General features: G+C 50.1%; 1 protein-coding gene across 3 annotated transcripts; it reads left to right on the top strand.

Moving 5' to 3' along the window:
* The first annotated feature begins 43,474 nt into the window (after window positions 1–43,474).
* On the top strand, window positions 43,475–66,106 carry LOC311514157 (uncharacterized protein). 3 transcript variants are annotated; one of them, XM_084616578.1, is made up of 8 exons: window positions 44,339–44,973; window positions 45,618–45,704; window positions 46,500–46,522; window positions 47,832–47,944; window positions 48,246–48,278; window positions 54,407–54,495; window positions 55,402–55,528; window positions 62,326–66,106. In XM_084616578.1, exons 1-8 carry the CDS (start codon window positions 44,908–44,910, stop codon window positions 63,873–63,875), a joined length of 2,088 nt encoding a protein of 695 aa, XP_084472704.1. In that variant the 5' UTR covers window positions 44,339–44,907; the 3' UTR covers window positions 63,876–66,106. The 3 variants fall into 3 exon arrangements, with proteins under 3 accessions (XP_084472706.1, XP_084472704.1, XP_084472705.1); XM_084616580.1 differs by lacking the exons at window positions 44,339–44,973; window positions 46,500–46,522 and adding an exon at window positions 43,475–43,528; XM_084616579.1 differs by lacking the exon at window positions 48,246–48,278 and having other exon boundaries at window positions 44,340–44,973.
* Window positions 66,107–70,798: the final 4,692 nt, after the last annotated feature.

Raw genomic sequence — 70,798 nt, 5'->3', positions numbered from 1 at the left:
ATGCAAAGATTGGGATGGCCCCTGCAGTCACTGAATAGGAGAGTCATAGACTGATTCCCCTCTATCCCTTTATTATTGCTGTTTATTATTGTAGCACCCACAAGCCCCAGTCGTGGAGTAAGGGCCCCACTGTGCTAGGTGCTGGACAAACACAGAACAAAAGGATGGTCCCTACCCCAAGGAGCTTCCAATCTAATTATAAGACAAAAGACAACACTTGGATACATGCAAGTTGTGGAAAACAAGGAAACCATGAGATAATATTGGGCAGCATGATTGGCTGTGGTCTCTGCTCCCCAGTAGCCTAACAGTTCTCACATTTTTTTTGTAGGTGTCAGGGCAAAGGAGAGTTTTAAGCCGCTGTTTAAAGGAGGCTAATTCATGAGTTTTGCAGATATTTATGAGCAGCTCTTTCCAATCAATACAGCAGCATGGGAGAAGGTTTTTTTTGAAAATATAACAAGAGGGCGACGGAGGCTGGAGTCCTGGGACAATCAGAGGCAAGAGCCAAACTTTCAGTACCGCATGAGAGAGGATAGGCAGGGTGTGGACAGACTGTGAGGGGCCTTGACACTGAACACAAGTAGCTTCTGTTAGATGTGCTAGAGAAGGGGGAACCAGTTGATGGATGCAAAGAGAGGGGTCAAAACAACTGTCTGGGAGAACGATCTTCACAGCAGCATTCTGAATGGATATAAGTGGGGCAAGATGGCCTCTGCCCAGGCCAGGAAAAAGGATGTTGGAGTGATGAAGATGCAGGAAGATGAAAGCCTGGCCAAGAGTTTTAGCTGGGTGGACTGATAGGAAAGGCCGTGCCCTAGATATGTGGCCCCAATCCAAAAATGTACTGAGGTGTCTCAACATCAGAGTTAGGTGCCCAGTCTCTGTTCTAGGCTGCACAGAAATCCACAGAACATCAGCTTGGCTTCTGCCTAACCCTGTACGTGCCTAAACTCACTCGGTGCCTAAGTTTTCAGGGTAAAAGCTCTAGATGCCTATGTTTCTGCTTCTGGCCCTGCACACTGCTACCTCCCTCTGTGCATCCAGATTCCCATTGCCCACCTAAACCCCAGGGTGATTCACAAATCAGAGGAGGATGGGCGCTTCTCCATCTACCTCATCTGCAGGGCCCCATTTAAAATCCAAGAGATAGAATTGAACCTGAGTGTTAGGGGGCTTATTCCTTCACTCTCCCACTTCCCTGGTCCTTCTCGCATGAACAGAGAGCAACAATACCCGAAGTCCAAAGGTGCAAACAATTCAATGTTTATTGGGGTGAACTTCCAGCAAGCTTAAATCCAAGTTCCTTTTTCCTTATTTTCGAATCCCAACTTACTTCCTGTTTGCCCCTAATTTATATAGTAATATTCTTAGCTATACCTTAACCAATCATTCTACTGAAATTTAACTAGCCAATCCTAACATATTGTAACATGATTAGCGAACCAATTATATCCCACCACCTTAATTAGTTTACACCCAGCAAAATTTATTATACAGCCGACAGAAACAATCACAGAACCAGACAGAGACCATGCCAATAAACAACAGCAAAGTGGGAACTATAATGACAAAACAATACAGAAGTGAGGATTTCACAACTATATCTATAAAGACATAAGGGTTTCCCAGCTGTGTCTATTGATAAGTGAGTTCTTACCAGACAGAAAACTATCAACCTCAATTTCCTTTTACAGCTTCTAGGCACTTCCCTTTCTCTGGAGGCGATAGGCATTATCAGGACAGGACTGTATCCTAACAGCTCCATAGCACCTTCCTTTCAATGTGACTAGTTTGGGATGTGAGGAGGTGACCGGTCGCTTCCCAGCTTATGGCTGCCTCTGCTGCTTAGCCAGAGATCTCAGCCTAAGCACAGGGCCTCCGACTGTCACAGTGAGAAAAGGCCTTATGCAGTCAGTCAGTGATTTTGATTCTTTCTTTTATACCTCTAACTAGCCAAGTGATAAGAATACACCTAAACTCTCAGAGTCTTGGCCCTTACGGACAGGCCTGAATATCTGTATCCTAACACTGAGTCTCCCACATTCCAAGAGATGCTCTGCCCACTGGGCTAAACGTTAAAGGTGGGCACGAACACCTCCCCCAGCTGGACTTTGAATGTGACACGATCCACTAAACAGCCTCTCAGCACGTCTCTAGGGCTGGGCCCTCACACAAGCTAGGTGCTGAGAGAGTCACTGGGGGGCTTAGGCAGGAGATAGGGGCGCACTCAAAGGCAGAAACTCGGGCATTCAGGGAATTTTTCACTCTGAAAACTTAGGAGCCTCTAGGGTATAGCAGGAGTTTTGTGCATCGCAGTGGTCCCGAAGCTGGGACTGTCAGCTAACTCCTTTGTGCATCTGGGCCTCTGGGCCTGACTGTCTGTGACACTTCTCAGGGTTACCCCGAGGCGTCTGGGGGTGAATCACCACCACCTAGTCACAGCGCGAGGGAGCCCTGTCTGCGTCCACTCCCCAGCCACTTTGCTCCAGGCTCTGTGAGCCCTGCTCTTTTCCAACGCAGGCTAGCAATCTACACCCGCCCCCCCTTCTTTGTTACACTCCAGTGCCCAGTCCCCCATCTTCTGGATACCCACAATGTCCACCAGCTGCTGCCTCTGTGCAAGCAGGGCACCCCAGATCACTGGTTTCCCCTCATTCCAACACTCTCCTTAACAGAAGGCCCTGGGACGTGGCTGTACTAAAACCCAACTGAAATCTATTTAACAGAGCTGGAGACAGAGATTCAAATCAAAGCCAGTATAAGGAGTTGAAAACCCAAGGTTACAGGTAAAGGAGAAACACGAAACACAATTTATAGCCTGTACTTACTAACAAGTCACTTTCCTGGCCAATAAGGTGTTTCTCACCCAGAGGATAGTCCTTGCATCGCTTGTCCAGTTCAAAGAGCTGAGAACCACTTTTCATGAGTTAGCCCCCCCCCCCCCCCCAGCAAAGTCACTCTGTAAGGGATCCCTGCTTGGGCCAGTTCTTCTCTCTGATACAGTCACAGTTTATTGTCTCTTAGCCCAGGGCCCCTTTCTTCTGTGAACTCTCCTTTATCTTTGAGAGTGCTCAAGGCTGCATCTTCCCCAGACACCAAACACAACCTGGCTCTGTGATAAATTGGGGGGGGGGGGGAACTCCCTTTTATGGATACTCAGCCAGCCAGTTAGCTATAAAGTCCCTCTTGGTGGCTGCTTGCTTTACCTGTAAAGGGTTAAAAAGTCCCCCAGGTTAAGAAAAGTGAGTGGGCACCTGACCAAAAGAGCAAATGGGAAGGCTAGAACTTTTTAAAATGGGAAAAAAGTTTTCCCTTTTTCTCTCTGCTGTTCTCCCTGGGCTGAAGAGACAGGGGCATCTGGAATGCTGTGTAAAGTTTGGACCAGGTATGAAAATTCACTGTCCATACCTAGAAGAATTCACTGGGACAGGGGATGTTTAGATAGATGCGATTAGGTTTATTTCTTTTATTTTCTGTAAGGCTTGTGGACTCCTCTGTGCTAACCCTAGATGCTTTTGTTTGCTTGTAACCTTTAAGCTGAATCCCCCAGAAAGCTAGTTTGGGTGCTTAATTTTTGGAATTGTTTCTTTTAAAATCTAGCAAAAGCCTAAGTTCTGGATGTATTTTCTTTCTTTTTGTTTTTAGTTAAATTTATCTTTTTAAAGAACCTGATTGGTTTTATGTCTGAAAAGGTCTGTACATATGTTTTTCAATTAGCTGGTGGCAACCGCTGGGTTTCCTTTTTGTTGTTTCTTTCTTGGCTTCCCCAAGGGAGGGGTAAAAAAGCCGCGGGGTCTCAGGGAAAACTTCCCAAGTGAGTTTTTCCAGGATTTGCAAGAGGCAGTTTTTCACTTGGGTCGTGGCAGCGTTTACCAAGCCAAGGTCAGAGAGAAGCTGTAACCCTGGGAGTTTAATACCAGCCTGGAGTGGCCCGTATGAATTGTTAGAATCCTGGCGGGCCCCCAGCTTCCGCACTCGGAGTGCCAGAATGGGGAATCAGCTCTGACATGGTGGCAGAGCGGTGGGATCATTTTGAACCCAGAAACACAGGTCTCAGGATTTTAAAAGGACACATTTTTCCTTTTGGCAGCCTGCAAAGCCAGGGAGTCCAACAAACGCTTTATTTTTTTTTTCTTTTCTATCTCCATGGCAATGAAATAGTTAGGCTAGAGTAGGGCAGCCTGTGCATGAGGGTGAGGTCGGGCACCGAAATCCCAAAGTGGCACGCCACGGACAAGACAGACCCAGATCAAGCCCAGACATCCAGCTCCATGATGGAAATGCAGGGAGTGGATGGGGGAACGGGCACATCCCAGGAGGGAAGAGTCAGCCCTCCCCTGACCAAGATCCAGCTGCCAAGATGGAGGGATGCCCTCAACCCAGGCCGAGTTCCAACTGAGGCAGAAAGGAATTTCTTCCTAGAGGCAACATGCTTGGAGGAGAGAAGAGAGAAGAAGAGCTTGGAAACGAAGCGCTTGGATTTGGAAGCGGAGGCGAAGTGCTTGGAGGCGGAAGCGGAGGAGAGGAGAGAGGTAAAGTGCTTAGAAGTGGAGCTGGAAAAGACTAAGCTGGATCAATCAGGTAGCCCCAACACTCCTTCTCTAGGTACCGCTCCCCATTCCAAAAAATTCCCCACCTACAAGGTAGGCGATGATACAGAGGCCTTCTTAGAAAATTTTGAAAGGGCCTGCCTTGGGTACGGCATCACTACAGACCAGTACAAGGTAGAGCTGAGGCCACAGCCCAGTGGACCCTTCTGGCACCACCAAAAATTATACAAGCCTGCCGTCCCTGTCCAGCCCAACCTTCTGCGGGTGCCCCTCAGCCCCCACCCGTGCAGGGTTTGAAGCTTGCATTGCTTAAATTCCAGGACGCTGCGGGACTTCAGCTCCCCTTTGTCCAGCGGGAACCTTCAGCCCACTCCCAACCAGATTCTTCTCCATGGGACGACTGTCGGGGGGCTGGGCCCCTCTTTGTCTTTTCTCTCTCTAGGACAGGCCAGGGTGCCTAGACCTGGAGCATCTGAGCACCCAGGACCTTCGGTGGAGCTGCCCTTCGCCTTCCCCTTCTGTGGTCCCATCTGTCATTGACTCCAGCCTGTTTTCTATCCATCGTCAGCACCATCCCAAGCCAGCTGCACCCGCCTCAAAAAGACAGTGTCCCCTGGTGGGTGTAAATCACTGACCTCTCTCCTCTCCGAGCACTGACTGCCCCTCCGTCTCCTTGCCCCTCAGTCTGGGCAGACGGGACCTTTCCCTCCAGGGCTGGAGGATTGCCCCTTCTCATCCGCTACTGTCCCAAGTCACCCCATGGGTGGGAATCTTAAATGTACCAAGGTGACTTAGGAGCAGAAACCCCCACAGACCTTCCGTGCAATGGGCACCTGCCACGCACTGAGCAGGACTGAAACTCCTGCAGGGCCACATCCCCTCTGGGCCTGAGCAAAGCAGCAGGGTGAAAAGAGACTTGGAGATGCTGGGGATCGAACCCAGGGCCTCATACATGCAAAGCATGCGCTCTACCACTGAGCTACATCCCCAGACGGGGGCTGTTTGGGATGGGTTACGCTCAGAGCCCTCCTGTTTCCAGAGCCTCCAGGGGCCTAACGGCAGCATGGGGGACACATTCCCTGCTCTGAGGGCCAAACCCTCTGTCCTGGAGGTTGCTGGTTCTCAGGGGTCACTTTGCAGCAGGGCCAGTTTCTCTATGTGGGGGAGAGAGAGGGCCTGCCCTGGACTCAGGGTGCAGAGATACACTCGGCCCTCTCCCCGGCATTGACTGGCTGGAGCTGCCAGCCCCTGCTGAAAGGTAACGGCGCTGGGGGGCGCTGTGAGTCGCTCAACACCTCACCCCGGTGGAAGAACTGGTGGTGGGGGGCTCCAGGCTTTTCTCGGATCTGCTATTTCCACCTGCCTGTAAAGTCCAGCTTTCCCCAGCACATTCACTGCAGTGCAGTCGGGTCACTGTTTCCATGGCTGACAGCAAAGCATTGCTCCCAGTTTCCCTTCTATCTGCAGCACGATTAGCCTCTGTCCGTGGTTAATGAGGTGGATCTAGTTGTCGATGGTTATTCATTCCCCACCTGGACAATTCACACAGTCCCTTTCCTGCTCAAATCCCCAGCACCTCAGTGATCCCGGTAGCAGGGGTTGGGTTTTCCCTGAGGCCCTGAGATTCTCAGAGTCCTTTTGTCCCTCCACCTGGACACTCCATGAAATAACAACAGCAGCATAAAGAAAGCAGGGAGGGAACATCTCCCGGCCAGGGCTGGAGGTGCCCAGGGCCCCCTGCTTCTCCATTGTTTCCATCGCAGAAGAGGAAGGTTCCTTGGAATTTGACACCCTGCTTTGCACAAGGGACAGAGAAAGATCTTGATGTTCCTGCATCTGTGCAAACAAAATTGTCCTTCTGTGTGAAAGAGAGGCAGGAAATGGCCCCACGGTGGGACAATATCCTCAGGATTAAGAGCAAAGGACTCAGGCTGAGAACTGATTTAACTCCACTCATCTCATTTAACTCCTCTCATTAAGAAGTTGTCTTGCAGGGAGAGATAGCAAACTTGTGACATTAATCCAGACCCTGGGGGTTCGGGCTGCTTTAACTCTTGGAAAAAACATGAACTTGATTCCAAGAAGGGGGGGAGAAGAAGCCTGAAGTTGCCTTTGGTCCAAGGCTGGTGTCTCCTGGACAGTGGGAAACATCCCTCACTGCTGCCAGGGGATAGGTGGCAACTGGTGACGTCCCAGGGCTGGAATGAAAGGGGAATGTTGCGTGGACTTTATCATACACGCCCCATCCTGCTTCTCAGAGCCCACAGGAGAGAATCTAGAGACGGGCGAGCCATTTCTCAGCTGCATTCTCAGGAGAAGCCGGTAGCTGTCCCTGAACAGACACTCAGAAGAGTAACCACGGCGGTTCTGCAGAGACATCTGGTTGCTAGTGAGTCCGGCTAGGAGAGGGAGCACTGGGGGATCTGCAGTTTTTGCAGGGGGGAGGAGGGCCAGACCAGTGGGGCTGTCTTAGGAGTCACAGTTGGCTTTGCCAGTGGGGAGGCTGTAGGTCACACGTTGCGGGTAAGCTGGGACATTAGGGACTCCAGGATGTGAGGCTGGTTAAAATAGAACTGCACAAAAAACCTCCCCCTTTGCTCCCTACTTTGGCCTGTCCCCGTTTCATGAAAATCTCCATCGCTACCCCGGCTCTCAGAAACCCCCTCTCTCCCTTGGGTATTTTCACGGTTTCTTCCTTTTTTCATCGTCTCTTTCAAATATTTCTGCCATCAAAATGATCAAGTACATTTAAAATGAGAAAAACAATCAAGCAACACATCTGCATCTCCTGCACCAGGCATGGCGTCATGTCTGACTTTTTCTCCTGAAAAGTCCAGGCAGGCAGCGTCACCCCACTGCACACCAGGCCCAGGGCTTGCACCCGGCAGTTCTCGGGGTTGCGGGGCAGAACTGAGCTTCACTGGCAGCAGCGAGGGGGGACGGGTGGGACTGAGCTGTCTGGGGATTATTTTAATCTATTTTTCGGAGGATGAAATCCATGCAGCTCCCACTTCTCCGTCTCTCCCCAGGAAATAACGTGTCTGAGCAAGGCACCCAAACCTTTTCACAAGAAGAAGTGAAATGAAACGGCCACACGATGGCATCAGAACCTAAGATATGAGAAGCCATGTTCTTGTTCAATGTGCATTGAAGCTAAAAAGGGAGGTGTTTTCTCTTTGACTCCTAGGCCCCCCCCACTCTAATCCCCTAGACACCCCTTTCCTCCCACAGCCAGGAATAGAACCCAGGAGTCATGACTATTAGCCCCCCTAATCTAGCCCACTAGACCCTTCTCCCTGGGACAAAGGAGAAGCTCTGCGACCCTGTACTGTCCCTTTGCCTCCTTGCTTGTGCGGCACTTGAAACCCAATGGGGTTTCCTTGGGCAGTTTTGAATCTTGCTCCCAGGCAGGGGGTGATTTTAGGTGCAGGTTCCAAACAGCGCAATGAACCAGCCAGAAGGGGCAGGAGGTATCGGTGTAGGAGCTATTGAAATAATCTTAGCAACGTACGTCAGGGGAACGTATTAATGAAGTGTCAGTGAAAGGTCAGAATGGGGTCGTCTCAGTGTCACAGTAGAGGGCTCTGTGATGGTTTTCAATTTGTCATCCCACCCTAGCCACCACCTAGCACATGTTTGAACCTCTTCTTCTCTTACCGTTGCTCGTTATCAGAGAAGGGGAGAGAGAGTGAGCCACAGAAACAGAGACCTAGTGACTGAAGGAAACATTTCTTTGCTCTTTGCTTGGCTCTGTCAGTTATTTGGGTACAAACTAACCCACCACCCATTGTCTCTGCTGGGCAGGAAGAGCTCAGCTGTCAATGGGACTTGGGGAGCTCGGGACATTACTGTGAGTTGCTTGAATAGTTAGGTGAAAATCTCCTAAACATGGAAACAAGCTCAAGGCTGCTGGAATTCATCTTGCATCTGTTGAAGCTACAAGGCAGAGTACTAAGTACAACATTTAAACTTATGTTTGACCTCAGAGAATTAAACAAATGTAAAAAGAAAAGGAGTACGTGTGGCTGTCTTTGTCGGGGATAGACCAGGAATGGAGTCTTAGAACTTTTAGTAAGTAATCTAGCTAGGTATGTGTTAGATTATGATTTCTTTAAATGGCTGAGAAAAGAATTGTGCTGAATAGAATAACTATTTCTGTCTGTGTATCTTACGGCTGTTAAACAAATGTGTCTGTGAAAAGAGGGGAGTCGAATTCAATCCCTTGTCCCCATTAATGTGCAAACCAGGAAGGAACCTGTTGCTTTGCATTCCTGACATTTTTCAGAGTACACAAGTACTCCTTTTCTCATTCCTGACATTGTATCGCCATCAGGTGGCCATTCTGTCTCAGTCCCTTGAATTAAAAAATTGTTTTTTTTTTCATAGAAACCATATTTTCCTCTTAGAGACAGAGGAGCAGATTAATCTACAAAGGGAAAGTGATTCCAAGGCAGTTTTGGAGGAGACGGGAACATTTTCAGCATCACTAAATTATTTTGTTGTGTCTCACAGGGAGAGAGAAAATGAACCTATTAATTTCAGCTACTGACACACTTCACAGGATGAAATACACAATTTTATGCTCAGTGAGTTGTGTTCATTTAAGTAATATGAAAAATACGCTTTGGGAGTGCGTGAAAACCTCATGGCATTGAACAACCCACTTGATATAGTTAATGTACGACATGATATTTAAAGAAGTTAAGAACGATGCGCTTATAAATTAACGTGTTGTGCCATTTTCACACGCACGAGACACAGCAGAAACGGAATTATGTGAGCTACTAAAATTTCCACTTTCTCACAGCATTTTAGTTCTCAAGGTTGTTTTAATTTGCTTATGTTTTTGGAGCTAGAAATGGGGAAAGAGTACACTGAAGTCAGTGGAATTACCGCAGCGAGGGATTAGTGTCATTATTTGTTAATAGCAAGAGCCTTTGTTAACACAGAGTTAACTTTGACTGTGAATATCTCTTACCCTTCCAGAAACTGAGTTCAGTAAAACTCAAACCCTGGAAGAACAGGGAATACAGAGCGACGGTATGTGCCCAGATAACCTTAACTCTGCCCTCTAGAAGAGAATCCCTGATCGCATATGAGAACAAAGAAAGGTTTGGGGACAAATTACAGCTACTTCCCAAGAGTTTGTTTCTTCTGTAATTAATTAATCCCGGCCCCATCAGTTGATCCTGGCCTGGTGTCTGGCCGTGGAATTTCCTGTTTCCTATTTTTATCCCAGCATATTTAAAGACGAAACTGCTTTACAAAAGTTCCTTTATTTTAGGTGATACAAACAGGCCACTTCCCCAGCTATTTCAAGGAGATGGAATTTTCCCGACCCACAGGGAACTTAACATAACACGCTCAAGATCACACATTCCTTAGGAGAAAATGAAGGGAGAAAAAAACAAAAAGAAACCCACCAAACCATTCCTGTTTCTACCCAAATGATCAGTGAGACCAGAAAGTGACGCTGTGCAATTAACGATCTGGTCCTACACTAACTCTGCGGTTACTTAGATGCAGCCACAACCGGCTCTGTGGTTGGTAACCTTACAGAGACACTGCGGGTGATCATGAACTCGAAGCACGTTCCCTTTAAACAGCTGCCATTGGAAGGCATCTGACAGTCACAAGGAACAACGATCTGTGTTCAAGGAAGGTGGCCATTTATTCGAGCCCCAATTTATATTGTGTGCACAAAGAGAGGATCGAATGTGTAACAGGTAGTTTGGTAAATCGTGGTTATTTTATTTTTGGAGCAGACTCCTGTCCACCTCCAGTAGAGTTCTCAGTCCCAATGGCAACTTACTTACCGAATGTAACACAAACTAGTCCATTCCTCCCAAGGGGATGGGGTTCTTGTTCTTCTACGCATTGTAGACCATGGAGACCAAGGATCTGCAAATGTGTCTTCATGTGTCTTTGTTTCATTGACGAAAACATAAACTAGACACTCAGAGGATTGGAACTGATTTCAGATGAGGGACCTGTTTGCTAGGTTTCTATGGATTTGCACAGGAAAACACTGAGTGTTTCCATTCATCCCTATTCAGTGGAGCTCCCGAACATAATGGAAATGGATATGTGCTTATTTTTGTTAAGGGAACAGGCTTGTAAGGGGGCACTTGGATTTGAACCAAGGACTACTTAAGCTGCAGTCAAACACTCGACCACTGAGCTACACCCCCATGGCATTGTCATAGGCAAGTCAGTGATCTTAAGGATTTTGAAGGACAGGCCCTGCTCAGAGAGCTCCTTTTCCATTCCCAGACCATGGGTGGTTTTAAAAATGGGGTTTGATTAAACTTTATCTATACATGTAGACCCCACAGCTTGCCCACCCACTGACACAGCTTCTCCCACTGACATAGCTACCATCTCTCGGGGAGGTGGATTAACTACACGGACGGGACAGCTCTCGCCCATCCCCTTAGAGCATCTTAGAATCATAGACTATCAGGGTTGGAAGGAACCTCAGGAGGTCATCTAGTCCAACCCCCTGCTCAAAGCAGGACCAATCCCCAATTTTTGCCCCAGATCCCTAAATGGCCCCCTCAAAGATTGAACTCACAACCCTGGGTTTAGCAGGCCAATGCTCAAACCACTGAGCTATCCCTCCCCCAATCTTCATTAATTATGAATAAGTAGGAAATAACCAACTGAATGGACAGCAACCAATTTATCAAATATTGCTGAGCCTGCATTCAATATGGGTAACTGGTTGTCACAGAGTGTGGGGGAGTCAGGGCCCTGCACCCCTCTTCCTGGGATTCACCGAGACTCTCAGCCAGCCAGTAAAGCGGAAGGTTTATTGGACAACAGGAACACAGTCCAAAACAGAGCTTGTGGGTACAGCCAGAACCCCTCAGTCAAGTCCTTCTGGGGGTGAGGGAGCTTAGACCCCAGCCCTGGGGTTCCCTGCGTTCGACCACCCAGCCCAAAACTGAAAACAAACCCCCTCCCCCAGTCTCACTCCTCCGTCCCCCAGCTCCTCCTCCAGCCTTTGTCCAGTTTCCCGGGCAAAGGTGTCACCTGGGTCCAACCCCTCCCAGCTCAGGTGACAGGCTCAGGTCTCCTCACTCAGGTGCAGTCATCCCCTGCTCTCCCATCCCCCCGTGCAGACAGTCCCAGCAGAACTAGACGACATTCCCCAGTCAATTTACCCCACTCCCTGCTGCGTCACACTGGTCATATTGGGCTGCATTAGTAGAAGCATTGAAAGCAGATCAGCGGTAACCAATTTATCAAATATTGCTGAGCCTGCATTCAGTATGGGTAACTGGTCTGCATTAGGTGGAGCATTGCCAGCAGATTGGGGGAAGTGATTATTCCCCTCTATTTGGCACTGATGAGGCCACATCTGGAGCATTGCGCCCAGTTTTCAGGGCCCCCTCCCACTACAGAAGCAAATTGGAGAGAGTCCAGGGGAGGGCAACAAAAATGATGAGGGGACTGGAACACATGACTTATGAGGAGAGGCTGAGGGAACTGGGATTATTTAGCCTGCGGAAGAGAAGAATGAGGGGGGATTTGATAGCTGCTTTCAACTACCTGAAAGGGGGTTCCAAAGAGGATGGATCTAGCCTGTTCTCAGGGGTACCAGATGACAGAACGAGGAGTAATGGTCTCAAGTAATGGTCTCGACATTGGTGAGGCCTCATCTGGAGTACTGTGTCCAGTTTTGGGACCCACACTTCAAGAAGGATGTGGATAAATTGGAGAGAGTCCAGCGAAGGGCAACAAAAATGATTAGGGGACTGGAACACATGAGTTATGAGGAGAGGCTGAGGGAGCTGGGATTGTTTAGCCTGCAGAAGAGAAGAATGAGGGGGGATTTGATAGCTGCTTTCAACTACCTGAAAGGGGGTTCCAAAGAGGATGGCTCTAGACTGTTCTCAATGGTAGCAGATGACAGAACGAGGAGTAATGGTCTCAAGTTGCAGTGGGGGAGGTTTAGATTGGATATTAGGAAAAACTTTTTCACTAGGAGGGTGGTGAAACACTGGAATGCGTTACCTAGGGAGGTGGTAGAATCTCCTTCCTTAGAGGTTTTTAAGGTCAGGCTTGACAAAGCCCTGGCTGGGATGATTTAACTGGGAATTGGTCCTGCTTCGAGCAGGGGGTTGGACTAGATGACCTTCTGGGGTCCCTTCCAACCCTGATATTCTATGATTCTATGATTAAGTTGCAGTGGGGGAGGTCTAGGTTGGATATTAGGAAACACTATTTCCCTAGAAAGAAAAGGAGGCCTTGTGGCACCTTAGAGACTAACCAATTTATTTGAGCATGAGCTTTCGTGAGCTACAGCTCACTTCATCGGATGCATACCATGGAAACTGCAGCAGACTTTATATACACACAGAGAATATGAAACAATACCTCCTCCCACCCCACTGTCCTGCTGGTAATAGCTTATCTAAAGTGATCATCACTTTGGGCCATTTCCAGCACAAATCCAGGTTTTCTCACCCTCCGCCCCCCCACACAAATTCACTCTCCTGCTGGTGATAGCCCATCCAAAGTGACAACTCTTTACACAATGTGCATGACAATCAAGTTGGGCCATTTCCTGCACAAATCCAGGTTCTCTCACCCCCTCACCCCCCTCCCAAAAACCACACACACAAACTCACTCTCCTGCTGGTAATAGCTCATCCAAAGTGACCACTCTCCCTACAATGTGCATGATAATCAAGGTGGGCCATTTCCAGCACAAATCCAGGTTTTCTCATCCCCCCACCCCCATACACACACAAACTCACTCTCCTGCTGGTAATAGCTCATCCAAACTGACCACTCTCCAAGTTTAAATCCAAGTTAAACCAGAACATCTCGGGGGGGGGGGGTGTAGGAAAAAACAAGGGGAAATAGGCTACCTTGCATAATGACTTAGCCACTCCCAGTCTCTATTTAAGCCTAAATTAATAGTATCCAATTTGCAAATGAATTCCAATTCAGCAGTTTCTCACTGGAGTCTGGATTTGAAGGTTTTTTGTTTTAAGATAGCGACCTTCATGTCTGTGATTGCGTGACCAGAGAGATTGAAGTGTTCTCCGACTGGTTTATGAATGTTATAATTCTTGACATCTGATTTGTGTCCGGTGGGAGGAGGTATTGTTTCATATTCTCTGTGTGTATATAAAGTCTGCTGCAGTTTCCACGGCATGCATCCAATGAAGTGAGCTGTAGCTCACGAAAGCTCATGCTCAAATAAATTGGTTAGTCTCTAAGGTGCCACAAGTCCTCCTTTTCTTTTTGCGAATACAGACTAACACGGCTGCTACTCTGAAACCTGTCACTATTTCCCTAGGAGGGTGGTGAAGCACTGGAATGGGTTCCCTGGGGAGGTGGTGGAATCTCCTTCCTTAGAGGTGTATAAGGCCCGGCTTGACAAAGCCCTGGCTGGGATGATTTAGTTGGGGTTGGTCCTGCTTTGAGCTGGGGTTTGGACTAGATGACCTCCTGAGGTCTCGTCCAACCCTGATCGAGGCTTAGAATAACATATCCCAACAAACGGTCCGTTGAGCTAAGTGCAAATCCCTCTCGTAATCCCCCTCTGTCCAGTAGCCCCAGGGCACGTTCCAAGCGTTGGATTCGAGCTGCTGAGTCAGCTTCCTGCAGTGAGTTTCAGCCTTCCCAGAGGTAATTTGTGAGGGCTCGCCGTTTTCGGATGTTCTTGTTTAATTCCCATCCATCCAATTCAAATGAGTTTGAAATTCCTCATAGCAACATTCTTTCACCTACTTTGGTAAACTGAGAACAGTTAAAAGAAAAGGAGGCCTTGTGGCACCTTAGAGACTAACCAATTTATTTGAGCATGAGCTTTCGTGAGCTACAGCTCACTTCATCGGATGCATACTCTGAAACCTGAGAACAGTTAGGAAATCTTGTACTGAGAGACCAGTCAGTGGGGAACAGAGCGATAGTCATTTGTAAACCAGTTGCATTAAGAACCACAGGTCTCTGGATGGGGGTAGGCCACCGTGGGGATGGGGGTGTCAGAGGCAATTTGGAGGGAGGTGGCGGAGTAGAGGGTGGAAGAGGTTGAATTAGGGTACATTTTCCCTTGGCCCCGAAAGGGGCAGCACGACATGCCCAATTAAAAGGGGGTGTCACGCCTGAAGAATTTACAATATCCACCAAAATAACAGGAACAACAAGACAAACACAGAACACAATGTTTTGTTGCGACAGGGGACCCACGGCGTTCTGGGTTTTCTTCCACTGGTGCCAGCTTGCCCAGAAAGTGTCTGAAAAACAAAATAAGCATTCCCCAGCCCCTGGGTGGGGACAGATGATTGCTTAAAAATGCCCCTTTCTTTTCACATTTTTTTGCCTGACTGCAGGAAAACCGAAGAATTACCTTTATATTTTGTTTGTTTGTTTTGTACAAAGGATACTTGCTGCATACCTAGGCAGAGGAGGCCTGTCTATGTAAACACGGTCTGTTCCTGGAGTCTTTCCCCCAGCTCATCACTAGATGTGAGGGGGGGAGGTCATTCAGACCCTCCTTACACTTCGTATTTAAAAACTCCTTATTGTCCCTACCTCTGCTGGCCTTAGACATCTCCTCCCGTCTCTTTTTTGGCAGCTCAGATGAGGTGGCCGAGTGGTTAAGGTGATGGTCTGCTAATCCATTGTGCTCTGCACGCATGGGTTCAAATCCCATCTTTGTTGTGTGCATTTAGTCTTCTCCCCTTCTTCACAAACCGCCGTCTCCCCTTTGGTACAATGACAGATCGAGCCACATTGCTTCCTGTAAACAAAAACCTTCTCAGGAACTCAGACCTCTCTTGCTTTCAGTAAAATATGTCTAAATCCCAGATTTCTTAAAGAATTCTGTGTTTCTTAGGTAACATCCTCATAATCTCCCCCAAACACCCTGGGACCTGCCCAAATAATTAAAATGCCCCCACCTCAGCAAGGCCACGACAGTGGCCCACAGCTAGAGTGTCTAGGCCAAGCTGTTCTGAAGGAGGCAACTCAAAGATTTTCTCTCTGCTTCCCTTGGCAAGGTCTGAGTGGGAAAACAAAATCCCCCAAATGGAAAATTTTCTGCTGAGAAATCAATACCAGTCTGTTTGGGGACTTTGATTTGAATGGATTATTATTATTGTCAAGGTTCCATCCCCACTCCGGACTCTGGGGTACAGATGTGGGGACCCGCATGAAAGACCCCCTAAGCTTATTTCTACCAGCTTAGGTTAAAAACTTCCCCAAGGCACAAAATCTTTGCCATTGGACTAGGCTATGCTGCCACCCCCAAGTGCTTTAATAAAGAACCAGGGAAAAGGACCACTTGGAGTTCCTCTTCCCCCAGCTATCCCCCCAAGCCCTTACACCCCCTTTCCTGGGGAGGCTGAGAATAAACAAGTTGAGCACAGACCAGCTTGGGTTTCTTAGGACCCTAAAAACCAATCAGATTCTAAAAAGAACAGAACTTTATTAGAAGAGCAAAACAAAGATAAAAGAAACACTGTAAAATTGGAATAGAAGATAATTTCACAGGCAGTCAGATTCAAAACATAGAGAATCCCTCTAGGCAAAACCTTAAGTTACAAAAAGGCGCAAAAACAGGAATACACATTCCCTCCAGCAGAGCGAATTTCACAAGCCAAAACAAAGAAAACCTAATGCATTTTCTAGCTAGTTTACTTACTAATTTTACAGGAGTTGGAGAGCTTGCATCCTTGATCTGTTCCCAGCAAAGGTATCACCAGACAGAAAAAAGCCTTCCCCCCCCTCGAGATTTGAAAGTATCTTGTCCCCTCATTGGTCATTTTGGGTCAGGTGCCAGTCAGGTTATCTGAGCTTCTTAACGCTTTACAGGTGAAAGGATTTTGCCTCTGGCCAGCAGGGATTTTATAGCACTATATACAGAAAGGTGGTTACCCTTCCCTTTATTTTTATGACAATTATTCTCTTCTGATCTCTACAATTATTTCAGTTCAGTCTTTGTCCTCCAGAAGTGTTGCCAGGTGTTGAGTTGTGGGGGAGAGAGGCCAAGTCATGATGTTTCTTCCCCTCTTTCATAGTTTCTTCCAACTTGCTAGGAAGTTCCTTTGCTATGATGTGAGTCAAGCAGTGTCCATTGTCTCTGGGCTATCTCGGAGAAGTCTGCATTGTACACGGTTCCTGGGATAGACCTTGGGAGTGTGGATACATTTAATGGGCCAGCAGCGAGTCTGGCTCCTCCAGAAAGGCTGGTGATGGGCATTTCTCAGCCTCATAACATATGTTAGTAACGCACACAGAGCAAAACTTCATAACTTCCCAGATAATGCTAACACACACCACCCAACAAGATATTAATGTTCACCAGATCACGACTTTTGAAATGATAGCTCACCAGGCCGACTTTGTACAAATCATACCTTAATTCTATGAGAGTGGTGACTATGGGGCTTCCAGGGTGCTGCTTTGAGCACAGCCTGCCACCCCTGGGCTGACATTGCAATGGAGACGTCCCCGTAGAGTCTCTCTCTCCCGGGATAAAGATGGCAGCAGGGCTGGCCTGGGTCACCTGATGTGGGCTTCTGGAGCTCAAGCTGTGGGGCTGAAAAGTGGGGTGCAGATACTGGTGTTCCTGCTGAAGCCTGGGTTTGGAAACCCTCACCCCTCGTGGGGCCTCAGAGATTGAGCTCAAGCCCATCTGTCTCCACTGTCATTTTATAGCCCTGCAGCCGCAGCCTCAGAAGCTTGAGTCAGCTGCCCCGGGGTCTGAGACAGGTGCCTTGATTGTTTTAATCGCTGTGCAGACATAACGTTAGGATACGTCTACAGTGCAATGAAACACCCACAGCTGGCCCGTGTCACATTAATCAGGGCACGTGTCTCGGCTCAGGCTCAGGAACCTGTTCTAGGAGCCCAGAAGGTTGGGAGGGAGTTTAGCAAGTGGAAATGGTAAAACCGCAGTGAAGTATTCCCCTGGACCCAATGGCATTTCTCCATTTTTCTGTCTGCTTTGGGGCAGGGACAAAAAACACGTCCTGCTGCATTCGTTATTTCAAAGGGAGGTTTAGGATTTTCATTCTCAGACACGGTGCACAAAGCAGGACTCAACCGGCGGCGTAAACTGAATGAGCCGCCCACAGATTCTGGCAGCCCCAATGAGCCACTTGGTGTGAGAGCTCGGACCTGCCCCTGTCCCAGAGGGAGGGGGTCATCTGCGAGGGGACTGCACCACTGACCTATCAGCTCTTAACACTCAAACTTTCAGAAACTCTATCATCAGTGGCTGTGCGTGTAATTTAAATGATAAGAACAGTACAGTCTTACAGGGCTAGACCAAAGGTCCACCTATCTCTGTATCTTGTCTTCTGACAGCAGCCAATACCAGGTGCCTCAAAAGCCACTCAACAAGGCACCACTGGGAGTTGAACCCAGGATCTCCTGTTTACAAGACAGGTGCTTTAGCCAGCTAAGCCATGGTGCCTGTCTCTGGCTAACGTATGGTGTCTGCCCAGACCTGACTCCCTGCCAACGCCCCCCACGGCCGGACAAGCGTTGCTTGTGTTGGATTCTGTAAAGCAGAGAAGCAGGTGAAGTTTTGCTCCCAAGGTGTGTGTGTGATTCTTTGGACAGGTCTATGCTACAAAATTAAGTCAGTGTAGCCTACACCCGCACCTCCCTGTCCCTCCCCTGAGACCCGCCCTGCCGTCCTCTTTCTTCATGCTGCAGTTGTTATTCCATGAAACATCAAGGATGGAATGAAAAGCTGAGTTTCCTCCAGGATGAGGAAAGAAAGGAGCCACCAACTCCCTGGCAAAGCTCTGTGCCCCACAGAAAACCTGCCCCCTGCTATTGCCATCACTGATGGACCGGGGATATGACGGGGAAAGGGACTGTCTGAATTATCGAGGCAGGAAATGGACAACAATCTACAGCAACGTCATTAACCACAGACACACTCTCCTCATGCTCCAGCCAGAAGGGAAACGGGCAGGAATTCTCGCTGTTCAGCCCTGGGCACACTTACACAACCGCACAGCAGTGAGTGTGTTGTGGACGCTGGTCTGAGGAAACAATTGGAAACGCAAAAAGAAAAGGAGGACTTGTGGCACCTTAGAGACTAACCAATTTATTTGAGCATAAACTTTCGTGAGCTACAGCTCACTTCATCGGATGCAAACTGTGGAAAATACAGCAGATGTTTTTATACACACAGACCATGAAAAAATGGGTGTTTATCACTTCAAAAGGTTTTCTCTCCCCCCACCCCAAACGATCACTCAGTGAGAACAGAACTAGAGAGTCGTGAGAAACCTGCATCAGCCAGGAAGCGGTGGCCAGGCGGTTATGGTGATGGGCTAGAAATCCCTTGGGGGTCTCCCTGCCCAGGTTCAAATCCTGTCAACGACAGAGGAACTTGTGGCTCTTCTGTTTCACTGCCCGAGCGCCCTTCGGGCCAACGGAGCTCGGTCTTGTCTCGCTCTCAGGCTACGTCTACGCTACTGAGTTACGTGGCTCGAGTTGCAGTCTTTTAATTAAATCCTCCCTGTGTCACCGGAGCGCATCCAGGCTAGCAGCTCTTGCCTCGCCCCAGAGAGCCGTGCGCTGTGGGTCGCCTTCGCACTGGGCGACTGGCCGCGGGGAGCTTTGGGAAGGGCTGGCGGTGGCTCGTGGGCCGGTGCCGCATCGCGCGAGGCAGGTTGCTCTGTCCCACGGGCATCCGACTCGATTGCCAGCTGCTTTCCAGCCGCAGGGTGAGCAGAGACCGGGTGTGTGTTCGGGGAGTGTGTCGGCACGCTGCCTCTAAGCGCGGACGGCCGCTGGAAGCCAGCAGTCCTGAGGCAGGGGGAAGGGGACACCCCACTACGGAGGCAGGGGGAGGGGGACAACCCCGACCTCGGCCCCTGCTTCCCTCACTGGCTCAGCCCAGCCCAGCCGTCTCTGTCACAGACACACACTCACACACACCTGCTGCCGCCAGCCTGGCTCTGTGTCGGGGGCACGGGAACGGGGGGGTAGAGGGCCACGGCCCCACCACGTTTTACCAGCCGTAAGGACGAACGACGGGGGGAGACAAGGTGCAGTCTTGGGGGGAAGAGGCGTTCTGTGGATGTGGCCTCGGGGGCACGGCCTGGGGCGGGGACTCAGGGGGAAGGAGCGGTGTAAGGTTGGGGCCTGAGGGAGAAGGGGTGGCATGAGTGCGGGTCCTTGGGGAAAGGGGCATCATGGGGGTGCCGCAGTTTGGATGCGGGTGGCCCCCCCGGCCCCTGTGAGGAAGCTTCCGTCACCCCTGCTCCGTGGTCGCAGTGCGGGAGGGGGCAGCGTCCCACGGCAGCGATTTGCTCCTGGCTGCCGGAGCAGAGCCGCCGGCTCAGCCGTCAGAGCTTCCCGGAGCGACGAAACGGGAGGGGGGCCCAGCCTCTGCAGCAGGAAGGCAGGGCGGGCGGGTTCAGGGCGGGCATTGTGGGATACCGGCGGAGGTCAGTAATGGTGATCTAATGACCGGCAGCGTCTACACTGACCCGTTGTTGCTTTAAGTGCCCTGCAAAAAGCTCTAGGCCTCTCGTCGAGGTGGTTTTATTCTGTCGCCAAAACAGGGCCGTTTTCTCACCAGACGTGGCATCGCAGTGTATGCACCAGCCAAAAGCTGCCGACCGAGGGAGCGTCGTGTGCTTTTCACACGCCTGAGCAACAGAACGATGCTGAAAGAACTTTGTAGTGCGGACCTGGCCAAGGATTCACACCCCCCCAGCTTGCAAGGAAAACGTCAGCTGCTCCCCTGCTTTGCGGAAGTCAAACACAAGCAAAGCTTGTCAGGCCCAGGTGGGGTCTGGCAGGGAGTCAGGGACGGGCAGGCACCATGGCTTAGCTGGCGAAAGCACCTGTTTCATAAACAGGAGATCCTGGGTTCGACTCCCTGTGGTGCCTTGTTGAGTGGCTTTTGGGGCACCTGGTACTGGCTACTGTCAGAAGAGAAGAACCAGAGCTAGATGGGTCTTTGGTCTAGCCGAGAATGGCTTTTTCCTATGGTTTAAATTACACTCACAGGCACTGATAAGAGAGTTATTGAAAGTTTGGGTGTTAAGGGCTGGTAGGTCTGTGTTTCAGTCCCCTTGCAGATGACCCCCCTCCCTCTGGGACAGGGACCGGTCTGAGCTCTCACACCAAATGTCTAATTGTGGCTGCCAGAATCTGTGTGCGCACGAGTCTGAGAATGAAAATCATAAGCCAGCCTTTGAAATAAGGAATGCAGCAGGACGTGTTATTGTCCTTGCCCCAAAGCAGACAGACCAATGGAGAACTGCCATTGAGCCCAGGGGAATACTCCACTGCCCTTTTACCTTTTTCACTTGCCAAACTCCCTCCCAAGCTTGTGGGGTCCCAGAGTCCGGTACTGAGCCTGAGCCCAGGTGTTTACACTGAAATGTTTGTATACATATAAAGTTTTTTAAGCCCCAGGTTCAAGCCCATCCCTGGTCTGAGCTATGTCTCGAGCTCTTTATTGAGAGCATAGTTGGGTGGTGGAGCATTTACACGCATAGCAATGGGCTGATCGTTCAAATCCAGGTGCTTCCCTTTAAAAGCTTTTTCGAATGAAAATCAAAACCCTTTTCCCAGGGCACCTTTATCGGGTTTGCCCGGTGCCGTCTTCTTCGGTTTCTTTTCTGGACCCGCACACTGAAATGGAAAATACACTGAGGTGATGGATTACGGGGTTTGTAGAAACAAGCTGGGAGAAACCAGCCAAATAAACGTGACTGCACAAACTTCCCACCTGAGAGACTTGTTGCCGGATTTCTACTGCATTCATAGCCAGAGTCACTTCAAAACTAGCCCCAGAGTAGGCCACTCTGTTTATTGAACCAAAGATGGTTTATTAACACATTGCTCTATACCTTTGAAAAGCATCACTATCTGGAGTATAATTCGATGGTGGATGTGAGCAGCTTTGCCATTGTCTTTTTGTAACCTGCCCACCTCCAGTCTTGTTTTCAGTCACATACCAAGGCAACGTACTTACCAAATGTCACACAAACTAGTCCATTCCTCCCCGTAGTCAATCTATCTCCAGAATGTTAGAACGAGGCAGAGCACTGGGAAAGTATCACAATAGGATTCAACTAAAAACTTGTGTTAATCGAAGCTGAGATGCAGACACAGCCTATGGTACAGCTGGTGAAGTCCCAGGGACACGCTCCCGCTAGGGCTGGTTCTGAAATAACCGCAGAAGCAGATCAAAGAGAAGGAGCCCATGTGGGAGGTGTGGGCAGCTGCCTTCTGAGTGCATCACTCCCCTGGGAGGTGTTTCACAAAACACAGCACTTCTCCTCTGGGAGAGAAACACTTCCCCCCCGCCACCCCTTCATTATACTATCCAGGGGGCTGTTTGTCCTGCAGGACCTGGATCTCTCTGGCTAGTTCATGGGGACTCATAAAGACCCATTTGGGGAGCAGGAGTCATCCCAATGGAAATCTCTTTACTTCTTTCTCTGTGCCACCTTCTTAGCCCTGGCTTTGGGTGCTTTGGAGTTAGCTTTAGCCTTGTTCTCTCCTGTCTTGATTTTAGGTGGGATCTTGACCACCATCTGGGTCTTGGCAGCTTAGAATTTTTGAGGGCTTTTCTCTGCATTTGTGGTCCCTGCTGCAGACACCACCTTCTACGAATATTCGTGGACAGGGGATGGTGGCATTTCTGGGAATCCTGGCAACTCTAGCCAGCATTTTAGTGGCTACGTTCTTGCTCAGAGCTACTGGCTTCTTCTCATGCTTTGTTCTGGGGCCCCAGACGTTACCTGAATGTGAAGGAGGCAAGTTGCTGGTGTCTTTTCCCTCACCAAGGTGTCCTTGCTCATCAGACTCTTGAACCTCAAACTGGATGTGGGGTGGGGTGGGATAGCTCAGTGGTTTGAGCATTTGGCCTGTTAAACCCAGGGTTGTGAGCTCAGTCCTTGAGGGGGCCATTTAGGGATCTGGGGCAAAAATTGGGGATTGGTCCTGCTTTGAGCAGGGGGTTGGACTAGATGACCTTCTGAGGTCCCTTCCAACCCTGATATTCTATGATTCTACACAGCATAGGCCCTGAAGAACAGGAATCTGCAAATGTGCATTCATATTATACCTTTGTTTAACTGATGAAAACATAAACTTAGACACTTAGAGGACTAGAACTGATTTCAGCTGATGGACAGCTTTACGATGTTTTTATGCATTTACACAGGGAAATGTTGTGTTTAAATTCATTTCAAGCATCCCCATCCAGTGGAACTCATTAACTAATATGCTTGAAAAAGTTTTCATTTAAGAAAGAGTCTTCTGAGGGGGTCCTTGGATTTGAACCAAGGACCCCTTGAATTACAGTGCAACAATCGACCACTGAGCTAAACCCCCCAAATGATGCTATGTTCCAGTCAATGATCTTAAGGACCGTGAAAGACAGACCCTGCTTCAGGGAGCTTCTGTTCCATTCCCAGACCATGGGTGGTTTTGAAATTGGGGTTTGATTAAATTTTATACATCATAGAATATCAGGGTGGGAAGGGACCTCTAGGAGTCATCTAGTCCAACCCCCCCTGCTCAAAGCAGGACCAATCCCCAATTTTTGCCGCAGATCCCTAAGCAGCCCCCTCAAGGATTGAACTCACAACCCTGGGTTTAGCAGGCCAATGCTCAAACCACTGAGCTATCCTCCTTGGTAAACATCACAGTTTGCACACCCACAGCCATGGATTCTCCCGCTGACATAGCTACCACCTCTTGGGGAGGCTGATGAACTACGAGGATAGGATAGCTCTTTCCTACTCGTAGACTCATAGAAGATCAGGGTTGGAAGGGACCTCAGGAGATCATCTCGTTCAAAGCAGGGACCAATCCCCAACTAAATCATCCCAGCCAGGGCTTTGTCAAGCCGGGCCTTAAAAACCTCCAAGGAAGGAGATTCCACCACCTCCATTGCCTTAGAGCATCTTCATTAACACAGTGCCATTCTTGAATGTCGACTTGCCTAAGAGTAAGACCAGAAGTCCAGACTGGCTCCGTTTTATACCGTGGATGGCAAGACACCCACACTGACTGCTGTGCGGTTGTGTAAGTGTGTCCATGGCTGAACCGCAAGAATTCCTGCCCGTTTCCCTTCTGGCTGGAGCATGAGGAGAGCGTGTCTGTGGTTGATGACGTTGCGGTAGATTGTCCATTCCCTGCCATGACAATTCAGACGGTCCCTGTCCCCAACATACCCCCAGCACCTCTGTGATTCCAATAGCAGGTTTTCTCTGGGACACTGAGATTTTTGGGGGAGTTGGTGGCTCCTTTCCTTCCTCACCCTGGAGGAAACTCAGCTTTTTATTCCATCCTTGATGATTCATGGAATAACAAGAGCAGCATGAAGAAAGAGGAGAGGGAACATCTCACTGCTGGGGGGAAGGTGGCCGCGTCCCGTCTGTCTGGCCATGGCCATTGCCGGAGAGAAGGTTTCACTGGAATTGAATGCCCTGGCTCAGGGGAGAGACACAGGAAGATTTTGCTGTTCATGGATCCACACAAAGGAAATTGTTTCTCTGTGTGGAAATGAGGAGGGAAATGAAACACCCACATGGTGGCACCTAAGGCATAATGGAACCCTGTAGGATTGGACTAGGATACGTTCTCAAGCAGCATGTTTCTTACTTTGCCCGTCTGTCAGTTTTGATGATTATTGATGGAAATATTTTGTCACTGTGTTGTGTGTTTCGAGAGAAATTGACATTCGCCAACAAATATGTAATTCTTCCAAGCCTGCAGTTGGTGAGTTTAGAAGGACCCAATTGCTCTCGCCAGGCCCCATGCCAGTCCTGCGCGCTCCATGCTGCCCACTTCCCACCCTGCTGGGATCCTTCCCTGATCTCCAGCCAGACCTTTGCCCCACTTCTGGGATCCCCTCCCAGCACTGTCCAACTCCCCTGCTGACAGGATCCCTCCCCATTCCTTTCATGGCCTACCTCCTCTCTGAGCAAAAGCTCTGCTCTGTTCCTACACCAGGAGTTGAACCCCAGGCCTCCTGCACGAAAAACCAGGAATCCTGACCACTAGACTATATGGGTCCGGTACTGCCAACTCCTTATGAGAGTAACAGTGCCACTCAGCAAGGACTGGCATAGAGGTGCATTAATCTTGAGGTACTAAAGTTTTCCTTCTATCCATTCCCAGCCTGTGATTAAGAAACAGAGATCGGGGCTCCCAGGTGCTGCACAGACCATGACTGAGATTGGGACCCCCTCTTGTGCTAGGTGCTGTACAAACCCTGGCCAACACTGGGACACATCTTGAGTTCCCCTCAATTTCCCTGAGCTTCTGCTGCCCAACTTCTTCTGAGTCAGGCTGAATTCCCTCTCAGCCTGGGACCAATCTCCCCAGTTCAAAGCCTTTGTCTTCTGGATGATCTTCCACATGCTGGGATGGGGGAGGTGAGAGGCCATGTGGTGGTGTCATCAACCCTTATTTATATTTTCTCTCCAGATGCTGGAAAGACCCTTGCTGGGATGTGGGGGTTAGGTAGCTCCCATTGTGTACCGTGCCCTCGCTGAGAAGTCTCTGGGAGAGTGGATTCTTCTTGATGGGCCACCCACACACGTCTCGTTGGTCCTGATGTCGGCTGCTGCTTTGTTGATACTGAAAAGCCAGCTGCGGGCCTTTCCCACTCACCCCATATTTCAGTAACGAACAGATAGCAGAACTTTGTAACTTCACATACAATGATAGTACATACAACCCAACAGGAGAGTAATGTTCAATGGACCAAGACTTTTTAAGCAATACCTAACAAGTCAGGCTTTGTACAAAGCATTTCATAATCATAGCGCAGCTGTGAATATGGGGGTCCAGGGTGCTACTTTGAGGTCCAGAGTGTCACACACTTCCAAAGCCTTTTTCTGCTAGCAGGGGCCTCTCTGTGCACAGAGCTCCTAATAGCTGCATGCCTGCAGACAGTGGAGAGCTCTGTTTTGGCAGCTCTTTCTCAGTGATCATGGGCAGTGGTTCTTGCAAGGCCTCTAGAGAGTGATCTTTCAGAAGAGCTGACTGAAAAGCCTTTCTTGGAACCAGGAGCTCCTGGCTTGGCCTGCCAGTTTTTCCTTGCTGAGCTGACTGTATCTGCCGGGCTCCCTTTTTGGTATCTCTTTCTTCTGAACAGAAAAGACCTTCCTGGGAAATACTTGAAATGCGTGTTCAAGGCAAAGAGAGCCTTCCTTGTGGCTAAGTCTTGGAATGCAGCAAATGACAAGTCTGGAGCTGATAAAAAGCTTACTGTTACTCAGAGTCGAGCCGAGGTTGCTGCGACCACAATGCAGCATACTAACCACTATACAATCATAGAATCATAGAAGATCAGGGTTGGAAGGGCCCTCAGGAGGTCATCTAGTCCAACCCCCTGCTCAAAGCAGGGCCAATCCCCAACTAAATCATCCTAGCCAGGGCTTTGTCAAGCCTGACCTTAAAAATATCTAAGGAAGGAGATTCCACCACCTCCCTCGGCAACGCATTCCAGTGTTTCACCACCCTCCTAGTGAAAAAGTTTTTCCTAATATCCAACCTAAATCTCTCCCACTGCAACTTGAGACCATTACTCCTTGTTCTGTCATCTGCCACCACTGAGAACAGTCTAGATCCATGGCTGATAGCATGAAAAGAATCATAGAATCATAGAAGATCAGGGTTGGAAGGGACCTCAGGAGGGTCCTCAGTCCCACCCCCTGCTCAAAGGAAGAGTTCTCTCACCTCAGCTCTGCCTTTCTGTGTGCAGAGAGCCAGACAGCTCGATGTCGGCAGGTCTTGCAAGAAACGATTTTGAATTTGGACATGTTGTCTAGGAGCATCAAGAGGAGCAGTTGCCAAGGACTTTCAGAGGCCAGTGCCATGGCTAAGCTGGCTAATGCACCTGTCTAGTAAACAGATCCTGGGTTCAACTCTCAGTGGTGCCTTTAGTGTATGTCTTTTGTCTTCTCTGCTCATCGTTTCCAATCTTTTTCTAGGAAACAGAAGAGACCTGTGTCATCAATCCAAGTTATTGCTTCTTAAGGAGAAGGCTTCTTTGCAGAGGAGCATTGGAAAGAATCAAATCACCCGCCTGGAGTTGATGAAACTGCTATTGCGTTGGCAAGCAGGTTGCCTCAGCATTAATTGCTGTGGTATGAGAGCCTGTGTCTTTTTTCTTTTTTTCTTTGTTGCTAATTAAAATATTGGATCCAGTAGAAAACACCACTATACAAAGCAAAATGAAACCACAGACAGAAATGCCATTGAAAAAACAAAAGAAGGAAGAATGCAATTGCTAGCAATGCACACTTTCTGGGCCAACCCAGTGTATTGTAGAAGATCAGGGTTGGAAGGGACCTCAGGAGATATCTAGTCCAACCCCCTGCTCAAAGCAAGGCCAATCCCCAATTTTTGCCCCAGATCCCTAAATGGCCCCCTCAAGGATTGAACTCACAACCCTTGGCTTAAGCAGACTAATGCTCAAACCACTGAGCTATCCCTCCCCCATCCCCTGAGTCCTCATTAAAGGCCATGGGCAGCCATTCAACAGCCAAATAAATCTGGGTAGCCACTACTGCGGGGAGCTGCCTTCATCGCTGAAGATGCTCCTGAGAGCGGCTCTGCCAAAGATGATCCAATGTTAAGGCGTTGATTAGGTGCCGTGTGCCCTGTGACACCCGCCCACTATACGGCAGCCCCTGCTGAGGCCACCCTTGCTGCGCCTGCAGCTGGTTCTGCTGGTACCCTGCGGCTTGCCCTCATTCGTCCAGGAACAAACCTAAGGCTAGCTGTAAATAATCCTGTCCAACCAAGTCTGGCAAAAGCCATCATGTAGCCAGAAGTCCCCATGCCTGCTGGGTAAAAAAACAAGCCACCAGAAAGTGATCCATACTCTCAAGTCTCCAGGAAATTTTTGGAGAGTGTTGGGGACAACTTCCTGGTGCAACGACTGGAGGAACCAACCAGGGGATGTTCTCCTCTTGACCTGCTGCTTACAAACAGGGAAGAATTGGTAGGGGAAGTAGAAGTGGATGGCAACCTGGGCAGCAGTGACCATGAGATGGTTGAGTTCAGGAGCCTCAAAAAAGGAAGAAAGAAGAGTAGCAAAATATGGAAACTGGACTTCAGAAAATCAGACTTTGACCCCCTTAGGGAACTGATGGGCAGGATCCCCTGGGAGGCTAATATGAGGAGGAAAGGAGTACAGGAAAGCTGTCTGTACTTTAAAGAATCCTTATTGAGGGTGCAGGAACAAACCATCCCGATGTGCAGAAAGAATAGCAAATATGGCAGGCGACCAGCTTGGCTTAACAGTGAATTCTTCGGGGAGCTTAAACACAAAAAGGAAGCTTACAAGAAGTGAAAACTTGGACAGATGACTAGGGAGGAATATAAAAATATTGCTCGAGCATGCAGAGGTGTAATCAGGAAGGCCAAAACACAACTGGAGTTGCAGCTAGCAAGGGATGTGAAGGGTAACAAGAAGGATTTCTATGTTAGCAACAAGAAAAAGGTCAGGGAAAGTGTGGGACCCTTAATGAATGGGGGAGGCAACCTAGTGACAGAGGATGTGGAAAAAGCTGAAGGACTCAATGCTTTTTTTGCCTCTGTCTTCACAGACACGGTCAGCTCCCAGGCAGGTGCACTGGGCAACACAGTATGGGGAGGAGGTGAGCAGCTCTCAGTGGAGAAAGCACAGGTTAAGGACTATTTAGAAAAGCTGGACATGCATAAGCCCATGGGTCCAGATCTAAGGCATCCGAGGGCGCTGAGGGAGTTGGCGGATGTGATTGCAGAGCCATTAGCCATTATCTTGGAAAACTCGTGGCGATCGGGGTAGGTCCCGGACGACTGGAAAAAGGAAAATATAGTGCCCTTCATTAAAAAGGGCAAGAAGGAGAACCCGGGGAACTACAGACCAGTCAGCCTCACCTCAGTCCCTGGAAAAATCATGGAGCAGGTCCTCAAGGAAACCATTTGAAGCACTTGGAAGAGAGGAAGGTGATCAGGAACAGTCAACCACTTACTCCTGTGCACCAACTTGCCTTCTTTTTCTCATGAGCCTGGCTAGCTCAGTTGGTGGAGCCTCAGGCTTTTAATCTGAGGTCCAGGGTTCAAGGCCCTGGTCAGGTGATGAACTATATGCCTAGATAGCTGTCTCTTTGACATTACTTTTCCTCTTCAGGATTTTGCCTTTCCTAAGAAGGGCCTTTTTGTTGTGTGATTGAAGGGGCAACTTCCTGACATCCCCTCTGTCCTTGCAGGCTGGAGGAATAAAGGCCTGTGGACATATAGCATGTTCCTCCTTTGCACACACATACAAACACACAAAATATCTCTAAAGAATTAGAATCACCTGCTACCTTCCCCTGTCCTGCTGAAACCCTAAACGAGGATGCTCTTCATCCCAAACCCACGTCCCCTCTATTCCCAGTGCCCCTCAATCCCAACTCACGGTTTCCCTCCTTCCCTCCAGCAGCATGTGCTTCAGACCCCCTCAAGAAGCTTTTCTTGCAAGGTTTCGTGTGTGTGTCTGCATGTGGCTTTTACAGTATGTTGGAAATGTTTATATTAAATATGTAAGTAGGGTCGGAATGAGCGCTCCCCTGACATCTAATGATGAGCTGTGGAAGAGGACTTCTGAAGCTGATCTTGTTTGCATGGGCAGAGACAACCTGCCTAGGTGCTCAGCATGATGGGATTGCTTGCTGAAATGATCACTTTGGGCTGGTGTTGGATTCCCAGTCTCCTTGTTATTGGGGCAGGAGTGATAAAGCGTTGTTGTCCTTGTTGTGTGAATCGAGGGCAGCAGAACTCTACTTGGCAGGCCCCAATTGAGGGACTCACCCTCAACTGAATAGCACTTGCTAGGCAGGGGACATGGGTTCCAAAGCCAGGCAGATTGAGGAATAGAGTTGAGAGGCATGGGTAATCAATCACAATCAAATACTAAAATTTAGGTGTTTGACCAACTTTGGGACTGGGTGGCTGTAGAGGGATGAGTGAGTCCCTAGACAACCTAGTGAGTATGGTGCCTTCTTATTTTCCTCCTTTTTCCACCCAGGATGGGGGGTGAACTCTACAGATGCACCGCTGGGTGTGTACTGACTAAGGACAACAACTGTGAGTGGGATGCAGGGAGGGGATGGCTCATGTTAAAGGACTTTTGGTTGCTGGACTTAAGAACCTGAGGGAGAAGGGCACTGCCCAGCTTATTTGGGGGTGGGTCTTTTGCCGCTGGTTTATGTTTGTGTTGTGGCTGCTGACGTGACTTCTACTGACCCTGGGCTCACATTGCAATGTAGACATACCCTGAGAGCGCATCGATCCTGTGATAAAAGCCCTGCAGCCCGGCTGTCCTGGATCGTCTGACATGGACTTCTGGGGCTCACATTTTGGGGCTAAAAATTGCAGTGTAGACATTTGGGCTCAGAGACCCTCACCCCTTGTGGGATATCAGAGGCTGGGCACAAGCTGGAGTGTCTACACTGTAATTTCATAACCCTGCCCCACAAACCTGAATCAGCTGAGCCAGGGTTTGAGAAGAGTGACTTGGGTATGTTAGCGGCGGTGTAGACACAATGCTCGGCTGTGTCCACACTGCAATGAAACACCCAGGGCGGTCCCGTGCCAGCTCAGGCTCCCGGAGCTTGGGCTGGGGGGTGGTAAGTTTCCAGTGTGGACATCTCAGCTCAGGCTCAGTACCGGGCTCTGGGACCCCACAAGCTTGGGAGGGAGTTTCGCAAGCGAAAAAGGTAAAAGGGCAGTGGAGTATTCCCCTGGGCTCACTGGCAGTTCTCCATTGGTCTGTCTGCTTTGGGGCAGGGACAATAACACGTCCTGCTGCATTCCTTATTTCAAAGGCTGGCTTATGATTTTCATTCTCAGACTCGTGCGCACACAGATTCTGGCAGCCACAATTAGACATTTGGTGTGAGAGCTCAGACCGGTCCCTGTCCCAGAGGGAGGGGGGTCATCTGCAAGGGGACTGAAACACAGACCTACCAGCCCTTAACACCCAAACTTTCAATAACTCTCTTATCAGTGCCTGTGAGTGTAATTTAAACCATAGGAAAAAGCCATTCTCGGCTAGACCAAAGACCCATCTAGCTCTGGTTCTTCTCTTCTGACAGTAGCCAGTACCAGGTGCCCCAAAAGCCACTCAACAAGGCACCACAGGGAGTCGAACCCAGGATCTCCTGTTTACGAAACAGGTGCTTTCGCCAGCTAAGCCATGGTGCCTGCCCGTCCCTGACTCCCTGCCAGACCCCACCTGGGCCTGACAAGCTTTGCTTGTGTTTGACTTCCGCAAAGCAGGGGAGCAGCTGACGTTTTCCTTGCAAGCTGGGGGGGTGTGAATCCTTGGCCAGGTCCGCACTACAAAGTTCTTTCAGCATCGTTCTGTTGCTCAGGCGTGTGAAAAGCACACGACGCTCCCTCGGTCGGCAGCTTTTGGCTGGTGCATACACTGCGATGCCACGTCTGGTGAGAAAACGGCCCTGTTTTGGCGACAGAATAAAACCACCTCGACGAGAGGCCTAGAGCTTTTTGCAGGGCACTTAAAGCAACAACGGGTCAGTGTAGACGCTGCCGGTCATTAGATCACCATTACTGACCTCCGCCGGTATCCCACAATGCCCGCCCTGAACCCGCCCGCCCTGCCTTCCTGCTGCAGAGGCTGGGCCCCCCTCCCGTTTCGTCGCTCCGGGAAGCTCTGACGGCTGAGCCGGCGGCTCTGCTCCGGCAGCCAGGAGCAAATCGCTGCCGTGGGACGCTGCCCCCTCCCGCACTGCGACCACGGAGCAGGGGCGACGGAAGCTTCCTCACAGGGGCCGGGGGGGCCACCCGCATCCAAACTGCGGCACCCCCATGATGCCCCTTTCCCCAAGGACCCGCACTCATGCCACCCCTTCTCCCTCAGGCCCCAACCTTACACCGCTCCTTCCCCCTGAGTCCCCGCCCCAGGCCGTGCCCCCGAGGCCACATCCACAGAACGCCTCTTCCCCCCAAGACTGCACCTTGTCTCCCCCCGTCGTTCGTCCTTACGGCTGGTAAAACGTGGTGGGGCCGTGGCCCTCTACCCCCCCGTTCCCGTGCCCCCGACACAGAGCCAGGCTGGCGGCAGCAGGTGTGTGTGAGTGTGTGTCTGTGACAGAGACGGCTGGGCTGGGCTGAGCCAGCGAGGGAAGCAGGGGCCGAGGTCGGGGTTGTCCCCCTCCCCCTGCCTCCGTAGTGGGGTGTCCCCTTCCCCCTGCCTCAGGACTGCTGGCTTCCAGCGGCCGTCCGCGCTTAGAGGCAGCGTGCCGACACACTCCCCGAACACACACCCGGTCTCTGCTCACCCTGCGGCTGGAAAGCAGCTGGCAATCGAGTCGGATGCCCGTGGGACAGAGCAACCTGCCTCACGCGATGCGGCACCGGCCCACGAGCCACCGCCAGCCCTTCCCAAAGCTCCCCGCGGCCAGTCGCCCAGTGCGAAGGCGACCCACAGCGCACGGCTCTCTGGGGCGAGGCAAGAGCTGCTAGCCTGGATGCGCTCCGGTGACACAGGGAGGATTTAATTAAAAGACTGCAACTCGAGCCACGTAACTCAGTAGCGTAGACGTAGCCTGAGAGCGAGACAAGACCGAGCTCCGTTGGCCCGAAGGGCGCTCGGGCAGTGAAACAGAAGAGCCACAAGTTCCTCTGTCGTTGACAGGATTTGAACCTGGGCAGGGAGACCCCCAAGGGATTTCTAGCCCATCACCATAACCGCCTGGCCACCGCTTCCTGGCTGATGCAGGTTTCTCACGACTCTCTAGTTCTGTTCTCACTGAGTGATCGTTTGGGGTGGGGGGAGAGAAAACCTTTTGAAGTGATAAACACCCATTTTTTCATGGTCTGTGTGTATAAAAACATCTGCTGTATTTTCCACAGTTTGCATCCGATGAAGTGAGCTGTAGCTCACGAAAGTTTATGCTCAAATAAATTGGTTAGTCTCTAAGGTGCCACAAGTCCTCCTTTTCTTTTTGCGTTTCCAATTGTTTCCTCAGACCAGCGTCCACAACACACTCACTGCTGTGCGGTTGTGTAAGTGTGCCCAGGGCTGAACAGCGAGAATTCCTGCCCGTTTCCCTTCTGGCTGGAGCATGAGGAGAGTGTGTCTGTGGTTAATGACGTTGCTGTAGATTGTTGTCCATTTCCTGCCTCGATAATTCAGACAGTCCCTTTCCCGTCATATCCCCGGTCCATCAGTGATGGCAATAGCAGGGGGCAGGTTTTCTGTGGGGCACAGAGCTTTGCCAGGGAGTTGGTGGCTCCTTTCTTTCCTCATCCTGGAGGAAACTCAGCTTTTTATTCCATCCTTGACGTTTTATGGAATAACAACAGCAGCAGGAAGAAAGAAGTGGGCAGGGCGGGTCTCAGGGGAGGGTCAGGGAGGTGTGGGCGGTGGGCAGGGTGGGTCTCCGGGGAGGGTCAGGGAGGTGCGGGCGGTGGGCAGGGCGCGTCTCAGGGGAGGGTCAGGGAGGTGCGGGCGGTGGGCAGGGCGGGTCTCAGGGGAGGGTGAGGGAGGTGTGGGCGGTGGGCAGGGCGGGTCTCAGGGGAGGGTCAGGGAGGTGCGGGCGGTGGGCAGGGCGAGTCTCAGGCGAGGGTGAGGGAGGTGTGGGCGGTGGGCAGGGCGGGTCTCAGTGGACGGTCAGGGAGGTGCGGGCGGTGGGCAGGGCGAGTCTCAGGCGAGGGTCAGGGAGGTGTGGGCGGTGGGCAGGGCGGGTCTCAGTGGACGGTCAGGGAGGTGCGGGCGGTGGGCAGGGTGGGTCTCAGGGGAGGGTCAGGGAGGTGCGGGCGGTGGGCAGGGCGGGTCTCAGGGGAGGGTCAGGGAGGTGTGGGCGGTGGGCAGGGCGGGTCTCAGGGGAGGGTCAGGGAGGTGCGGGCGGTGGGCAGGGCGCGTCTCAGGGAAGGGTCAGGGAGGTGCGGGCGGTGGGCAGGGCGGGTCTCAGTGGACGGTCAGGGAGGTGCGGGCGGTGGGCAGGGCGGCTCTCAGGGGAGGGTGAGGGAGGTGCGGGCGGTGGGCAGGGCGGGTCTCAGGGGAGGGTCAGGGAGGTGCGGGCGGTGGGCAGGGCGAGTCTCAGGGGAGGACCAGGGAGGTGCGGGCGATGGGCAGGGCGGGTCTCAGGGGAGGGTCAGGGAGGTGCAGGCGGTGGGCAGGGCGGGTCTCAGGGGAGGGTGAGGGAGGTGTGGGCGGTGGGCAGGGCGGGTCTCAGTGGACGGTGAGGGAGGTGTGGGCGGTGGGCAGGGCGGGTCTCAGTGGACGGTCAGGGAGGTGCGGGCGGTGGGCAGGGTGGGTCTCAGGGGAGGGTGAGGGAGGTCCGGGCGGTGGGCAGGGCAGGTCGCGGGGGGGGGACAAAGAAGTGTGAACAGTGGGCAGACCTTGGGGTAGGGGGCGGAGAGGAATGAGCGGCAGGCGAGGAGGCCTCAGGGGAGGAGAAGAGCGAGGGAAAGGTGGACCAGCCAGCCTCAGCGAAAGAGGCAGAGCGGGGGTGGGAAGTGGCCAAATGGGAGTGAGGGTGGAGCAGAGGTGGGGCCTCAGAGGGAGGAGAGTGAGCCATGCAGGGTGCCGTGCAGGGGGGCAGCCCCACGGTCCCGGCACCAATGGCCCCCACTTCTAGGGAGCTTCCACTGCTCACGCCCAGCCTCCCCAAAGGCAAGAGTCACGGGCCACCTCTTCTCTGGGTCTTCACTAGCCAAGCAGCACCCCAAGCCGTGTTGATGGGAGAAACCCTCCTGCCCCTGGGTTAGGTTGATATAACTGCATTGCTCGGGAGGGGGAGGGAGGGGTAAATTTTTACACTCCTGTCCCGGCGTCCCCGGGCGATGCTCTGGACCTGCTCCCCGCGAAGCCAGGCAGGACTCTGGGGCAGTCTCCTCTCGGGCAGCAGCCTGTCTGCAGGACACACAGCTCCCCCGGCTCCACCTTCCTGGGTCTGACCTTGGAGCATCCAGCCTCCTCTGCCCCTCCCTGCGCTTCCCACAGCGAGTCCGCTCAGGCGGGTCCTGGGGCGGGGGCAGAGGGTCCTGCCCCCCAACTCCGCAGTCAGACGGGACTCTCAGCCAGCCAGTAACACAGATGGTTTATTAGACAACAGGACCATGGTCTAACACAGAGCTTGTAGGTGCAGAGAACAGGACCCCTCAGCTGGGGCCATTTTGGGGGGCAGTGAGCCAGACAACCACATCTGCCCTTCACTCCATATCTCCAACCATCCCCAAACTGAAACTCCCTCCAGCCCCTCCTCCTCTGGGCTTTGTCCCTTTCCCCGGCCAGGAGGTCACCAGATTCCTTTGTTCTCCAACCCTTTAGCTCTCAACTTGCCAGGGGGAAGGGCCCAGGCCATCAGTGTCCAGGAAACAGGGTGTCGGCCATTCTCTGTGTCCAGACCCCTGCACACACCTGCCCTCTAGGGCTCTGTAACGATCATACACCTTTACCCCACCCCCTAGAGACTTAAGAACTGCCTAGGGGAAACTGAGGCACCCCCACACTATTCAGAGAAAACATTAAGAACAGTCCCACTTCGTCACAACTCCTAAGTATTGTACCTACACTGACTTAATTTTGTAGCGTAGACCTGTCTAAAGAATCACACACACACCTTGGGAGCAAAAGTTCACCTGCTCCATTGTTTTACAGAATCCAAACACAAGCAACGCTTGTCCAGCCGTGGTGGGGGTGGGCAGGGAGTCAGGTGTGGGCAGACACCATACGTTAGCCAGAGACGGGCACCATGGCTTAGCTGGCTAAAGCACCTGTCTTGTAAACAGGAGATCCTGGGTTCAACTCCCAGTGGTGCCTTGTTGAGTGGCTTTTGAGGCACCTGGTACTGGCTGCTGTCAGAAGACAAGATACAGAGATAGGTGGACCTTTGGTGTAGCCCAGTGATGCTGGTTTTGCTGTTTAAATTACACGCACAGGCACTGATGATAGAGTGACTGAAAGTTTGGGTGTGAAGGGCTGATAGGCCAGTGGTGCAGTCCCCTCGCAGATGACCCCCTCCCTCTGGGACAGGGGCAGGTCCGAGCTCTCACACCAAGTGGCTCATTGGGGCTGCCAGAATCTGTGGGCGGCTCATTCAGTTTACGCCGAGGGTTGAGTCCTGCTTTGTGCACCGTGTCTGAGAATGAAAATCCTAAACCTCCCTTTGAAATAACGAATGCAGCAGGACGTGTTTTTTGTCCCTGCCCCAAAGCAGACAGAAAAATGGAGAAATGCCATTGGGTCCAGGGGAATACTTCACTGCGGTTTTACCTTTTTCACTTGCCAAACTCCCGCCCAACCTTCTGGGCTCCTAGAGCAGGGTCCTGAGCCTGAGCCAAGACACGTACCCTGCAACTTTACAGCCCAAGCCGCTGTCCTGGATTAATGTGATATCTGCACCCCACTTTTGAGCCCCACAGCTTGAGCTCCAGGAGCCCACGTCAGGCGACCCAGGCCAGCCCTGCTGCCATCTTTATCCCGGGAGAGAGGGACTCTACGGGGACGTCTCCATTGCAATGTCAGCCCAGGGGTGGCAGGCTGTGCTCAAAGCAGCACCCTGGAAGCCCCATAGTCACCACTCTCATACAATTAAGGTGTGATTTGTACAGAGTCGGCCTGGTGAGCTATCATTGTAAAAGTCGTGATCTGTTGAAGGCTAATACCTGGGTGGATGGTGTGTGCTAGGCTTGTCTGGGAAGTGGTGGAGTTTTGCTCTGGGTGCGTTTTTAAATACGAAGTGTAAGGAGGGTCTGAATGACCTCCCCCCCCTCACATCTAGTGATGAGCTGGGGGAAAGACTTCAGGAACAGACCGTGTTTACATAGACAGGCCTCCTCTGCCTAGGTATGCAGCAAGTATCCTTTGTACAACACAAACAAACAAAATATAAAGGTAATTCTTCGGTTTTCCTGCAGTCAGGCAAAAAAATTGTAAAAAGAAAGGGGCATTTTTAAGCAATCATCTGTCCCCACCCAGGGGCTGGGGAATGTTTATTTTGTTTTTCAGACACTTTCTGGGCAAGCTGGTGCCAGTGGAAGAAAACCCAGAACGCCGTGGGTCCCCTGTCGCAACAAAACATTGTGTTCTGTGTTTGTCTTGTTGTTACTGTTATTTTGGTGGATATTGTAAATTCTTCAGGCGTGACACCCCCTTTTAATTGGGCATGTCATGCTGCCCCGTTCGGGGCCAAGGGAAAATGTACCCTAATTCAACCTCTTCCACCCTCTACTCCGCCACCTCCCTCCAAATTCTCTGTGACACCCCCATCCCCGCGGTGGCCTACCCCCATCCAGAGACCTGTGGTTCTTAATGCAACTGGTTTACAAATGACTATCGCTCTGTTCCCCACTGACTGGTCTCTCAGTACAAGATTTCCTAACTGTTCTCAGTTTACCAAAGTAGGTGAAAGAATGTTGCTATGGGTAATTTCAAACTCATTTGAATTGGATGGAGGGGAATTAAACAAGCACATCCGAAAACGGCGAGCCCTCACAAATTACCTCTGGGAAAGCTGAAACTCACTGCAGGAAGCTGACTCAGCAGCTCGAATCCAATGCTTGGAACGTGCCCTGGGGCTGCTGGATGGGGGGGATTATAACAGGGGTTTGCATTTAGCTCAACCAACCTTTTGTTGGGAAATGTTATTCTAAGCCTCGATCAGGGTTGGACGAGACATCAGGAGGTCATCTAGCCAAAACCCTGCTCAAAGCAGGACCAACCCCAACTAAATCATCCCAGCCAGGGCTTTGTCAAGCCGGGACTTATAAACCTCTGAGGATGGAGATTCCACCACCTCCCTAGGGAACCCATTCCAGTGCCTCACCACCCTCCTAGTGAAATAGTGTTTCCTAATATCCAACCTAAACTTCCCACCACTGCAACTGGAGATCATCACTCCTTGTTCTGTCATCTGCCACCACTGAGAACAGCCGAGCTCCATCCTCTTTGAAATCCCCCTTCAGGTAGTTGAAAGCAGCTATCAAATCCCCCCTCACTCTTCTCTTCTGCAGACTAAATGACCCCCGTTCCCTCAGCCTCTCCTCATAAGTCATGTGCCCCAGCCCCCTGATCACTTTTGTTGCCCTCCGCTGGACTCTCTCCAATTTGTCCACATCCTTTCTGTAGTGGGAGGGTGAGGCAAAAACTGGATGCAATACCCCAGATGTGGCCTCATCAGTGCCCAATAGAGGGGAATAATCACTTCCCTCAATCTGCTGGCAATTCTCCTACTAATGCAGCCCAATATGCTGTTAGCCTTCCTGGCAAAAATAGCACACTGCTGACTCCTATCCAGCTTCTCATCCAGTGTAATCCCCAGGTCCTTTTCTGCAGAACTGCTCCTTAACCGGTCAGTCCCCAGCCTGGAGATGTGCATGGGATTCTTCCATCCTAAGTGCACGACTCTGCACTTGTCCTTGTTGAACCTCATTAGATTTATTTTGGCCCAATCCTCCAATTTGTTGAGGTCACTCTGGGCCCCCCTATCCCTACCCTCCAGCATATCAACCTCTCCCCACAGCTTAGTGTCATCTGCGAGCTCGCGGAGCATCCAGATCTTTAATAAAGATGTTGAACAAAACCGGTCCCAGGACTGACCCCTGGAGCACTCCGCTTGATACTGGCTGCCAGCTAGACATCGAGCCATTGATCAGTGCCCGTGGAGCCAAAGAAGCTAGCCACCAGGAAGTTGGTCCAACACTCTCCGAAAACTTCCTAGAGACTTGAGACTATGTACCATTTTCTGGTGGCTTGTTTTTTTTTACCCAACAGGTGTGGGAACTTCTGGCTACATGATGGCTTTTCCCAGACTTGGTTGGACAGGATTATTTACAGCTAGCCTTAGGTTTGTTCCTGGACGAATGAGGGCAAGCCACAGGGTGCCAGAAGAACCAGCTGCAGTTGAAGAAGGGTGCCCTCAGCAGGGGCTGCTGTATAGTGGGCGGATGTCAGAGGGCACACGGCACCTAATCAATGCCTTAGCATTGGATCATCTTTGGCAGAGCCGCTGTCAGGAGCATATTGAGTGACGAAGGCAGTTCCCTGAAGCAGTGGTTAACAGGCTTTATGTGGCTGTTGAATGGCTGCCCGTGGTGGAAAAAAAGTGAGTCTGTAGCAGAGTGGAGGTGAGTATGGACTGGGCTCTGGGATCAGGATGGGCCTTGATTCTCTCCTGCTGGTCTTTGTTTCTAGGTAAGAAGGGGTTTTCCACGAGCAACTGGGAGCAGGTCAGTTTTGTGTTCTGGCACTGTATCATGTCCTCCAGGTTTCTTGTAAGCACACAGGGCCCTTAACGAGGACTCAGTACTGAGAATTGGCCCAGAAAGTGTGCATTACTAGCAATCGCTGTCTCGTTGGAGTCTGGTTTCGGAGTTTTTTTGTTAAAGAATTGCCGCTTTTAGGTCTGTAATCGAGTGACCAGAGAGACTGAAGTGTTCTCCGACTGGTTTTTGAATGTTATAACAGGCTCCAACGAGAGACGGCTGAATTGGAATTAATTTGCAAACTGGATCCAATTAACTTAGGCTTGAATAGAGACTGGGAGTGGATGGGTCATTACACAAAGTAAAATGATTTCTCCATGTTTATCCCCCCTCCATCCCCCACTGTTCCTCAGATGTTCTTGTCAACTGCTGGAAATGGCCCACCTTGATTATCACTACAAAAGTTCCCCCCCACCCCGGCTCTCCTGCTGGTAATCGCTCACTTTAAGTGATCACTCTCATTACAGTGTGTATGGTAACACCCATTGTTTCATGTTCTCTGTGTATATAAATCTCCCCACTGTATTTTCCACTGAATGCATCCGATGAAGTGAGCGGTAGCTCACGGAAGTTTATGCTCAAATAAATTGGTTCGTCTCTAAGGTGCCAGAAGTCCTCCTGTTCGTTTTGCGAATACAGACTAACACGGCTGCGACTCTGAAACCTGTCAGTATTAAACCGTAACTATTTTAAAAACCCTTTTCTGCTTATCCAATAATTCAATCAAAGTGCGTTTTAGGCTTAATATAAAAGTGGGGAGAAAAGGTCAATCCGTTATAAAGAGTAGATTAAAGACTAAATTAAGCATTTCAAATAATGTTAAATATAACAAATGTGTTTTGACTTTATAAGGGGGGGGGCGCACTCGGAGGCTTGCTTTGTGAACGGGGTCACCAATTTAAAAAGTTTGAGAACCCCTGGGTTACACAGGGAAAGGGGAGAGAGAGACACTGAAAAGGGCCTGCAGGGGAAATACCTGGGGAGAGAGGTTGCCAGCTCCCAAATCTGCCCCGCTCCATGTACTGCCCCATCCCTGGGCTGATCATCCCAGTGCTGTGGGCCTGGATCTCCAAAGCCCAAGACATCACAAATCCCCCTCTCTGCCAAGGGCAGAGACGATTCCTTCAGGCCAGGCCCCTTCCTCACTGAATAATTGCACACATTCGTTGGTGCTCCTCTCCCCTGCTTCTTTCTGTAACCCTTCTGCCAGTTGCAGTCGGCAGCAACACGGCCCGGGTTCAATATCTAGGGGCTCCTTTTCAACAACACAACAAAGAACCCGCTCGAGCCCTGACCCAGTAACCTGGGACCAGGGCCACCCAGAGGATTCAGGGGATCTGGGATCTTCGGCGGCGGGGGTCCTTCCGCTCTGGGTCTTCGGGGCACTTCGCCGAAGTCACGGAGTGGAAGAACCCCTTGCTGCCGAAGAGCTGGAGCGGAGGCAGGTCTTCGGCAGCGGGTCCTTCATTCCGGGTGTGTTCGGCGGCACTGAGGGACCCGCAGCCGCAGGGCCGCCAAAAACTCTCATGGGGACCCCTGAAAACTCTCGTGGGGGCCTGGGGCAAATTGCCCCACTTGCCCCCACCCCCCATCTGGATGGCCCTGCCTGGGACAATTCCACACCACCCCCTGGGTGCCTCTCGAGGGAATGCTTCCCCCCTCACAAGCACCGAGTCTGAGGCTGTGTCTACACTCCCAATGCCAACGACGGGTTCCACTCGGTAACGATCCACAGCCGTGCAGGCTGACACCCGTTCGTTTTCATCCTCGGGCTCAGGAAAACCACAAAAGCCTCTTCTTTTGTAGTGGGCCAGGCAAAAATAAGGTGACGCTAAATTATCCTAGGTTTAGGCTGGATATTAGGAAACACTTTTTCCCTAGGAGGGTGGTGAAACACTGGAATGGGTTCCCTAGGGAGGTGGTGGAATCTCCTTCTTTAGATATTTTTAAGGTCAGGCTTGACAAAGCCCTGGCTGGGATGATTTAGTTGGGGGTTGGCCCTGTTTTGAGCAGGGGGTCGGACTAGATACCTCCTGAGGGCCCTTCCCACCCTGATCTTCTATGGTTCTATGATTCTGTCATAAATATAAAGGGAAGGGTAAACCCCTTTGAAATCCCTCCTGGCCAGGGGAAAGCTCCTCTCACCTGGAAAGGGTTAAGAAGCTAAAGGTAACCTCGCTGGCACCTGACCAAAATGACCAATGAGGAGACAAGATACTTTCAAAAGCTGGGAGGAGGGAGAGAAACAAAGGGTCTGTGTCTGTCTATATGCTGGTCTTTACCGGGGATAGACCAGGAATGGAGTCTTAGAACTTTTAGTAAGTAATCTAGCTAGGTATGTGTTAGATTATGATTTCTTTAAATGGCTGAGAAAAGAATTGTGCTGAATAGAATAACTATTTCTGTCTGTGTATCTTTTGTGTAACTTAAGGTTTTGCCTAGAGGGGTTCTCTATGTTTTTGAATCTAATTACCCTGTAAGGTATCTACCATCCTGATTTTACAGGGGGGATTTCTTTATTTCTATTTACTTCTATTTTTTTTTAAAGTCTTCTTGTAAAAAACTGAATGCTTTTTCATTGTTCTCTTATCCAAGGGTTTGGGTCTGTGGTCACCTATGCAAATTGGTGAAGCTTTTTATCCAACATTTCCCAGGAAGGGGTGGGGGTGCAAGTGTTGGGAGGATTGTTCATTGTTCTTAAGATCCAAGGGTTTGGGTCTGTAGTCACCTAGGCAAATTGGTGAGGCTTTTTACCAAACCTTGTCCAGGAAGTGGGGTGCAAGGTTTTGGGAAGTATTTTGGGGGAAGGACGCGTCCAAACAGCTCTTCCCCAGTAACCAGTATTAGTTTGGTGGTGGTAGCGTCCAGTCCAAGGACAACGGGTGTAATATTTTGTACCTTGGGGAAGTTTTGACCTAAGCTGGTAAAGATAAGCTTAGGAGGTTTTTCATGCAGGTCCCCACATCTGTACCCTAGAGTTCAGAGTGGGGGAGGAACCTTGACAGATTCTGATTGCTGAAAGCAGTTTCAGGGGGTTGCGTATTTTTGAAAGAAAAAAGCGATACTGAAAAAAGGAACACAGACAAAAATGGTCGGTAAAGGCTAATGTCCTGAATGGGAACTCAGCAGCGGTTTGTAACTGGGGGAGGCGTACAGTCTGAATGTGTATGACCCGACCCCGTCCCCCACTCCCTCCCCGCCTAGCAGGAGGGCTTGGTACTCTCTCTGTGCATCGGTGTGATGGCTGAGGGGTTGACCAAGCAGTGACCATCCAAGGAGGTTCCCTGAGTAGGCTGCACTCCTGAGGAGATTCTGTGCACGATATTTTAAAATTCTGCACGTTTTATTTGCCAGTAAATACATGTGGAGGCTCCAGCTCGGCAGTGAGGAGCACAGGCTGCTGGATGAAAGGAGGTGGGAGATCACCCTGCAGTCCCCTCTCCCCTCCTGGGAAACAGACTTCGTGGCGAGGCTGCACCCCTCTGCTGCCTACAACCGACTCCCCAGAACTGTTCCTGGGTATTGTTAGTAAAAGTCGTGGACAGGTCATGGCCCCCGACCTATACCATAAATACCCCTGATTGAATCTTGGGGTGGGGGGGGGAATGTGGGGGGCCCACAGCACCAGCTGCGGGGAGGGGAAGCTCCAGGGGGTCCACTGTGCCGCTGGGGAGGGGGGAGCCCCTGTCACTCTGGCCACTGCTGGGGGGCCCTCTGCCACTCTGGCTGCCCTGGGACAGCTGCCGGGAGCCACGGGGCTCTGGCTGGGGAGAGCCGCATTGGCCACTGCTCAGGCCGTCCCCAGAGCCAGCCGCCTGGGGCCGTCCCAGCAGCGGCCGGTGTGGCTGCCCCCCAGGGCCGCCTGAGCAGCTGGCTCCGGGCGATTTAAAAGGGCCCAGGGGCCCCTGCCGCCACTCCTGGGGCTAACGTGGCTTCCTGCCCACCCTTGCTCCAGGCAGAGCGCCCCTCCCAGAAGCGTCTGGCACATCCCTGCAGCCCCTGTGTGGGGGGTGTCTCTGGCACACTGCCCCTGCGCCAAGCACCAATTCTGCCACTGTAAAGCTGCGGCCAACGGAAGCTGCAGGGGTGGGGCCTGTGGGCGCCCGGAGACCCTCCGCCCCCCCCACCCCGGCCACTTTGGAGCTGCTGCCAGATGGGGGTGCGGGTCACTTTCAGGAGCCACCCAAGATAAGTGCCACACCCCAACCCTCTGCCCCAGCCCAGATCCATCACCCCACCCACACCCAAACTCCCTTCCAGAGCCTGCCAGTGTCCCCCCCTGCCCCCCAACCCCCTGCCCCAGCCCAGAGCCCACAACTCCCTCCCAGAGCCCAGCCCCCCTCCTGCACCCAAACTCCCTCCCAGAGCCTGCCAGTGTCCCCCCCCCTGCCCCCCAACCCCCTGCCCCAGCCCAGAGCCCACAACTCCCGCCCAGAGCCCACCTCCCCTCCTGCACCCAAACTCCCTCCCAGAGCCTTAGGCAGAGCTGTGGGGGCGTGTCATAAATATAAAGGGAAGGGTAAACCCCTTTTGAAATCCCTCCTGGCCAGGGGAAAGCTCCTCTCACCTGGAAAGGGTTAAGAAGCTAAAGGTAACCTCGCTGCCACCTGACCAAAATGACCAATGAGGAGACAAGATACTTTCAAAAGCTGGGAGGAGGGAGAGAAACAAAGGGTCTGTGTGTCTGTCTATATGCTGGTCTTTACCGGGGATAGACCAGGAATGGAGTCTTAGAACTTTTAGTAAGTAATCTCGCTAGGTACGGGTTAGATTATGGTTTCTTTAAATGGCTGAGAAAAGAATTGTGCTGAATAGAATAACTATTTCTGTCTGTGTATCTTTTTTGTAACTTAAGGTTTTGCCTAGAGGGATTCTCTATGTTTTTGAATCTAATTACCCTGTAAGGTATCTACCATCCTGATTTTACAGGGGGGATTTCTTTATTTCTATTTACTTCTATTTTTTTTTTTAAAGTCTTCTTGTAAGAAAACTGAATGCTTTTTCATTGTTCTCAGATCCAAGGGTTTGGGTCTGTGGTCACCTATGCAAATTGGTGAAGCTTTTTATCCAACATTTCCCAGGAAAGGGGGGGTGCAAGTGTTGGGAGGATTGTTCATTGTTCTTAAGATCCAAGGGTCTGGGTCTGTAGTCACCTAGGCAAATGGGTGAGGCTTTTTACCGAACCTTGTCCAGGAAGTGGGGTGCAGGGTTTTGGGAAGTATTTTGGGGGGAAAGACGCGTCCAAACAGCTCTTCCCCAGTAACCAGTATTAGTTTGCTGGTGGTAGCGACCAATCCAAGGACAAAGGGTAGAATATTTTGTACCTTGGGGAAGTTTTGACCTAAGCTGGTAAAGATAAGCTTAGGAGGTTTTTCATGCAGGTCCCCACATCTGTACCCTAGAGTTCAGAGTGGGGGAGGAACCTTGACAGGGTGCGGGAGGGAAGGGGAGGAACGGGGCAGGACTTGGACCCATTCTGGGCAGCACCAAAACTTATATAAACCTGGCCCCCCTGAGCCAGAGCCAGACCGTGCAGAGCTCTCTCCTGACAGGAGGGGACTCGGGGGGAGAGGGTGGCTGCTGGGGCTTTATTCCTGCCGTTCAGGGCCGGGGAAGGGTCACGCAGGTAGAGGAGGAATAAAGGGAGGCTGAACGCTGTCCAGGGCAGTCGGCAATAAAAGCCAGGCTAGCAGAGGATGGTTTCGATCCATCGACCTCTGGGTTATGGGCCCAGCACGCTTCCGCTGCGCCACTCTGCTGCCCCGGGAGCTCCCCACCGCGGGGCAGGGGAGAGCTGTGGCCAGGGGATTTAGGCGCTTTCCAGGAAGGGGCTTGTACACGGTGCCCAGTCTCCAAAGCCGAAATCAGAGGAGATCTCTGCATATCCCCAGCTGGGAAAACCAGCCCCCTTCCCCTTGCTTTTCTCCTGAGACGATCCAGCCGGTCTCCTGCCCCCCCAGGCTGTGTGTGTGTTTGGGGGGGGGGGGGGGTTCCCCGATCCCCGAGTGTCCCAAACGCCCTGCGAGGGGCCCGCTGGGGCAGGGCCAGGCCCGGGGGGGGGGGGAGCCGCCCCTTCCTGCCCCCCCAGCCCGGGGAGCCTTTGTGTGTTTGCAGCGGGGCCATGGCCGGGGCCGGGAGCGCAGCGCGGAGGCTGCTCCAGGCCGGCGGCCCGCGGGGCAGGGCCCGGGTGGGCGGCGGGGGCCGGGGACACGCGTGGGGCGGACGCGCTCCTGCCGCGGGGGGCGAGTGTCCCGGGCCGGAGCCACGGAGCCCGGGAGGGGCCCGGAGCCCAGGCTCGGCCGGGAGCCGGGGATGGGGGAGCTGGGGGGGGGGGGTTCAGAACCGGAGCTGGGGGGGGGTCAGAGCCGGAGCCGGGGATGGGGGAGCCGGGGGGGGGTCAGAACCGGAGCTGGGGGGGTCAGAGCCGGAGCCGGGGGGGGGGAGCGGCTGGTGCTGGGGATTCTTGGAGCTGGGAGTTTGGGGCGAGTCGATTTACGGGGGGGGGGGGGGGGGCTCAGAGCTGGCGATTGGGGGGATGTTTTCGGGGGGGCTCCATGCTCAGATCTGGCCCTGCGGGAGCATTGGGGGTTGGAGCTGGGACTGTCTGAAGTTGGCTGCTTGGGATGTGAGCGAGGTTCCCCCCCCCCCCCAGGGGGACGTGGGGCGCTGGGGGTCAGGCTGCACCCAGCCGGGGGCCCTGCGTTTCACCCTGAGTCTCCTCTCAGTCTGAGCCCCCCCCCGACTCTGTACAGGAGTCTGCAGGGCAGGAGGGGGCCCTGAAATCTGACAGCCGTTTGTAGCAGTTTCCTCTCCTCTCCCCCCATCTTCCAGGAGCCCCCCCGAGAGCGTCGGGCCCCTCCGGGCAAAGAGAGAGAAGCCGCCGAAGCCGAGGAGCCGCGGCAAAGCCAGGAGCTGCTGGTAGGTGCCCAGGGCCCAGGTTCGCCAGGGATCCCGATGCCCCAAGTGACGGCGAATGCAGGGCCCAGCCTGCCAGCCTCAGCCAGGGACCCGTCCCCACCGGAGCCCAGGGTCCGACACGGGGGTGGCATGGTGCCCGTGGGGTGCGGGAGGCCGCTGGGCAGGAGCGGGTCAGTCTGTGTGAGCCCAGAGCCCCTGCCCACGGGCAGCGTTCCTATAGGAGCGTCTCCGCCCCAGACCCCAAAGCACTTTACAAAGGGGAGTCGGGGCAATTATCCCTATGGGACAAAGGGGGAAACTGAGGCACAGGGAGGGGCAGAGCCCTGGACAAGGTCACAAAGTGAGTCTGGCAGCAGCACCAGGGATGGGTCCTGGGAGTCCTGGATGCTGCAGCCCCAAGGCCTTCTCTCCTGGAAATGTCTGTCTGCATTTTCACTTGGAGGATGAAATCCCCTCCCCCACCATGCTGAGCCCCAGGCCTAAGGCCCCACTCACAGCAGGTTAATGGGTTCAGTGGGGCCAGGGGCCTTCTGGGTCTCTCAGCACTGGAGGAATTGGGTTCTCAATGCAGAGAAATATCTTCGGCCTGTAAAGTGCCTGGGGAGAAGGTTTCCTCACTGGCGACCTGCGGGCAATAGGGGAAAGTCCCTGGTAGGGGGTGGCAGCTGCTCTGGGAATGGCAACCTGAAATTCCCCTCGTACCCGAGGCTTCAGTGGTGTCTCCCCTGCAGAGCAGGAGGCCTCCCCACCCAGGGACATGCCCCCTGACTGCCTCCTCTTTCTCTCCCTCTTTAGGGTGCTGGGAGCACTGGGGGCAGGTAAGTCCTGGGCTCCACTTTGCTCCCCGTCATGGGCCGTTAGGGTTGATAACTGCACTGAATAGGAAGCTGCCCCCTGCCCTTGGAGCATGTGATTCTGCCTCCCCCAGCGGCTGACTCAGGGAGGAGAAGAGCCGTTCACGGTCTGATCGCTCAGGAGGTCACAGCAGGGCTGCTAGACACAGGGCCGATGGGCCCGACCTGGCCTGTCTCCCGGCCGCATCCCGTGTTCTGAGGGCGCAGAAACTCAGCTTTTGAATTTTTTAAAGCGAATTGCTGGCCCCCCGCATCTCCGCAGAGTAAAGGGAGACAGCGTTGCCTTGCTGGGGCTGCCCGAAGCCGTAGCTCAGAGAGCGTGAACTCTCCTGTCCCCTGTTAATGTCATCGGGGTGTCAACTGAAGGGAGGACACTTTGATGTCATCATTCAGCGTTCCCTGGCTGATCACCTGAGCAGGTGGAAAGGGGAAGGGGAGGGAGTGAAGCCTTCGTGGGGTGGAAATTGGTGGTTGCTGTAGGGAGGGAAGAACAGAGGAGAGACACAAGGAAGCAAGAGGGAAATGGAGAAAGGAGGGGAAGAACTATCGGGGGCCCTACAGGGGAGTCCAGGAGGGGGTCTGTTTTCCTCCTGAGTGACACTGAGTGTGACAGACAAAGACTTAGCAAAATACTAAGAATTAAAATTGTATTTCCTATACGAAGGGCAGATTCTCACCTTGTCCTTTGCACGGGGGTGTCCCATGGAGAGCAGTGGGTGTCCTGCTGTGAATGGAGCAGGGCACAGAGTCCTAAACTGACGCCCTGGCCCACTGACCATAACGGACAGGGCAATATGACCCTCTCTGCCAAATGAGCTGGATGCCCCAGGGTTACTGCTTCAACTGAAGGGCTTGGGGGGGTTGGCATTAAAGGGCCCAGGTTCACTCCCTGGTGGAGACCTGAGCTCCGTCTGTGGCCACTGTCAGCATGTAGGACCTGCCCAGGCTTCGGTCTTTTTCTCCTCCCCTTCCACATAATCCCAGTGCTGGTGCCCCTTGTTACTGCAGTAAACCAGCGTGGGAGGTGGCTCAGCACCCCACAGAACCAGAGCGTCCCAGAGAAAGCTCCTGAAGAATGTTTCCGTTTCTTGCTCTGGTGTCTCCCCACTTCCCATCTCTCTGGAGAGCCCAGGGTTGAGGGCGGGTGACTCACCGTGACAAGGACCATCTCGGGCTACAAAGCTCAGATCCAGGTTTCCTGGAGTTTGGGGGTTGCTGGGCTCAGGGTCTGGGCATCAGGCCTATTTCTCACCGCTCTTCCTTTCCCCGGCAGGGAGGACGGGGCGTTTCGGAAGCCGGAGCCGGGGTTTGTGGAGCTGGAGAGGAGACTCACTGATTTCTCTCTGACAAGTGCCGTCCTGCAGCAGGTCCTGCGGGGATTCAAAGGTGAGTGGGAGTCTGGGGGTGGCGTCTCCTCTGGTTAGAGCGACCCTGGCCCTGGGGAGGAGTCGGGGACTCTCGGGATGTCACTGACCCCGGGCTCCATCTCGCAGCCCCAGCTCCGCGAGTCGCCCTTCCCCATGGAGTCGCCCTGTGGGGCTGGCTCTGTCTGCAGCGGCTGCATTATCAGCCTCAGATCTCTGTCATCATCTCATAGTTAACAGCAGTTATATTAATAACTAATGGGAACCTCCCCAGGAAAGCGAGGGCCTGAATTCTCTCCTCTCTCTTCCTCTCCTTCCCCTAGAGATGCTGCGACTGGAGCTGGGAAGTGACATGGGTACGTGTCTGTCTCTGACAGGTCATGGGCAGATTTCAGACCAATAACCATTTTATAGAATCAGAGAATCATAGAATATTAGGGTTGGAAGGGCCCTCAGGAGGTCATCTAGTCCAACCCCCTGCTCAAAGCAGGACCGATCCCCAACTAAATCATCCCAGCTAGGGCTTTGTCAAGCCTGACCTTAAAAACTTCTAGGGAAGGAGATTCCATCACCTCCCTAGGTAACGCATTCCAGTGTTTCAGCACCCTCAGAGTGAAAAAGTTTTTCCTAATATCCAACCTAAATCTCTCCCACTGCAACTTGAGACCATTACTCCTTGTTCTGTCATCTGGTACCACTGAGAACAGTCTAGATCCACCCTCTTCGGAACCCCCTTTCAGGTAGTTGACAGCAGCTATCAAATCACCCCTCATTCTTCTCTTCTGAAGACTAAACATCCCCGGTTCCGTCAGCCTCTCCTCATAAGTCATGTGTTCCAGTCCCCTCATCATTTTTGTTGCCCTCCGCTGGACTCTTTCCAATTTTTCCACATCCTTCTTGTAGTGTGGGGCCCAAAACTGGACACAGTACTCCAGATGAGGCCTCACCAATATCAAATAGAGGGGAATGATCACGTCCCTCGATCTGCTGGCAATGCCCCTACTTATACATCCCCAAATGCCATTGGCCTTCTTGGCAACAAGGGCACACTGCTGACTCATATCCAACTTCTCGTCCACTGTAAACCCCTAGGTCCTTTTCTGCAGAACTGCTGCCGATCCATTTGGTCCCTAGTCTGTAGCGGTGCATGGGATTCTTCCGTCCTAAGTGCAGGACTCTGCACTTGTCCTTGTTGACCCTCCTCAGATTTCTTTTGGCCCAATCCTCCAATTTGTCTAGGTCCCTCTGTATCCTATCCCTACCCTCCAGCGTATCTACCACTCCTCCCAGTTTAGTGTCCTCTGCAAACTTACTGAGGGTGCAATCCACACCATCCTCCAGATCATTTATCAAGATATGGAACAAAACCGGCCCCAGGACCGACCCCTGGGGCACTCCACTTGATACCGGCTGCCAACCAGACATGGAGCCCTACCCGTTGATCACTACCCATTGAGCCCGACAATCTAGCCAACTTTCCATCCACATTATAGTCCATTCGTCCAGCCCATACTTCTTTAACTTGCTGGCAAGAATACTGTGGGAGACCGTGTCAAAAGCTTTGCTAAAGTCAAGGAAGAACATGTCCACTGCTTTCCCCTCATCCACAGAGCCAGTTATTTCATCATAGAAGGCAATTAGATTAGTCAGGCATGACTTGCCCTTGGTGAATCCATGCTGACTGTTCCTGATCACTTTCCTCTCCTCTAAGTGCTTCAGAATTGATTCCTTGAGGACCTGCTCCATGATTTTTCCAGGGACTGAGGTGAGGCTGACTGGCCTGTAGTTCCCAGGATCCTCCTTCTTCCCTTTTTTAAAGGTGGGCACTACATTATCCTTTTTCCAGTCATCCGGGACCTCCCCTGGTAGCCATTTCAAAGATAATGGCCAATGTCTCTGCAATCACGTCCGCCAAGTCCTTTAGCACTCTCGGATGCAACGCTCCGGCCCCATGGATTTGTGCTCGTCCAGCTTTTCTAAATAGTCCTGAACCACTTCTTTCCCACAGAGAGCTGCTCACCTCCTCCCCATGCTGTGCTGCCAGGGCAGTAGTCTGGGAGCTGACCTTGTTCGTGAAGACAGAGGCAAAAAAAGCATTTAGTACTTTAGCTTTTTCCACATCCTCTGTCACTAGGTTGCCTCCCGCATTCAGTAAGGGGCCCACACTTTCCTTGACTTTCTTCTTGTTACTAACATACCTGAAGAAACCCTTCTTGTTACTCTTAACATGTCTTGCTAGCTGCAACTCCAGGTGTGATTTGGCCTTCCTGATTTCACTCCTGCAAGCCCGAGCAATATTTTTATACTCATCCCTGGTCATTTGTCCAATCTTCCCCTTCTTGTAAGCTTCTTTTTTGTATTTAAGAGCAGCAAGGATTTCACTGTTAAGCCAAGCCGGTCACCTGCCATATTTACTATTCTTTCTACACATCGGGATGGTTTGTCCCTGTAACCTCAGTAAGTATTCTTTAAAATACAGCCAGCTCTCCTGGACTCCTTTCCCCCTCATGTTATTCTCCCAGGGGATCCTGCCCATCCGTTCCCTGAGGGAGTCAGTCTGCTTTTCTGAAGTCCAAGGTCCTTATTCTGCTGCTGTCCTTTCTTCCTTGTGTCAGGATCCTGAACTCGACCATCTCATGGTCACTGCCTCCCAGGTTCCCATCCACTTTTGCTTCCCCTACTAATTCTTCCCGGTTTGTGAGCAGCAGGTCAAGAAGAGCTCTGCCCCTAGTCGGTTCCTCCAGCACTTGCACCAGGAAATTGTCCCCGACAGTTTCCAAAAACTTCCTGGATTGTCTGTGCACCGCTGTATCGCTCTCCCAGCAGATATCAGGGTGATTGAAGTCTCCCATGAGAACCAGGGCCTGCGATCTAGTAACTTCCGTGAGTTGCCGGAAGAAAGCCTCGTCCATCTCATCCCCCTGGTCCGGTGGTCTATAGCAGACTCCCACCACGACATCACCCTTGTTGCTCACGCTTCTAAACTTAATCCAGAGACACTCAGGTTTTTCTGCAGTTTCATACTTGAGCTCTGAGCAGTCATACTGCTCCCTTACATACAGTGCAACTCCCCCACTTTTTCTGCCCTGCCTGTCCTTCCTGAACAGTTTATATCTATCCATGACAGTACTCCAGTCATGTGAGTTATCCCACCAAGTCTCTGTTATTCCAATCACATCATAATTCCTTGACTGTGCCAGGACTTCCAGTTCTTCCTGCTTGTGTCCCAGGCTTTGTGCATTTGTATATAGGCACTTGAGGTAACCTGCTGATCGCCCCTTGTTCTCAGTATGAGGCAGGAGCCCTCCCCTCTCACGCGCTCCTGCTCGTGCCTCCTCCCGGTATCCCGCTTTCCCACTTACCTCAGGGCTTTGGTCTCCTTCCCCCAGTGAACCTAGTTTAAAGCCCTCCTCACTAGGTTAGCCAGCCTGCTTGCGAAGATGCTCTTCCCTCTCTTCGTTAGGTGGAGTCCGTCTCTGCCTAGCACTCCTCCTTTTTGGAACACCATCCCATGGTCAAAGAATCCAAAGCCTTCTCTCCGACACCACCTGCGTAGCCATTCGCTTTTAGTGATGGGGGATTGCAGCCTCCAGCCCTTGGAAGCTGTGGAACAATGTGAAGCGATGTTACTTTGTTCTTGCACCACTGTATTTTCAGCGGACTTGTCTCTTAAATATTTTAGCTCATCAATGTCACTTAAGCATTTAAAGTTTTTGCAAGATTTTTTTGTCCTCTAATTTTTTCTTGCTTTTACTTTTTTTAAGTATTGCATTGTTTACTAATTTAATTTTAGTCATTTCATTTTGGCATTTTTAATTGCGGTCATATTAAGTGTTTAGTCATTAAGTTTACATAGTCTGATTTAAAAGGTTGGTTTTGTTTTTGTTTTTTTAAGACCGCTAAGATTTTGACAACTTTTCCTGGTTTTGAATGTCTGCTTGAGACTTTTTTTACAAAATACAAAGGCTGAGCTCTTTTTGAACATGTATTTGAAAGTTTCCTGGAATGATTTTATACATTTAAGATAGACTCTTAATTTTCCCCCCAATACATTCCTGTTCACCCCTGGGATAATTAATTTCTGGGGAACATCTTCAGCAGAGCTAGAATTATTGAAAGGCGATGCACCAGAGAGTAAAGGCACGGAGGCAGTGGCCTGCGGGGAACAGAATATGTTTCATTACTAATCCTGCTCTTTTGAGGGGTCCTTTTAGAAAATAATTTAACTTACAAGCATTTAGAGACTTTAAGAAAGTCACTGCTCACTGGAGCAATGGGTCTCTTTGGAATATATTTTAACTGACAAGCCCTTACAGCCTTTGTAAGAAAGGAACAGGATATAACAGAATTTAAAAAATGAAAATTAAGAATCGTGGATCATCAGTTTGCTGCTTCTGACTTGGGTTGAGGAACCTTGGAGGAGTTGTGATGAGAGACAAACTTGCCAAGTTGATAGATGATTTTCTTTCTTCCCTCTCCCCCATTTTTAAATCCATGTCCCTAAGGCCAAATTTGGCATAGGTAACTTTGTTCCTACGTTTTCTTGTTCTCCAAGCATGTTCTTAGTACTGTCCCGGAACGATATCATTAGCCCCCTTTTGTTTGGACTCATTTAATTTTCTGCATTTGGTCTTCTTGCACCTGTGCATCACATTCATGGCTGAAAATAATTTAACGTAATTTTCATCAACTTGTTGCTTTTGGGTATTGTAAGATCTTCTGAACTTTCATATTCTTTTCACAGTGAAGTAAGGAAGAGAGTTCAAAACGTGGGTGTTATTGGAATTAACAGTTGCCAGGGTCGGTCCATATATGCCATAGCACTTGGCTCATTCATGCTTTGTCTGGGTACAATGTAGCCCTCTCTCTCCAGTCGTAGTCAATGACGATACAAAATAAAGATCTAGGCTTGTGTTTCTCGGCTGGTGGTTTGTGACCCCCGGGGGCTCAGGAAAGGCAGGCAGGAGGCTGTGAGATGTTGAGCGTTTCATTATGATCCAAAGCAAACAAAATCTCATTCCCCCTCTCCTGCACTCCCTTGTTCATTACGGTCAAGTATTCTTTGTCAGCCTCTTGAAATATACAAGTTATACAGAGACTCGGCATGGATGCATGTTTTAGTCTTACTTTTTTAGTAAATGTTCAGGGGTCAGAAAAAAATTGTTCATAGAATATCCGGGTGGGAAGGGACCTCTGGGCGTCATCTAGTCCAACCCCCTGCTCAAAGCAGGACCAATCCCCAATTTTTGCCCCAGATCCCAAATGGCCCCCTCAAGGATTAAACTCACAACCCTGGGTTTAGCAGGCCAATACTCAAACCACTGAGCTATCCCTCCCCGCAAACTTGCAGTAAGTGGTACTCGCTTACTTATTTCAGCTGGGAAATTAGGCAGTTTTTGCAGCTGTGCACAGTAACCCTTTCATTGCCTATATGACAGCCAGAGAGACTGAAACCCCTTGGGTGGTTAGTAGAGACGGGGAGGAGGCAGAAAGTTTGGATCCAAACTGGCATTCAGTGCTATCCGCAATTGCAGGAGATCCTTGGTCACTAAGTCTCCCGGGCAGAGGGAGGGGACGGGGGAAAGACAAGACAGAAAATGAAGGAGAAATGAGTGGGAGGTGAGAAGGTCACAAGCTCCCAAACCTGCCCACATCCAGTCAAAGTCTAAGGCCAGAAGGGACCATTGGAACATCTGGTCTGACCTCCTGTCTAGCACTGGCCACCAACACCACCCAGCTCCCGCCCCCGCACTAAACACAACAGCTGGAGTGAGACCAAAGTCTTGCAGCCCACGGGAGACTAGACTGTTATATGCCCCAGGCAGAGAACAGGAGGGACTGAGATGCACCAGTGCCCCAGACCCCCGCAGTGGCAGGGAAATGGTTAAGTGAGATGTTTCCGGGTAATCCTAGTGTGTGACCCACACCCCACGTTGCAGAGGAAGCTGAAACCCCCCCCAGGTCACTGACAACCTGACTTGTCTTCTTCTCTGGCTGTTCCTGAATCTTCAGAGGAAGGAGATTAAAAAAACCCTCTCAGAATACATTACGGGGCAAAGTGCCTTCCAGACCCTTGGCAGTGGTGGCTGAGACTCTGAAGCGTGAGCGTGAGGAATGTCATGCATAAAATAGAAGTGAGCCCCACTTAATGGTCCACTCTTTGTGTCTATTGACAATGCCTTCCAGCTGAATATCACCAGCAAAATTCCTTTCATTTCCTGCACCAGCACTGGGCAGACTTTGTCCTGTCCCTGCCTGGTCCCCACCATTGGGGGAGTTGCTCTCAGGGTTTTAAAACTAGGGCAGTGGATTTAGTGCTGGTGGGAGGGGTTGGGTCTGGGCTGTGATAAAGTGATGGAATGTTTTCCCAGCATGCGAGTCAGAAACATCTTGTGCAGGGAAAGGGCCGGGGCAAATCATCATGATGTGACAGGAACTAGAGGCCCTTCTGAAATCTTCCCTGTCCCCCTTCTCACCCTGACAGGTGGCAGAGTAATCCGCACCTTTGGCTCCAGATTGTCCCAGCCTCTCACAGGACGGGGAAGGGAACTGGCTGTCGTGGAGCCAGTCCAGGTAGGGATTATTGCGGGGTTGCTAGTGGGTTCCTGCTGGAGGGAGAGAGGCAGGAAATACTGAGGGCCTGGGATCTTTGAAGGAGTTTAGTCTGGAGGTGGGATGGGGGCAGGAAATACCCAGGGTGGAGAAAGGGAGGGGGACAAGGCATGTGACAAACTTGCTGGGAGTTGTTGACCCCACGTCCTGGATTCCGGGAACAGACGTAGGGGTTTGGGGGAGGAAATTACCCTATTTGTAGAATGGGGTTGGCTGGGGAACACTGGACAGTGCTGGGAAAAGGGATCAGATTCCTAGTGGAAGAACATAAACCTACCCGCCAGAGGCTGCTATGAGATATGAAGCGGGGGGGCGGGGGGGGGAAGGGTTACTCACCAGTGGGGCGTAGAGTAGATAACCCCTCCCCTTCCTTTCAGCTGCTGGCAATGGGAAGCATGTTGGGATTCCTATTGCGGAGCCAACCCTGGAGCCTACTGGGGGCCCCATCCCATGTATCAGCCTCTGGCTTGTAGGTGTGTGATGAATGAGAAGATGACCTTAGAATCATAGAATATCAGGGTTGGAAGGGACCTCAGGAGATCATCTAGTCCAACCCCCTGCTCCAATCAGGACCAATCCCCAATTTTTGCCCCAGATCCCTAAATGGCCCCCTTAAGGATTGAACTCACAATCCTGGGTTTAGCAGGCCAATGCTCAAACCACTTCCCCCTCTGTCTGCTGCGACGGACTAGGGGATCTCTATCTCCCCTCCTGTTTTGCCTCCTGGCTGCTCTGAGCAGGGTGGGGTGGGACTCTGTTGACTGTCAGCCTCCCAGAGCTTCCATTTGATTGGCTCCTCTTCCTCCATGAATAGTGGGGCTGTGTCTGGGGCAGCAAGCACTGAGGGTTGGACTCTTCCTCTTTCAGGGGCCGGTGACCTTCGAGGAGGTGGCTGTGTATTTCACCAGGGAAGAGTGGGCTCTGCTGGACCCCCGTCAAAGAGCCCTCTCCAGAGACGTCATGCAGGAGAACTACGAGAATGTGACCTCGCTGGGTAAGGATTCTTGTGCCCTTGGTTATTAGAAGGGGAAATGCCGAGTTGAGGTTCACACCACCCCCACAACGCCACCTCTACTCTGCCCTATCTCAGCAACAGCCCATTAAGTGCATTGAAATGGGGCAGACTAGGTCCCTCAGGGTTCACATGGGCCTCCCTTCATATCATGGTCACAGCTCTGCCAAGCTACTCAAACTACTCCCTCCACCATCCAGTTACGCCTACAGCTGACGCACACAGCTGGGGGGCATGCGGATAAATGCTGGGATTCCCTCCTGTGAACACAACACAAACAAGAGGATGTTCTTAGTCCTTCATATCTATTGTAGAATCATAGATTTTATGGTCAGAAAAGGCTATTAGGACATCTAGTCTGACCACCTATATAACACAGGTCATAAAATTTCCTCAAGTTACTGCTGTACTGAACTGAATATGCTGTGTTGGACTAAATCCTCCCCCAGAAAGGCATCCACTCTGACTTGGAGACTTCAAGAAATGAAGAAGCCTCCACTTCCTTTGTTAGTTTGTTAACCTTTGCACCAGCCATACTGAGCCACTCCCAGTGGCTAGCGCCAGCTGCAGGGCTAGGGGCAGAGTTAAGGTTACATTTTAGGGTTGGTGTGTATATTAACTCTTCCTTTTCTGGTTTTCAGAGGTTTAAGTTTAGCCACCACACACCTAGTGGAAAGGCATGCAGCAGAACTGGGCAACCTGTACTCCATATTTATATAGTTTGGGGGCTTTTGATGTCCTCATTTTTTTTAATAGACTTTTTCGGCGCTCTGTTTCTGCATGAGAGATTTTGCCGGCATAATTCTATCAATTAAGGATATGTTTTTTTGCATCCCTAACAAACAGAGCTATGCTGACAAAACTTTGCAGCTCAGAAGAGGCCAGAGTCTGCAAGTGGATTTTAAAACACTTTAAAATATTGCTCTCAGCCCTGAAATTTTGGAATCCGGGGGGAAATGTCGAAGAGGAACTCCTGCAGAATTCAAGCATAATGCACAATACACATAGTCTGAGAATTAACAGTGGTATGGCTCTGACACAGATGAATTGGTGTAGCTCAGAGGCAGTGGCCACAGCATGTCCTCTTCACCCCACCAACCAATGACTGAGAGCAGTGTGAGGTTACTATTTAGGAGTTCTTGTGGAGGAGGGGAGAGGAGAGCAGGGAGCAGTGGGAAGGGAAAAGATGATGGGGGAACTAGTGCTTGTTGGGTGCCAGAAGCTAGGGAAGGCTGAGTGTAGTGGGAGGAAGGGGATAGGTATGTGGAAGATTACACTGGAGGGATGAAGAGGAGGTGAGGAATCAGAGGCAGAATCTCCTGGGAACAGGTAGTGTGATGGGTCTGGGGAGTGGGAGACTGGGAATGGAGAAAAGGGGGTGGAGGTCCCAGCAGTGGTGGTGTTGGAGGGGGAGGATTGGGTAGGAGATCTGGGATACGTGGAAGTGGAGCAGACTGAGGATAGTGGGAAGGGTATGGGGAGTGGTTGCTCCAAGGAGCAGGAAGGATCTGGTGGCAGTGGGAAGGGAAGGTTTCAGGGAGGCAGATATTTGGGGCCCTCCGTTGAGAATGCTTTTGCCAAAGTCTCTAATGCCCTCTCCCTAAGCAAAGCTCAGAATCAGCACTCCATCCTTATTCTTCTTGACCCGTCAGCCGCCTTTAATACCACTGACCATGATTGTCTTCTTGACATCTTGTCTTTTTCCTGGCTCTTCTCCTACCTCTGTAACCACTCTTCAGCGTGTATTTAAGAAGATCCTCCTCACCCCCCCACACACACACTCTGGTTTTCTGTGGGGGTTCTACAGGGCTCAGTCCTTGGTCGCTTCCTCTTCCTCTGCACTTTATCTCTGGGAAATCTCACCCATAAACACAAATTCAGCTTCTGTCCCTATGCTGATCAATCACAGATCTACCGCTCTACTCCAGCCCTGTCTCCTTCTGTCCAAACTGAAATCTCAGCCTCCCTCTGATGACTCCTTGTGGATAGCTAGCCATCAACTCAAGCTCAACATCTCAAATGTCTAGAACAGAGCTCTTAATCCCCCAAGCTAGCCCTCCCGCCATCTCCTTTCTTGCTGTTCACCCCAGAATTAGCTGATGAAATCTCAGAGCGTCTGGCAAAATTTGCAAACTCAGATGACAAGATAGGTTCCAGAAGATTGGAGAAGGGTTAACCTAGTGCCCATCTTTACAAAGGGGGAAAAGGCGAAGCTGGGGAACTATAGACTACTCAGCCTGACCTCAATACCAGGGAAGCTTCTAGAGCAATGAATAAAATATTCAGTTTGTGAATACCTGGAGGACGAAGGGCAATCGAGAGCAGCCAGCATGGATTTACTAAGAACATAGTGTGACAAACCAGCTTGATCATCTTCTTTGATAGGGTAACTGGTTTGGTGGCTAAAATAGACCTGGACTTCAAAAAGGCTTTTGACACAATCCCATGAGTAAGCTGGAGAAATGCGGGTTTAACGGAACTACCATTAAGTGACTATATAATTGGTTACACAACCACAAACAAAGAGTAACTATGAATGGAATGATGTCAGACTGGAGGGATTTCTCAAGTGGGGTGTCAGAGGGATCTGTTTTGGGTCCACTGTTATTTAACATCTTCATTAATGACCTGGATGTAGGAATAGAGAGCATACTAATCAAATTTGCAGATGACACAAAGCTAGGGGGGGTTATCAACACTTTGGAGGATAGAGCATCTTGATAAATTTGCAAACTGGGCTATAGACCACAAAATGAAATTCAACAAAGACAAGGGTAAGGTGCTACTCTTAGGAAAGTAAAACCCAATGCACAAATACAGGTTGGGGGATAACTGGCATGGCAGCAGCACTGCTGAGAAGGATCTGAGAGTTGTGGTGGATCACAACCTCAACACGAAGTCAACAGTGTGATGATAATGCAAAAAAAAACAAAAAAAGCAAATGCATTAACAGAAGCATAGCATGCAAATCACAGATGGTGTCGGTAATGCTCTACTCAGCACTGATTTGGCCTCAGGGGGATTCCTGTGTCCAGTTTTGGTCACGAGTGAATAGATAGGATGTAGAGAAACTGGAAAGACTCCAGAGGCAAGTGACAAAGATGATCAAAGGGATGGAACACAAGCCAGTGAGCAAAGGCTGATGTAACTGGGTGTGTTTAGTTTGGAAAAAAAGAGTTGGTGGGGTTGGGGGGGTGATAGTCGTTTTCAAATACTCAAAAGGCTGTGTAAGCGTGCGTGGCCATCCCTCCCGGTCTATCCCTGAGGGAGGCCATGCCACCTCACGGTCATGCTCTTAGCACTGCAATCAATTAAGGGGGATTATCAGTCTTCCAAGCGCAGGCCACTTGATCCAGGCTGAGCAATAGTGAGTCTGTGGTGCCCGGCCCTCAGGCAGGACTGGGCACCAACAGTCCATGCTCTGGCCTGCAATCAGGGCAGAGCTGCAAAGTCTCCAAGCCCAGGCCCTCAGTCAGGGTGGGACAGCAAACAATTAGGGGCTTTGCCCAAGGCGAGCAGCAAACAGGCTAGGGCTCAGGTAAGGGCAAGCACCAAACAGCCTGGCATCCTAGCTCGGTGGATGGTAGACCAACACAGGCCTCCTGGCTGAAGATGGGGAGGCTACCACCCAACTGTCTGGGTGGCAGGAGGTAGGGAGACCCTGGCCCACCTGACTCCACTGGGTCCTAGCCCAGGGACCTAACAGTGGCAGTGTAGTCTGCCACTGGATCAGCGGGGATCCACCCACAACACATTGACTTAGTGTGAGGCCAACACTCAATCAGACGATGGTCTAGTTTCCCTGGGCTACTTCCTACAGTCCCCCGGGTTTTGGTACCTCTGGCCTGCATTTCCCTGGGATCAGTGGTCTTTGGCAACCCCATCAGCTTGTCGGCACCTCAACTGGCCGGTGACCCTGGTTGGTCTGGCCATTCCACTGGCAGCAGTCCAAGCAGCTCCTCGGTGTCCCACTCTGGCAGTGGGTGATAAGCGTCTGTCTTCCACAGCAGCTCCAGCCCAACTGAGCTACAAGTCCCCCCTTTTGTAGTTCTGCTTCCTGTCCCACCCCTCAGCTTCCGGAGGGGTGGACGTGGCTTTCCTGGCTCTGTAGCCCAAGGGGCAGGTTGTGGTCCCTGCTGGTCTTCCTCGCTACGGGCTGCCGTACAAAGAATGGAGAACAGTTCATCTCTCTTGTCACAGAGGGCAGGACAAGAGGCAGTGGGTTCAAACCACAGGACAGCAGATTTAGATTAGCTCTCAGGAAAAACTTCCTAACTGGAAGAACAGTAGGAACAGATGCCTAGGGAGGTGGTGGAAGTTTATTCACTGGAGGTTTTCAAAAGGAGGCTGGAGCCATCTGGTGGTTTAGACTCAGCAAATCCTGCACCTTGGCAGGGGGTTAGACTAGATGACCTTTGTGGTTCCTTTTAACTCTGTGGTTCTAAGGGAAACAGGGGTTAGCCCTTTGAAAAAGCTAAAGCTAGCATGTCGCCCATTAAGGGTATGTCTGCACTGCATCTGGAGGCTGCCTCCCAGCCAGAGTCCATGCTGACTCCCTACAAATAACGGTGGAGGCCCTAACATCAAAGCAATGTCTCCACAGCCATTTTTAATGCACTAGTGTGAGACCCAGCCTGGAAGGTGGCTGACTTCCTGATGCATGGTAGACATACCCTAAAGAGGGTGGTCCCAAGGGATACTGTATGAAGTTTGGGTCATCTAACTTCCTGTAAATCCATGACCCAGCCACCTCCCTTGGCACCCTGTCACCGTGCCTTAGGGGTCAGAATTGAGGATGCCAAATTCAGGACAAACTGCTGAGAAATAGGGCAAACACAAAACAAAACTGGTGGTTATTCTTTTATAAAATAGACCAAACCAGCCACAAAAGTAAACTCCTGTTTCACCACACTGGCTAACAAGAAAACATAAAGGCAGTTTTCACAGGCATTCCAGTTCTTATAACACCACCAAAAACACTGGATTCAGATATGAGTATTTAATACAACCAATGTCATTAAATAATAGGTTCTTCTGATCCCAAAGGGCTAGCCACTCCCAGGTCAATATACAACTTAGATCTTACCCAAAACTTATGCTGGTGCCAACCCTTTAGTATCTAAAATCTAAAGGTTTATTCATAAAAAGAAAGAAAGGTGAGAGTTAAAATTGGCTAAGGGAATCAATTACATACTGTAATGGCAAAGTTCTTGGTTCAGGCTTATCGCAGTGATGGAATGAACTGCTGGCTTAAGTCAAGTCTCTGGAACACATCCACAGCTTGGATGGGTCATTCAGTCCTTTGTTCAGAGCTTCAGTCTGTAGCAAAGTTCCTCCAGAGGTAAAAAGCAGGATTGAAGACAAAATGGAGGTGTTTCCAGGGCCTTTTATAGCTTTTGCCATGTGGAGGGCATCCCATTGTTCTTACTGTGGAAAATTAGAACAACAAGATGGAGTTTGAGGTCACATGGGCAAGTCACGTGTTCATGCCCATTTTCCCTCAGTCATTGCAGGAAGCCATTACCTAGGTTCCAGACAGCACATTTACATGACAGTCCACTCAGTGTAGATGGGCTTCTCCCATGGTCCATTGTCAACCCAGTGTTTCTTGATGAACCACTTAATTTGAACAGTCCCTCCAAGATGTGCTAGCTAGCTACCTTGTAGGCGTTACCCTGTTATGCTTATAAGAAACGCACAGGATCATTTTCAGGGGAAAAGGCAATATGCTGCGTTTATTGAAGATACAACATTTAGTATACGCATTCAATCACACACCACACACACACACACATTGTCCCGCCAGTTGATGCTATAGTTACCAGTCCAGAGTCCGGATCAACCTACTGGCCAGCTAGGTTGATCATGGGTAGGAGAAGCTGGGTTACGTTGATCGTCACACGGTGCTCTGGGGAAATCTTGGCAGGGTGAAGCCAAAGTTTCATGGCAAGGCCCCCTGTTTATATAGTGATTTTCCTTCATTAGGACCAATGAGTTTTGCACCATGATGCTGTAATCAATTATTGTTTGAGTTCTTGTTTTCTTAAATAGTCCTTCTCATCCTTTATCTTGTTCTTTCATCAAGTCCCTCAGGGAGCTATCCCATGCTCGTTTAGTTCACAGCTGTCTTGTCCTCATTGATAGGTTCCTGTCTCATCTTTTGAGTCATCAATCTGCCCTCCTTTGACATTTCAATAGGGGCGTGTTGCAGCCTCCCGGCGCCCTTGCGTCTGTCTCTCATACCTCTCTCGTACATCTGGTTCAGCGATGGCCTTCACACTTATCTCTTAACACACACATTTCTCATTCACACACAAAACAAAATTAATTTACATACAACATTTTGAACAGGAACATCAAATTCCAATACAAAAGAAAACAATCATGGCATTCGTTTACTTATTTTAAAATGCTAAACCTAGAACAAATTGGTGACCCGCAAAGGTCTGTTACTGCCTTGAAATCAGTCCAGACACAGATTCTGGCTGATGGATCTCTACTCGTTGACCCATTGGGCCGTTCCTTTCTGTTATTCAAAAAGGGTGGCTGGCAGGATTTGATCATATCATACACCAATGCATTTAATACATGCTACATTCTTATTCTTTATCCTTCATTCTAAATTCTATAAAATACCAACATAAAATCCTACTACTCCATTTGGGGGAAAAGTTTGGGGGAGTTCAGTTTCTGATTTTTATTTGACCTCTCTCAAGCACTTGTTTTGGTTTGGCCTTCCCCTTTCCGTCCCTGTTTTGAGGTTTCTGTCTCTATCACAGCAGGTGATGCAATGGCGTGTGAGAAAGAAGAGCAGAATTCTCAGCAGGAAGATGCTGAGCAAGTGGATAAACACAGAGTATTATCGCAAAGATCGGAAAGGAATGAGTCCAGGAGTCATGAGCAGGGAAAATCCTGTGAGAATCAGCCCAGACCAGAAAAGGAGCAGGGAAACCAACCAGGAGAGAAAGTGGATAAATGTATTTCCTGTCGGGGAACTCAGAAGGACCTGAAGGAAACCACAACACAGCAGGAAATCCTCAGGAGAAAGAGCAAAAATACATGCACTGAGTGCGGGGAAAGCTTCCGTGACTTTTCAGCCCTTATAAAGCATCAGAGAATCCAGACAGGTGAGAAACCCTGTGAATGCAGTGAGTGTGGGAATATCTTCAATTGCAGCTCAAACCTTGTTACCCATAAGAGACTCCACACAGGGGAGAGGCCCTATGAATGCCGTGAGTGTGGGAAACGCTTCACTAACACCTCAGCCCTTTCTGTTCATCAGAGAATCCACGCAGTTGAGAGGCCCTGTGAATGCCGTGAGTGTGGGAAACGCTTCACTAACACCTCAGCCCTTTCTGAACATCAGAGAATCCACACAGGGGAGAGGCCCTATGAATGCTGTGAGTGTGGGAAACGCTTCACTAAGAACTCAAACCTTTCTGAACATCAGAGAATCCACAGAGGGGAGAGGCCCTATGAGTGCCGTGAGTGCGGGAAAGCCTTCAATCGCAGCTCAAAACTTATTACCCATCGGAGACTCCACACAGGAGAGAGGCCCTATAAATGTTGTGAGTGTGGGAAAGGCTTCACCAACACCTCCGCCCTTTCTGAACATCAGAGAATCCACACCGGGGAGAGGCCCTACGAATGCCGTGAGTGTGGAAAATGCTTCACTAAGAACTCATCCCTTTCTGAACATCAGAAAAACCACACCGGCGAGAGGCCCTATGAATGCCGTGAGTGCGGGAAAACCTTCAATCGCACCTCAAACCTGGTTAGCCATCAGAGAATCCACACCGGGGAGAGGCCCTATCAATGCCGTGAGTGCGGGAAAACCTTCACTAGCACCTCAAACCTTATTACCCATCAGAGAATCCACACAGGGGAGAGGCCTTATAAATGCCGTGAGTGTGGGAAATGCTTCACTCAGAGCTCAAACTTTTCCGAACATCAGAGAATCCACACAGGGGAGAGGCCCTATCAATGCCGTGAGTGTGGGAAAACCTTCACTAAGAGCTCAACCCTTTCCGAACATCAGAGAATCCACACAGGGGAGAGGCCCTATGAATGCCGTGAGTGTGGGAAATGCTTCATTCACACCTCAGCCCTGTCTAAACATCAGAGAATCCACACTGGGGAGAGGCCCTATGAATGCCGTGAGTGTGGGAAACGCTTCATTTACACCTCAGCCCTTTCTAAACATCAGAGAATCCACACTGGGGAGAGGCCCTATGAATGCCGTGAGTGTGGGAAAACCTTCTCTTGGTACTCAGCCCATGTTAGGCATCAGAGAATCTGCAAGGGGGATCAACACCGTAAAATCCTCTAGGGCTATCCGTACTTCCTTTTCTTGAATATTTTTCCTGATTCCCAAATAGTAACTTTTAAGCTCTTTGAACTGTTTGCAGCACCATTATCCCTCAGCTTGTCCAGAGGAGTGGTCCATTTTTGCCTTTTGCAGTTCGCCCTGTTTTGAGGTTGACACATTGGTTCTTTCTATCGACTCAGTTGTTCCATGAGTAATTCGAGTGTGTACTTCCTACCAGGGAAACAGGAAGCATCACATTTATACCATTCCTCCTATTCCAGTTATTGTTTGAGTCACCAATGATACAAATTGTATCATTGCCAGTTGTTCTCACATTGCTCTGGGTTGTGCTGAAGAGCAGTTATATTGGGAACTTTTCAGATTATATTTAAATGAAGAGGAGCAGGGGCAGGGGGGAAAGTGTCATTTCAGCCTCTGTGACACTGCAAGGAGATGGAGTGACTCAGAGATTCCCTCCTTCCCCATCACTGCAGAACTGTTACACTCTGCATGGCTCATATAAAAGGTATCTTCATCACATTCTATCCCTCCACTTCTCAAAGTGTCATGTGATGAAGCGTTCTCAGCTGTCTGTGCTTGGAGACGATGCTTTGACTTCTTTAATCCTATATCAGAGTCGCTATGACTGGAGATGAAAGTGTCAAAAACCTGGAAGGGGAATTCAGATGGATCCCAAACACACTGTGATCATTTGGAGTTTAAATCCCAGGCTCCATCTATTGGTAAAGCTTCTTCTGGCAAGGTGGCTGTCCGTCCGTCTCCCCCCCCCCCCCATTATGGGGGATGCTAGGATACTAAAAATTTTGTAAATAACATAACTGACTATTGAGACAGTGTTGAGTGAGGTATGTTTGAATGGATCAGAGGATAATGTGATTGGAGACTCTCTTGTCCTGATTCTGAATAATCAAATGTAACCTGCTCTGGAATTTCACTTGACACTTTCATTGTCATGTATTCTATCTCTCTGTGATGTGGGTTTCTATCTTTCCTGAAGGCTGTTTGGTCACCCAATTAGATATTAGTTCAGTTTGATAGGCTATAGCTCAGATTTATTGGAGAATTTAAGACAAATGACCATTTGCTAACGTTATCATTTCTCACTTCAGCCTTGCTTTTTCCCCATCCCTCCATGATGACATGGAGAAACTTCAAGTGCAGTTCTGTCAACAGGAGAGAACTCTCCAATTTACTGGACATGCTAACAAAGAAAAAATAGTGATTTAAAATCTCCTCTCGGAAATGGTGAACAACAGCAGAACCCCAGCTAACAGAAGGAAGTGCATATGATCACAGTGTAGTTCAATTGTTTAAGGCAATATTGTCACAGATGATCTGGGGAGAAAATTCCATGGTAAGTGATTTTGAACTAGGCAAAATGCCCTTGTATTTGGTTCCCAAAGCATGTGTAACCCAGGCCCTACAGAAGATCTCTCCTAGTTAATTCTGTGGCGTAGGGATTGGTCCTCTTCATGATGCAGATGTTGAGGAAATAGAAGAGAGGGTTTTTGTTGAATTTATCCTTTGTAGGTGCTAAAAATGTTTATAAAATGAAAGCAGTGTGGGAAATCTAATAGCTTTAGAAAAATAGCAATTTTTGAATAGAAACTCCAGCTCTGGTAACTAACAGAGATTCTGATCCAGCCCTGTATCCAATCCCTTGCCTGGAACTGTGCCACCAAATTAAAGAAAAGCTGGGTATGGTTTGGGAAGCCATTCCTCATGAACACTACTGAGATTTTGAATGGTTGTGTAAAGGATTCTACTTCAGAGAAGTGTAAATTTACCCTACCCAAGGCCAAGGATTTGGAAAGAACTGGGGTTGAAAGTGTACACACTCAGTTCTTTGTTTCCACTCCAGTAAAGGAAGCTATGGTGACCAATGATCCAAGGAAAATTGTTTGTACAACTCTACTTCCTAGTTCAGGGTCACTGATTACAGTTCCAGAGGATACCAAGGTTAGACTGAGAACAATCCTCCTTCACCATTTGGATCCAAAGAGAGAGTGCTTCATAGGACATTCCTTCCCTGTAGATCCCAAACTGGGTGCCTGATTGGGTAACAAGGACATTCGGGCTGTAGAAACGATGGTAACCAATGAGGCAACGAATGCGTCAGCCTCAGATTTCAGACTTCCATATACACGCATGTTAAGTCCTGATTCTCTGGTTTTGTGTCTGACACGATGGCTACACAATAAAGCTGATGTTGGCGCAGCTGCCCCAATGTAGCTGCACTGGTGTAGCATGCTATTAGAGATGCTGTAAGCCAATGGGAGAGATCTCTCCCGTCGGACTTCATTAGTCCAGCCCCCTCAAGCGGCGGTGGCTATGTTATCAGGAGAAGCTCTCCTGCTGATGTAGGACATCTGCACTGGGGGCTAGGGCTGGGTAACTACATTGCTCATGTCAAGGATGAATTCCCACTCTGAGTGCAGAAAGTGGAGGCCCGCGAGGATTCTAAAAATGAATACGGGCCACTCCAGGCTTGTATTAAACTCCCAAGGTTACAGCTTTTCTCTGACTTTGGCTTGGAACAAATGATAGGGCTAGATTCTTGCTGGAAAGTATTAAGGGAGACTATGCTAGGCTGGGGAAGACGCTTAAGGAAATGGAGGCTCAGGTAATCTTTAGTGGGATTCTGCCTGTTCCTAGAGAAGAGCAACAAAGGTGTGGCAAGAATATGACTATCAACAGATGGCTTAGGCAGTGGTGCTATAAGGAGGGCTTTGGGATGTATGGCCACTGGGAGGCCTTCATGGACAGAGGACAGTTCTCTCGGGATGAACTTCATCTGAGTAGGGAAGGAAATAGAGGCTGGCACAACTGATTAAGAGAGCTTTAAACTAGGAATTTGGGGGAGATGGTTGGGAGATGTCCAGGTAATCTCCACAACGGATTTTAGCATTGAGAGGGAAGAAAACGAAGTAAGAGAGGATACAGCCGTGGGTAGGATATAAGGAGGAAGGGCAGTGTGGATACCAGTCTAATAGGTCGTACTGGCTGTAGAATGATCGTGCCGAATCGGGTACAGAATGTGAGTGAGTCCAAACAGCAAAAATTAACATGTCTTTACACCAGTGTGAGGAGCCTAGGTAAGAAAATGGAGGAACTAGAGCGACTGGTGTAGGAAATGAAACCAGATATTCTAGGGATAACAGAAACAGGGTGGAATAGTCGTCAGGACTGGACTACAGGTATTGAGGGGTATATGCTGTTTAGGAAAGACCGAAATGAAGGTAAAGGTGGTGGAGTAGCATTGCGTATCAATGATGAGGTAGAATGTAAAGAAATAAGAAGCGATAGAATGGATAAGACAGAGTCCGTCTGGGGAAAAATCATATTGGGGAAGAAAACTATTAGAGCCTCCCCTGGGATAGTGCTTGGGGTGTGCCGGGATCTAATCTGGATATGGATAGAGCCCTTTTTAATGTTTTTCATAAAGTAAATACTTATGGAAACTGCGTGATCATGGGAGACGTTAACTTCCCAGATATAGACTGGAGGACGAGTGCTAGGAATAATAATCGGGCTCAGATTTTCCTAGATGTGATAGCTGATGGATTCCTTCATCAAGTAGTTGCTGAACCGACTAGAGGGGATGCCATTTTAGATTTGGTTTTGGTGAGTAGTGAGGACCTCATAGAAGAAATGGTTGTCGGGGACAATCTTGGTTCGAGCGATCATGAGCTAATTCAGTTCAAACTGAATGGAAGGATTAACAAAAATAAATCTGCAACTAGGGTTTTTAATTTCAAAAGGGCTGACTTTCAAAAATGAAGGAAATTAGTTAGGCAAGTGGATTGGACTGAAGAATTTATGGATCTAAAGGAAGAGGAGGCCTGGGATTACTTTAAATCAAAGCTGCAGAAGCTATGGGAAGCCTGCATCCCAAGAAAGGGGAAAAAAATCATAGGCAGGAGTTGTAGACCAAGCTGGATGAGCAAGCATCTCAGAGAGGTGATTAAGAAAAAGCAGAAAGCCTACAGGGAGTGGAAAATGGGAGGGATCAGCAAGGAAAGCTACCTTATTGAGGTCAGAACATGTAGGGATAAAGTGAGACAGGCTAAAAGTCAAGTAGAGTTGGACCTTGCAAAGGGAATTAAAACCAATAGTAAAAGGTTCTATAGCCATATAAATAAGAAGAAAACCAAGAAAGAAGAAGTGGGACCGCTAAACACTGAGGATTGAGTGGAGGTTAAGGATAATCTAGGAATGGCCCAGTATCTAATAAGGCTAAAGAGGATCTTAGGGATAATGGTAGCATGACAATTGGGAATGAGGATATGGAGGTAGATATTACCATATCTGAGGTAGAAGCGAAACTCAAACAGCTTAATGGGACTAAATCGGGGGGGCCCAGATACTCTTCCTCCAAGAATATTAAAGGAATTGGCACCCAAAATTGCAAGCCCATTAGCAAGAATTTTTAATGAATCTGTAAACTCAGGGGTTGTAGTGTATGATTGGAGAATTGCTAACATAGTTCCTATTTTTAAGAAAGGGAAAAAAAGTGATCCGGGTAACTACAGGCCTGTTAGTTGGACATCGGTAGTATGCAAGGTCTTGGAAAAAATTTTGAAGGAGAAAGTAGTTAAGGACATTGAAGTCAATGGTAAATGGGACAAAATACAACATGGTTTTACAGAAGGTAGATCATGCCAAACCCACCCGATCTCCTTCTTTGAGAAAGTAACAGATTTTTTAGACAAAGGAAACGCAGTGGATCTAATTTACCTAGATTTCATAAGGCGTTTGATACGGTGCCACATGGGGAATTATTAGTTAAATTGGAAAAGATGGGGATCAATATGAAAATTGAAATGTGGATAAGGAATTGGTTAAAGGGGAGACTCCAGCGGGTCCTACTGAAAGGTGAACTGTCAGGCTGGAGGGGGAGGTTACCAGTGGAGTTCCTTAAGGATCAGTTTTGGGACCAATCTTATTTAATCCTTTTATTACTGACCTTGGCACAAAAAGCGGGAATGTGCTAATAAAGTTTGCGGATGATACAAAGCTGGGAGGTATTGCCAATACAGAGAAGGACCAGGATATCCTACAGGAGGATCTGGATGACCTTGTAAACTGGAGTAATAGTAATAGAATGAAATTGAATGATGAGAAGTGTAAGGTGATGCATTTAGGGATTAATAACAAGAATTTTAGTTATAAGCTGGGGACGCATCAATTAGAAGTAACGGAGGAGGAGAAGGACCTTGGAGTATTGATTGATCATAGGATGACTATGAGCCGCCAATGTGATATGGCCGTGAAAAAAACTAATGCGGTCTTGGGATGCATCAGGCGAGGTATTTCCAGTGGAGATAAGGAGGTTTTAGTACCGTTCTCCAAGGCACTGGTGAGACCTCCCCTGGAATACTGTGTGCAGTTCTGGTCTCCCATGTTTAAGAAGGATGAATTCAAACCGGAACAGGTACAGAGAAGTGCTACTAGGATGATCCGAGGAATGGAAAACTTGTCTTATGAAAGGAGACTCAAGGAGCTTGGCTTGTTTAGCCTAACCAAAAGAAGGCTGAGGGGAGATATGGTTGCTCTCTATAAATATATCAGAGGGATAAATACCGGAGAGGGAGAGGAATTATTTCAGCTCAGTACCAATGTAGACACGAGAACAAATGGATATAAACTGGTCATTGGGAAGTTTAGACTTGAAATTAGACAAAGGTTTCTAACCATCAGAGGAGTGAAGTTTTGGAATAGCCTTCCAAGGGAAGCAGTGGGGGCAAAAAACCTATCTGGCTTTAAGATTAAACTCGATAAGTTTATGCCATATTTGGGGTCGGGAAGGAATTTTCCTCCAGGGCAGATTGGAAGAGGTCCTGGAGGTTTTTCACCTTCCTCTGTAGCATGGGGCACGGGTCACTTTCTGGAGGATTCTCTGCTCCTTGAAGTCTTTAAACGACGATTTGAGGACTTCAATAGCTCAGACATAGGTGAGAGGTTTTTCGCAGGAGTGGGTGGGTGAGATTCTATGGCCTGCGTTGTGCAGGAGGTCAGACTAGATGATCATAATGGTCCCTTCTGACCTTCGTATCTATGAATCTGGAACTTAGGCTTTTTGCTAGATCTTAAAAGAAACAATTACAAAAATTTAGCACCCCAAATAGGTTCCTTGGGGGTTCAGCTTAAAAGTTACAAGCAAACTGTCATAAATATAAAGGGAAGGGTAAACCCCTTTAAAATCCCTCCTGGCCAGAGGAAAAATCCTCTCACCTGTAAAAGGTTAAGAAGCTAAAGGTAACTTCGCTGGCACCTGACCAAAATGACCAATGAGGAGAAAAGATACTTTCAAAAGCTGGGACGAGAAAGAGAAACAAACCGTCTGTGTCTGTCTGTATGCCGCTTTTGCCGGGGACAGAACAGGAATGGAGTCTTAGAACTTTTAGTAAGTAATCTAGCTAGGTATGTGTTAGATTATGATTTCTTTAAATGGCTGAGAAAAGAGCTGTGCTGAATAGAATGACTATCGCTGACTGTGTGTCTTTTTTGTAACTTAAGGTTTTGCCTAGAGGGATTCTCTATGTTTTGAATCTAATTACCCTGTAAGGTATCTACCATCCTGATTTTACAGAGGTGATGCCTTTACTTCTATTAAAAGTCTTCTTGTAAGAAAACTGAATGTTTTTTCATTGTTCTAAGATGCAAGGGTTTGGGTCTGTGGTCACCTATGCAAATCATAGAATCATAGAATATCAGGGTTGGAAGGGACCTCAGGAGGTCATCTAGTCCAACCCCTTGCTCAAAGCAGGACCGATCCCTGACTAAATTATCCCAGCTAGGGCTTTGTCAAGCCTGACCTTAAAAACTTCTAGGGAAGGAGATTCCACCACCTCCCTAGGTAACGCATTCCAGTGCTTCAGCACCCTCAGAGTGAAAAAGTTTTTCCTAATATCCAACCTAAA

Source organism: Lepidochelys olivacea (genome assembly GCF_965140295.1).
Source record: "Lepidochelys olivacea isolate rLepOli2 genome assembly, chromosome: 28".
NCBI lineage: Eukaryota > Metazoa > Chordata > Testudines > Cheloniidae > Lepidochelys > Lepidochelys olivacea.
The sequence above is the reverse complement of the archived record's forward strand: the minus strand, read 5'-3'. Positions and strand labels throughout refer to the sequence as shown.

Coding starts and splice junctions, on each gene's coding strand:
- LOC311514157 (XM_084616578.1), top strand. CDS start 44,908: ATGGCCGGGGCCGGGAGCGCAGCGCGGAGGCTGCTCCAGGCCGGCGGC. Junction 44,974..45,617: donor GCCCGCGGGGCAGGGCCCGG/GTGGGCGGCGGG, acceptor CCCATCTTCCAG/GAGCCCCCCCGAGAGCGTCG. Junction 55,529..62,325: donor CGAGAATGTGACCTCGCTGG/GTAAGGATTCTT, acceptor TCTCTATCACAG/CAGGTGATGCAATGGCGTGT.